Here is a 72,089-nt window from a genome sequence, read left to right on the forward strand (position 1 = left end):
AACAAATTTTTATGTAATCTAATCATCCGATTAATCTGATTTTTGAAATATTGATTCCTGGGACAACAAAGTATAATGTAATAAGCGAAGCAACTCTATTATCAAGTCCTAAAATGTAAGTATGTCCATAAACATTATCCTGAATCAAGCTGTTTTTCAACAAATTTACTTACAATTTTGCTTTGACTCTTATACATTTATATTCTGATTATTCAGTTCTGACACTATACAAGTATTAATGTCCGTTTGTCCTACCGTTTCTGTGCTTCGCTTTTATGGATGTTGTCATCCTTGTTTTGCCATAATCTTTAGGTAGGTTTTGCTAATGAATATAAACACAGTTTGTTTTTTACACTGGAAAGATACACTGGCCCATATTTTTATAATAACAAGGATGACAACATCCATAAAAGCGAAGCACAGAAACGGTAAGACAAACGAACATTAATACTTGTATAGTGTCAGAACTGAATAATCAGAATATAAATGTATAAGAGTCAACGCAAAATTGTAAGTAAATTTGTTGAAAAACAGCTTGATTCAGGATAATGTTTATGGACATACTTACATTTTTAGGACTTGATTATAGAGTTGCTTCGCTTATTACATTATACTTTGTTGTCCCAGGAATCAATATACCAAAAATCAGATCAATCCGATGATTTGATTACATAAAAATTTGTTGTTAAAAAAGTAAAAAAATCAACATGTTTAAAATGGACGTACGGACATATTGGTAATGATTATAGAGTTGCTACGCTTTCTAAATCGTACCTACCTACTAAAGGAATCACCATGCAAAATTTGAAATCGATAGGACAATTCTAACATGCCTAAATTAACGGAAAAAGCTATCCGTTACGGACGTACGGACGGACGGTCGGACGTACGGACGGACGGACGTACGGACGGACCGACAGTAATTATAGAAAAGATTCGCTTTTAAAAATATTTAATCCGGTTATTGAACTTTTAATGGAATATTTTATACTTTATTTACTAGTACGTAAAAATATTAAAATGGATGATTTTAAATGAATGTTTAAGTGGATTTATTTATATTAATCTTTTTTAAGGTAGCGAGGCTGCTCTATAAGTAACACTGCTGTAATGCTAACTTGGAAATGGAATTTATTTGGCTGCCATAAAGTTAGACGACTGTTTTCCCCCTTAAGTGAGACGAAGCCGACTCTGTACCACTTTTGATTCCTGTGACGTCATACAAATGAGGGATTCTCCATCTCTTTTTTAGGTGTTTTCTTTCCCACTTCTCCTCTCATCTCCCTCATTTTTGTGACGTCACAGGAATAAAAAAGTGGTACAGATTGGCTAGCACTTGGTCTGCCAGTCCGTTGGTAATACTCTAACAGACATGGAAATGTGAATTACTGCTAAAATAGTTAAAAGCTGAAATAAATAAGCCCCCCCCCCTTAGGAATATCGACATACTTACATGTTAAGGCTGGATAATTAAGATGCTTCGCTTTTCACATCGTACCTTATTGTCCAAGGAATCACTATTCTAAAAAAACAATTAAATGGGATAATTATATCATTAAAATAATCAAGACAACGCAAAATGTCACCAAAAATATGCTGACATAAGATAAAATAACCAATGAGAGGCGAGTATATATTTTACCATTGGTCAATTCCAATGTATACTGGCCTCTCATTGGCATGTCTCTATTAACAATGACGTATATATGTACGTACAGACGAACGGACGTACGTAGTATAAATGTAGAAAAACTTCGCATGTTTAAAAAAAGAGAACAAAATTAAAAAGAATATGTAGGTTTTTAATAATTTAAAGATTATTTTATTAGTTCTATAATATAATAACAAAGTATAAACAATATTTTTTTTTATTTGTTCAATTCTATTTATTGCTAAGCTTCTCTTTAGTTCATTTTAAAAAAATTTACTTACATTAAAGATTGGTTAACAGATCTAAATATAGTAAAGATGTATATACAGACAACTACCTTAATTTCTTTTTCAAAGACCTATTCGTCTGCTTCTAAATTATTTTCTGATACTTGGCTGTGTTAATATAAGCGACACCAGGTAGAAAGGTTGCACAAGTGGGTTGCTATGGGGAGATACAGTTATTAAACCCTTTCTCCCTCTAGTGTTTTACTCTAATGATTGGATTGTATAGCGTTAACTAATTTGTTTTAACATACAATGCGTGTTTAATAAAGCTTAGGATACCTTAAACTGTCTGTCTATCTGTAATGCTATTCGAGTATCCTTCCTTATAATAAAGTAACATGAAGTTTGTTTGTCTGTACCGAAGGATCTCGCTAACTGCTGAATCGATTGGGTTCTCCTTAACAGGGTAGCTTCTCATAGGCCCCGGAAAGGTTTATAACTATTTGGGAGGAGGGTACCACCACCCTCCCAACAGAAATCACAAAAAATCTAATTTTTCAAAATATTCTTGATTTTGCGTAGAGGCTTGAACGCAACATAAACAAATTATTTCTCAAAATAGATATTTGAAATAAAAACAAAACATTTACAGTGCCATTAGAGGCCTCTAGGGGTTTAGTCGCTAGTATTTTATTAAAGTGAAATAGAGTCAAATATATTAGGAGTATATTAGTGGGCATTTTAGATAATTATTCAATTATTTCCCTTATTTTTCATTTTGAAACTATGCCTTTGGTAACTTATAAATATTACAATAAGATAAAAGTGCAAAATATTTTGATTCACAATTGTCTTTCCCACATATCAGGGATCTAAAGGGATAAGACAATTGAAGTAAACTCCCCAGTGGTGATACACATAATTACCCCACTGTAGATAACAATCAGTAATTAAAATGTTTTGACACTCAACTTAGAAATTAAACCAATTAAAATTCAATGAAAGTAAATAATCATTATTAGACAATGAATTAGAAAACGGTATTAAAAAACTTTTTTCACATTTTTAATTACTTAACTTACTCTTTATTATGATTATTTTTTTATTTGTTCTATGACTTCCTTGTGTTTAAAATAATAAAATATTTATAAAGAAAAACAATCTTATTTATAGGATTTCAGTATTTTAAGTTTTTTACTCTAAAGAGGTTGTTTACATCTGTATAAATCGGTTAAACTTGTTGATGATTTAGAAAGGCCGCCAGTTGTCCTGAGGTTTAGGTATCGGTTGAAAATATTTATGAAAGTGAATAACTAAACAAAACAATGAAAATTAAACACAAAAAATTGAGGATATCTAATAAAATATTTTAGTTCCATAATTCTTACTAGATATATAATGGTTTTATTATTAATCAGCGAGTTTTAAATGGACGAACAGACATTCTGGTAAAGATTATAGAGTTGCTACGCTTCCTAAATCGTACGGAATCATCACGCAAAGTTGGAAATTGATCGGACAATTCTAACATGTCTAAATTAACGAGAAAAAGCTTATTGTTACAAGTTTACGTACGGACGAACTGAACATAATTATAAATACTTCGCTTTTAACAAGAAAAAAGGTTTTTTTTGAGTATAAATCTAACTTCGAAATCTGTAATAAAAAGGCTACAATTTTAGCCGTTTAGAATTTAACAAAGCGTTTGATTTAGATACTTTTGATGCAACGAAGATCTAATTTAAGTTATTTAGACTATGTAATATTCTTTAGACATATGAGCGTTTATATCATTTGAATATTTAAAAGAATTAAAGGGCAAAATTTCGTTTTAGATACATACGATATGGCAAGACATACCGACAATTAAACTTTGTAAAAAGAATAACTCCGCACCTAGGAGCTAAAAATTCTTTATCCGCGGAAAGCTGTTTATAGTACGATGCGAGAAATAACTATTCCGGTATGGCTTCGATACCTTTAATATCCGTAGAATTAGAACCGGTTCTTAGCCAAACTGAAAAATCATTTATAGCAACGTATTAAAGACATTTTAAATGCATATTAAAATGAAAATAACAAAACTGGTTTTAATCTTATAACTTTTCATTTCAATATCCGCGGAAATTACGATGCTAGAAATAACTATTTATGTTAAAATGATAAATTTAATGAAACCTACAAATCTGAAAGTAGCTAGTTATTTAAATAATAATACAGTTCTATTAAATATGACTAAACGCAAGGATCTTAAGGGATAAGAATATAAACTAAAAATTTATTGTACAGTACACCCAAAATTATGCTAAACAAAATTACCCCTTTTGTCGATCAAAATTGTTAGTTGGAAAGTTTTATCACCATTAGTTTTTACAACCCAACTATTGAGATGATGTGTTTAAAAAAAAACTTTGGGACGAGCATAATTAACAATCCAATGTCTCTTTCCCTGCTAAAAGCCTTAAAAATGTGACTGTACCAAGTTTAAACAATACTTGGATACTGATAATATATCCAAAATCCTTAATAATAAAGTAACAGGATGTTTGTCTGTTTGTTTGTCTGTCTGTTTGTCTGTCTGTTTGTCTGTCTGTTTGTCTGTCAGTTTGTCTGTCTGTTTGTCTGTCTGTTTGTCTGTCTGTTTGTCTGTCTGTTTGTCTGTCAGTTTGTCTGTCTGTTTGTTTGTACCAAAGGATCTCGCTAATCGATGAACCGATCCGGTTCTCCTTTACAGGGTAGTTTCTTATATGTCACGGGAAGGTTACTATTTTGGTGGAGGGTACCACCACCCTCCCAGTATTAGCCGCTAGTATAAAATAACGGGACAGGCTTCAACTTTATTTTACACAAGTAAAAGTCAATCTATAACAATAGTACTAGAGTTTTTTGCTTCTGCATATTAAGATCTCGCTTATCTGAACAGATTAAGGTCTGATTCAAGGTATCCTTATGATAAAGTAACAAGATGTCTGTCTGTTTGTGTTTTTGTATGTTGTACTGAAGGATCTCGCTAACCGCTGAACCGATAGGGTTCTCCTTTACAGGGTAGCTTCTCATAGGTCCTGGGAAGGTTTATAACTATTAGTGGGGAGAGTACCACCACCCTCCCAAGAGATATCACAAAAAAATAAAACTATTCTCGCTTTTACATAGAGACTTGAACGCAACATACACAAATCACAAATTATTTCTCAAATTAGATATTTGAAATTAAAAAAAAATAAAGGGCCCTAGCCGCTATCCTTATACTAAAGTAACAGAATGTTTGTGTGTCTGTGTGTTTTTACCGAAGGATCTCGCTAACTGCTGAACCGATCGTGTTCTCCTTAACAGGGTAGCTTCTCATGATCCCGGTACGGTTCATAACTATTTTGGAGGAGGGTACAACCACCCTCCCAAGAGAAATTACAAAAAAATCGAATATTTTTTTTTATGTTTCTTGATTTTAGAAAGAGAGTTCAACGCAAACATAAACGTCAAACGCAACATAGATATATTTTAAATATAAAAAAACATTTAAAGTGCCACTAGAGGCCTCATGGGGGCATAGCTGCTAGTACATTATATAGGGTTAGCTCTAAATTAAAGATATCTAAAGAAATAATAATATAAAATAAAATTAGAGCAAATAGACCTATTTTTAAACAATAAGAAGTTTACACAAATTCGTCTAGTCGTATTAGGACAAACCCTATTCATAGAAGATTCACATAGTTCTCGTCATGGTTTTAGGCTATTTTAGTTTTAGTGGTTTTAGGCTACTTTTCCGCATTGGAGACAGAGTCCCTAAATAATAGGGGCGTAGCCGCTAGTCTTTTAAAAAACAAAGTAGAATGATGTTTTCGTCAGCTAATATCTAAGTCCAATAAAAGTTTAAGATTTCGCTAACCGCTGGACCAACTGTGCACTGTTCTTAAAAGTAAGCTTTTCTATAATTTGGGTCGGTCCGTCCGTACGTCCGTAACGGATAGCTTTTTTCGTTATTTTAGGCATGTTAGAATTGTCCTATCGATTTCAAACTTTGCATGGTGATTCCTGTAGAAGTTAGGTACGAGTTAGAAAGCGTAGCAACTCTATAATCATTACCAGAATGTCCGTACGTCCATTTTAAACATGTTGATTTTTTTACATTTTTAACAACGAATTTGTATGTGACCTAATTATCCGATTGGTCTGATTTTTGGTATACTGATTCCTGGGACAACAAAGTACAATATTATAAGCGAAGCAACTCTATAATCAAGTCCTTTAAATGTAAGTATGTCCATAAACATTATCCTGAATCAAGCAGTTTTTCAGCAAATTTACTTACAATTTTGCTTTGACTCTTATACATTTATATTATGATTATTCAGTTCCGACATTATACAAGTGTTAATGTCCGTTTGCCTTACCGTTTCAGAGCTGCGTTTTTTTATCCTTGTATAGGGAATATTTCTTCTTGTCATACCACTGATGAAATTACAAATTTATTACAGACACATTCAAAAATATATTTTATTTTCAAGTTTGTTTTTAGGACACATAGCCCTGTGCAAGCAGCGAAATATAAATATTTGATTCAAAGAACCTTTTTTTTATGTTTGTTTTAAGGCTTCACAAATTTAATATTGAATTTTACGTATTATGCAGTTACGTACAATGAAAAATTTTACGTATATAATAATTTTAAAAACAAAGATATTCTTTAATTCACTTTATATACATATACATATTTACCACTTGAGGATGGGGAGTTGAATTTTTTGAGGAGGATTTTTTTTGGGGGGTTGGGAGTCGACCACCCTCTCCACATTTTTATTTTAGTTTAAATTTTGTGGAGTACTTATTTTTCCTAGGGTTAATTTCTCTTGGGAGAGTGGTGGTACCCTCCACCACAAAAGTTATAAACCTACCAAGGGCCTATCAAAATCCTTCGATACAGATGGACGATGAAGATTCTTGCCCAAATGAAACCTTTCCGAAGAAAAAAAAAAATCATTGTAGCAGAGCAACCTGCAAATTAAAACTACGATTTCTTGTTTTGATGTAGATGAAAACCCCCTTATGTTGAAGTAGCATATTTGCTATATACAAGATAATATGTTTTTAAGAATAGTTATTTCTCTCATCGTATTATAAACAGCTTTCTGCGGATATAGAATGTACAATTATAAGATTAAAACTAGTTTTTTTAGCCCCGAGGTGCTGGAGGCACAGGCAAAAAAAAACTGGTTTTAATCTTATGATTGTACATTTCTATATTCGTAGAAAACTGGATATAATACGATGCTAGACATAGTTTTTTCGTATGGATTAGAACCGGTTCCTATCCACCGGATTCGAATAAATACGAGAAAGAAAGTTACATATTACAAACTTACCAAAACTAAAAAGGAGAACGCCAAATACTTTCAACAAATGACTAAATATAGGCCGGCCAGTAAACATTTTACCACTGATCACCAATTACAATGTATACTGACCAATCATTGGCCATTTAAATTGTATGACATCATTTTTATCAGGCACTATAATCTGCTTCGGACCTAAGCCTGCTTTCCCCTTTTTTCAATCCTTTAAGAATACAACCCCCTGACGAAACCCTGTGCACGCAACTATTTGTAATTAACTGACAAAAATAAAAAACACTGTGGTTTGGCTTAGTTTACTTTGACTTTTAAAATATAAAAATCTTTGAACATTGTCGTTTTTATCAAAAGTAAAAGTAGGACGCCTAGGTTAGGCAACCAAAAAATTTTAAAAACTCGGGTATAGTCCCTTTCGTGGCAACGCCCCTCAAGGGGCGATTCTTCGTATTTCAGAAATAGCTTTTGACAGGTTATTTTAAGTTAGGTTATATTGGGTTAGGTGATTGCCCCGCAGGGGCTAGAAATAGGAGAAAAGCTATTGTGAAAATACGAAGAAACGCCCATTAAGGGGCGTTGCTACGTAATGAACTATACCCAAAAAGTTTACATAAACCGATGGATTTTAAAATTGTTCTCTGCATGGTTATTTAATTGATTGTGCCTGTTTATGAGCCAAAGCATATCCAAAGTTTTGTTAAGATATATATGCGCTTAACATCAAACCATAGACTTAAATTAAGAGGATAAATTATATTTATAACATTAAGTAGAACGATGTCTGTCTGTCTGTCTAAAGCTTAAAATATTGTTAAACGCTGAACAAATTGGGCTCTGTCTAAGCCATTTTTCTGGAGGGTGGAACACCCACCGATCTTTAAAAAAATACACCCCCCATAATTAAAAAAAGAGTATGGGCAGGCCTAGCTATTCTAACAATCAATTTTATAAAAAATCACGAAACCTTTGGAAGTAAAGTGGGGGTATTTCTTGTTTTTTTTTCATGTAAATGAAGAGCGGTTGGTAAGAAGGGGAGGAAAAGGGGAAGGCGATTCTAGGGAAATTTTTCTTTAGCATTTTTTGAAGTATTGCAAACCTCCCGTCACTAACACCTTTAGATGATAGGGGCCAAGCCACCTGCTTTGAAAAGGTTAAAGCTCGTATTGTGTGTCATCCGTTTTTGTAAAATAGAATTTAAAGTCAAAAGCAGAACAAAACTAATTAAATGATAGCTGCAAACTAAAAATAATATACATTTTTAGGGTATCTGTGTCTATATAATATTATTTTTTAGAATATCAATAGATTAAATATCTAATCAGATACAATAAACCGTCCAACCGTCTAACAGATGAAGATTTGAATTTGAATTTAATCACAGATTACTGAATCCCATAATATGGGCTGAAGAAATCCTTATAATAAGTTTGAAGGATCTCGCTAACCGCTGAACTGATCGGGTTAAACTAAATAAAATAATTTTTAAAAGTAAAATAAAAAATGGGGTTTAAAGGGAAATGGGGGTCACTTAATCCAATTATTTTTCTACTTTCTAAAAAAAGATCTAAATTAAAAAAAATAGGTTTTGGGATTCAAGTCTCCCCTCCTCAAGTGCCCCTAGAGGCCTCTAGGGGGCAATTTACGCAGGCAAAGCTTTATTCTAAGAGGTTCAACTTTTCATAGCTGACTTATTACAGGGATAACGTCTTTCAGGACCAAAATGACCACATTAGCTAAACTTTGTTACCATTAGTACAATTAAGTAATTGGTCATCTGTACTTTTTATATTTATTGTATTTTCTATAAAATAAACTTCTAAGTCTTTACAAATAGGATTCAACAACTAATTACATTTTTAACCAGTTTTTTAATAGTTTTGAACGCATAAAGACCAAATAAAAAAAAATATAACACATTTTTCAATACTTTTTTTTGTAGAGGGACAAAGTGACTCAAAAATCAGCCATATGACGTCATAAAAATGAGTGATTATTCATTTCTTTTTTAGGGGTTTTCTTTCCTACTTCTCCTCTTGTCTCCCTCATTTTTATGACCTCACGTGGCTGATTTTTGAGTCACTTTGGCCCTCTACCTTTTTTGCCTTAGATTCTTTTTTGTAGACACTTTACAATATTTAAGATTTAACTAGGTTTGATATCATATTTAAACTTGTTGTTTTTCTTAATTTGAAATGAAGTACGCAGCATTTTCCGCGCCACTAACCTCTAAGAGATATGTATTTGAAGGTTATTAAAAGCAGAATAAATATATATAGTATTTAAATAGCATTAAACCATCTTAGGACCTATGTGAAGAATTCTTATAATAAATACTATTTTATGTAATTGGATATATATGACAGAGAGTAGGCAATGTAGGATACATTATTCTAGAAAATCTACGAGCCGTTTTCCTCAAACTTTTTAATATTTTGATTTTTCAGATGAACGAAAAACACTTTAATGATTGTATTATAGGAAAATTACATTTTTTTGTTAAACTTCTCACAAGAAAAATTAAGATATTTTTCAAACAATATTTTCTATAAAAATACTTTTATTATTTATAAAATTTTAAGAATTTTCAGTTATAAAAATATCAGTTTTGCCCATTATTTTTTTTGTAATGAGGTAACTTGTAATAAGGCACCAATTAACTCACTTTAATTGAATATAATCGTTCTTCATATGTTTATACATAAGGATGATAACATTCATTAAAAGCAAAGCTCTGAAACGGTAGGACAAACGAACATTAACACTTGTAGAGTGTCAGAACTGAATATTATAATCAGAATATAAATGTATAAAAGACGAAACAAAATTGTAAGTAAAGTTATTGAAAAACTGCTTAAAGTTTAAGGACATACTTTCATTTTTAGGATTGATTATAGAGATGCTTCGCATTTAATATTGTACTTTGTTGTCCTAGGAATCAGTATTCCAAAAATCAGATAAATCGGAAAATTGTATCACATAAAAATATGTTGTTAAAAAAGTTAAGAATGGACATACGGACATTTTGGTAACGATTAAACTACTACTGGAATCAGCATGCAAAATTTGAAATCAATAGGACATTTCTGAACTGTCTAAATTAACGAAAAGAGCTAACCGCTACGTGCTGATGGACGGACGGACCGACCCTAATTATAGAAAAGCTTTGCTTTCAAAAAATGTACTGAATCAGATTTCCCGGCTTTAATTCGACAACTCAACAACAGCAAAAACAACTTTTTACCTCCTATAGGTAGGGTTTTTTTTACCTCCTATAGGTAGGTTTTTTTTTACCTCCTATAGGTAGGTTTTTTTTTACCTCCTATAGGTAGGTTTTTTTTTACCTCCTATAGGTAGGTTTTTTTTTACCTCCTATAGGTAGGTTTTTTTACCTCCTATAGGTAGTTTTTTTTTACCTCCTATAGGTAGTTTTTTTTACCTCCTATAGGTAGGTTTTTTTACCTCCTATAGGTAGTTTTTTTTACCTCCTATAGGTAGGTTTTTTTTACCTCCTATAGGTAGGTTTTTTTTACCTCCCATAGGTAGGTTTTTTTACCTCCTATAGGTAGGTTTTTTTTACCTCCTATAGGTAGGTTTTTTTTTTACCTCCTATAGGTAGGTTTTTTTTACCTCCTATAGGTAGGTTTTTTTTACCTCCTATAGGTAGTTTTTTTTACCTCCTATAGGTAGGTTTTTTTTACCTCCCATAGGTAGGTTTTTTTACCTCCTATAGGTAGGTTTTTTTTACCTCCTATAGGTAGGTTTTTTTACCTCCTATAGGTAGGTTTTTTTTACCTCCTATAGGTAGGTTTTTTTTACCTCCTATAGGTAGGTTTTTTTTACCTCCTATGGGTAAGTTTTTTTTTCACAACTTATACCAGTTAAAAAAATTACTTAATTAGGTAGGTTTTTTTTACCTCCTATAGGTAGGTTTTTTTTACCTCCTATAGGTAGGTTTTTTTTACCTCCTATAGGTAGGTTTTTTTTACCTCCTATAGGTAGGTTTTTTTTACCTCCTATGGGTAAGTTTTTTTTTCACAACTTATACCAGTTAAAAAAATTACTTCGAAGCAAACCAGAAAACCTACACGTGATTTTCAGCTGTCGTTGGGGGGCAACATATAGTAAAATTGATGACCTATCCATTTGCCCCCAAATATAATTCAAATATTTTCATAAAAATCTTATACTTAAAAGTATTAGAGTAAAACACTAGAGGGAGAAAGAGTTAAATAGCTGTATCTCCCTATCGCAACAACCTTGTGCAACCTTTCTATTGGGTCTTTGAAAATCCACCAAAGGTGACGCTTATATTATCACATCTAAGTAGCAGAAAATAATTTACAAGCAGACGAAAAAGGTATTTGTAAAAGGAAGCGAAGTAGTTGTCTGTATATACATCTATACTATAGATCTGTTTTTAAAGTACATAGATATATGTATATATTAAATTTAAAGGCGTTTTGGCATGATATATATCTGTGTGTCTGTCTAAGTGTGCGTCTGTAGAGAAAGATCTCGGTAACCAACGAACCGACATGGTTCTCCTTTTCAGTAAAGCTTTTTATAGTTATTAAAAAGATATTTCATCCTTATAAAAAAAAAACCTTGCTGCCAATAAATAACGGTCTAAAATAATCACTTACAAAATACACCCATTTTAACCTAAACAAAAAAACCTATCTAATAGCTATAGAGAATAGAAATAGAAGAGTAGAAGAATATTCTGAACCCTTTTTTCGTCAAATCTAAGAGAGAACATTCCTAGCAGACAAAAGTATTGTTTACTTTCGACTCAAGCTGATGTGGATTCTTAAAAAATGATAGACTCGCTATTCGATAGTGAGGCAAAATTATTTTTGTGAAAAATCATCCAAAAGCACATTAAAAATCTACAAAAATTAAACAAAATCATATGTTAATAACCCTCTTAAGATTTTATTTCATTTTTGTAAATTTTTTTATTCGATTTTGGAGGATTTTTCACAAAAATAATTTTGCCTCACCAGCGAGTTGCCAGCCTAACTTTTTTTTTAAGAATCCAACTTTGTTTCAAGCTTTCAAATTGTAAACGAAATTTTTGGGCAATTAATTCTGATTCCGCAAAGCTTTCTACTAAGAAAATATACTGTTAACAGCTGACTTTTATATATGTATGAAATGAAAAAAAACATGCCTTCGTAGGAAAATGTGTACATAATTTCAACCAATGAGATCCAATGTAAATTCCGATGCGATTCTCCTATTCGCTCAATCAGACATTCCCTCTCTTTCTTAGTACCTTTATTCTATAGAGTGTGGATTAAAGGGTAATATATCAAGTTTAAAAAGAACCTGGGAATAGTCCCTTTCGTAACATCGCACCTTATGAGGCGATTCGTCGTATTTTTAAAATGCATAAGGAAAAAGGATAAGAGGATGAATACTCACCCCTTTTTCATTGTAAAATATTACTTCCCCCCTAGTAAAATAATTTGTCTGCTATTTATCTAAACCGTCCACGGCTTTTTGCATCTTAATAATAACCTATTCTATATATGTAAAAAAAAGTAAAAAAGATTTTATCTTATTGATTATTATTATTTTTCTGTAATTTATTAGGTTTTAAAAAAAATGTAAAGAAAATATTTAAAATACAATTTGATTTAGAATCTTAAAAAACAAACAGCCATGGGCGGTCTTAGTGCAGCAGAAAAGTATGTTTCACCTAGTTTAAAAATAGGAGGATTTACCTTTTATGATAAAAAATTTATATTTTTTCAAATTAGCCTAAATGTAATATTTAAATCTAATTAACACGATAAAACTTTAAAATGTTTACTAATAAAAATTCATAGTTTAGCTCTCAGCCACCAGGTTCGCTAGTTGTCTACTTCAAAGACATACTTTAAAACTAAGGCTAAATATTAAAAAATAAAAAATTTCATAACTGAATAATCTAAATAAGTGAATAATTTGTAATGCTATCTATTTTCTTTCTAAGACAATACTCGTTTTTACAATATTTTTAACATTTTCAAGTGATGTTATTTAGCCCTCAGGGTTTGGCCCTTTAGTGACAAAAATCCAAAACAAGAAAAATACAGACAAAATAAAAAAAGATTAACACTTTTATATCCTAGTTCTTTATCCAAAGCTAGATGGCACTGACAAACTGATTATTATGATTTACAATCAAATGTTTATATTAATTTGTAAAAACGTTTATTTGTTAAGAAATAAAAGTTAGATAGACTGCAATATAAATCTTAAAAACTAATAATGTGTGTAATGATTAAAGTCAGTAGCAAAGTCATGAGAAATTAATAATCATAATTTTAAATCCTTTCATTAGTTTTCATCAGAATGGATAATAATTCAAAATATTTCTATATCATCCTATAAAAATCAGATGTATGCTTCAAACAGCAACTATAATTGTCTTGAAATTACATTTGATTTTAAAATATTCCCATTTTGAAAAGTGGTGGAATAACAATAAAAATTCAGAGCGGCAATTGCTCAATATAGGCCTTTAGGCCAACTGCCTATTTTAGTCTTTCAAATACCTCGATTTCTCTCTTTTATTATTTTCTCTATGTTAAAATGGCTTTTTATAGTTTATTATATGTTAGGTTAGGTTATATTGGGTTAGGTGATTGCCCCAGAGGGTTAGGTAATTGGCCCCGCAGGGTTAGAGCCCCCCGCAGGGGCTAGAAATAGGAGAAAAGCTATTGTGAAAAATACAAAGAATCGCCTCATATGGTGCGTTGTTACGAAAGGGACTATACCCAAGAACCTGACAATTCCATTAACATTTTAGATCCCAACTGTTGGCATATCTCCAACGTACTGAATGTTATTGGAGTATCTCTCAACCTCTTCATAGTAAGTAGTTTAAAAGTAAAGCTTTCCTGTAATCAATGTCAGTCCGCACTAAGGTGTGTCGATTTTGGACATTTTATCTGAGACCAAAGCGGGAACTTGCATATGATTTTTCTAAGTATGATACACCTCTGGATGATTTAAAATTTAATCAAGTCTAAAAACCGTATAGCTATTTATTAATGGGAGTAAAAAAGTTATTGAATCAGAATTAAGGCTTCATGAAAAAGTCTTGAGGAGTAGTATCAGAAACTTTTGTCCGTTTCAAAATATCTCGTTTCAAGCCTTAGAAATGAACAAAAAAACCTCTAATAGTTGGCCAATTCTCAAACCTAACCTAAAAATGGCGTTTTTTAGTCATTTCTAATGCTAGGAACGAGATATTTTGAAACGGATAAAAGTTCCAGATTAAAATGTCCAAAATTGACTCACCCTAGTCTGTACGTTTATAACGGATACCTCTTATCGTTAATTTAGTTTTTAATTAATTATTCCAAACTTTGAATAATGATTTCTTGAACAGTTAGAGGTTTGATTTATAAAGCAAAGCATCCTATAATCTTTACTAGAGTGTCCAGAATTTAAAAAAAATGTTGATCTTTTATTTGATCTATGCCAATTTTTTAACATATGATTATCCTTTTATGCAACAAAATTGCGTAAAATTTAGGTCTTACTCATTATTAAGCTCTGACAATCTACAAGTGTAAGTGCAATTGCATAGGTGGTATATGGCTTACTGTTTTAAAACAAAATCAGAAGAATATCGTCGTCAATTTAGTAACTAATATCGCCCACAGATATTGGTCAATACGTTCCCACATGGCCATATTGGGAGGGGATTTGAATTCTAAATGTATACGTATAATATATATATGAATATTTGATGAATGTAGTAGCACAAAATTACAATCAAAAATCTTCGTTTACGTATAGTTAAAATTTTTGGAAAGGTTGCGTGATTTAAAAAATCGTATATTTTTCAAATTACTTTTTGAAGATTTTCTGTATATTTTAATAGTTATTTTCTTTTAAATTTAGATGCATACATTTTATCAAGAGCGTAGTAGCCTTCATTCAGCTATCAATGTTTTTACCTGGTTGGATTGCATTCACAGGTTTATATCTAGTACTATCTATAATACAAAGTAGAATGATGTCTGTCTGTCTGTCTGACCTTCTGTCTGTCCGTTCGTCTGTCCGTTTGTCTGTCCGTCTGTCTGTCCGTCTGTTAGTCTGTGTCTGTCTGAAGCTTAAGATCACAGTAACCACTATACTGATTGGGCTGTACTCTTCAGGGAACATACCTACAGGTCCTGTGATGGTTTTCAACTATTTTGTAGGGGGGTGGGACACCCCCCTCTAAAAAAAAAGAAAAATATTACCCCCAAAGTTTTGCCAAAAAGTAATTTTCCCATTACCACTTAGGGTAAAGCTCCTAGAGGCTAGGAGCGAAGCCACTAGTACTAAATAACTTAGGACATCCCTAATGATGATAAACAAAATTACCCCCTTCTGTAGATTGAAGTCATTTGTTGAAAAGGTTGAACACTATTAGTTTGTAACCAACCAATCAAAATTTAATAAAAGTACCCAAGGTTTTATAGCTGACGAATTAAAAACATTGAGTACCTGTGTTCAAACAGTCCAATGTCCTTTATCTACCTGCTTTATTTAGGTAGTGTTTGTAGTTGCCTAAAAGGCCGCCAAAGCTTTTTTATTTTGGTGGGGTGTGGTAAACATTTTTTTTGGGGGTGTGGGGAAAAAGATGTTCAAGCTTTTTCATTTGTGAGGGGGGGGGGGGGGTAAAAGTTAAAAATCAAAATATTTTTTTTGGAGGTGGGGGGGTTATCACCCTTTTACCCCCCTTGGACGTCTGTCGCCTGCAATTTGACTATTTACTCTTTTAATGTTATTGTTAGTTAATAGATTTATTCCCCTAAATGACCTATAGACAAAAAAATATGACTTACCTAGGGTTGGGCCAAATATTTGATTATCCGGCCGGATATCCGGTAATTTGCGGGATATCAGGCCATTTTCAATATCCGGCCGGATACCGGCCCAACCCTAGACTTACCTAAAATAAAATTCAGACTAAGTTTTTTTTGTTTATAATTAGTCACATATAATTCTGTGGTATCCGCCGAGGATCAATGGCAGACACCGGAGTTCAATTAGATTACGGCAGTGTGACAGACGTGGACACCTTACTATAGAGAAGCTACGCTTCTCTAGCTTTCACTAGATAATGATCAACATCTACTTTCAGTTGTCACTTTATTGAAGGGTTAAGAGATACTGCAGTTATATACAACAAACAATAATTACATGGATAGGAATAAATAATCATAACATAAAAGCATAAATAATACATATACAATGGTCAGTTTGGGCAATAATGATTCCCCCATCCCTGGAAAGGGTGGGGGAGAATTAAGAATACAGTTACCATAATAAACATGACAGATTCAAATCATTAATTCTAAGCGTAGGGAGGGGGTCACTAGACCCCTTCCCCAGGACTCGGGGGAGGGCCATTGACCCTCCACCGAACCCCAGATCAGGGGTGCCATAGACATGGCTCACGGTTGCCGAATACCACAACTCTCCCCTCGGAAGGCTGGGAGATGGTTTCCCTACCAGACTTCCGACAGTGGTTGAGGCCTTCGGCCCGCTCCTTAGGGCTAAAAATATATACAAACGATAATGATTCAATGGAATCCTAGTGGTGAGTATCTTCTTAGGGTTGATGGGCTCCCAATGTGGGATAGAAGGCAGAGGCTGCCTTGGGTTGGATACGTTGGTCAGCGCCGGCAGGTATCAGGTTTGGTGGTGGCACATTTGTTGCTGGGACGGTCAGCAGTGGGACCTGCGGGTTGTTGTTGGCAGCGGCTGGGGCACTGGCTGCCAGGTTGAGTGTCTGAGCAGCGGCCTGTCCTCCTGAGGGGCCGCGGGGCCTGCCAGAAGGCGGTCCTGGTCTACCTGGGCGGTCATGCCCGCTGTCCGTTGATTTCATAGACACCATTTCCTCGGCTGCTTCCCTGCCGATGGGAATGGCATCCCAGTCCACTGAAAAGTCCCGGGACTTGGCATGGTTGAGCCTGGCTCTAGCCATCGCCTTCTTATACAAGGCTGGGTGGTACAGGAACACTTGTGATATCGCATTCAGGGCTGCCCGGACTCCTCCTTGTGCTGCTGCCAGAGAAATGATGGTGAGGTCCCCCAGCAGTTTGAGGATCAGCAGCAGCAAGCACAAGATGGCGGCGCCATCTCCCCACTCGTGGATGGCTTGTCTAAATCCTGCCCAGACATCCAGGGCTGCCTCTCCTTCCTCCGCCAGTCGGTCAATGTTGTAGGACACTATCCCATGGTCTCCTGTGGCCGAACAGCTGCCTTGCTGAACGCAGGAGCCATAGGATAGGCCGGTCAGCATGGCACTCTTGTATGCTGGGAACGCCAGCAGTTGTTGCCAGTCGTTCAACTCAGCCTGTGAATACAAACCACCTGAACTGAAGTCATCTAAGGGGTCTGTCAACAACTGCTTAGGCGTATCCAGCGGGGGTGGCCTTTTCTTGGGAGCAGGGGTTAACTCTATCCAGCCTTCCTCTGCGTGCACAGTCAGGGGGTAGGTGGAGGAACAGGGAATCTTGGTGGCGTGCTCACTGTATACCCGCGTCACGGCGTCTACAAAACCTGTGGGCTCCACTGGCACTTTGTCCCAACACTCCTTGTGTTCGCGGACAACATACTTGTGCCTTTGGCAGGTCAGCTGCAGCAGGATGTCTCCCCTCAGTACCGAGAACGTGCTCCCCTGGACACGCACCGGGTGGGCCGGATCTAGTTGCTGGAGCTTCCAGCAGTTGGCCGCTACTTCTTCTGCTGCAGTGCTCCTCATGCGGGTTTCCAGGGTGAATCCAATATAACCTGCATGGATCTGTGCTTGGAGGGGAACGTCAACATCCCTGGCCGACACTCGGGGCAGCGCAGCCGCGGCTGGGTCAGCTGCCACAAACAGCGCTGGATGGTTGGTGGCATGGGCCTCGAAGTCGCAGTTCACAATTGAGGTGGGGCTGGTCATGTTGATGAAAAACTGGGCCTGATGGTCAACCAGATATGCATCCCTCACCAGGCTGGGCTGGAGGCTGCGGATCAGCCTCAAGGGGCAATCTCTTCCCAGGTGGTCCCACACGTAGGTTGCTTCCCCAGTGATACAGGACAGCTCTGAATGGGGACAATCGAGGGTCAGGTGGTCAGACTGGGACTCCACCCGTCCATCCTCCACCACATAGGTCTCCTCCTTGACCAGCAGCCGCCGCTCCTGGAGCACTAATTCATTGCGGTAGAGCTGGCCCTCAAAGTGGACGTCCTCCCCCTCGCAACCCACCCCCTCGGGGCTGTTGACGAGGGAGCCCACTACATCAACGGTGAAGAACAGGGGGTGGTTCAGCTGGAACGTCAGTGGCTGGGTCTTGCCTGGCAACGTGTATACTCGGTTCCTGGCCAGGTCTCGGCACGCTTCTGGGTCTATCTTGGTTGGCCTCATGAGGGTGGGGACCGAGGTCACCTTGAGGTGACCCCATACCCCACACCTGAATGTCCACTGGGACACGGTGAGCTGACAGCTGAACCCAGTGGTTTCCCTCACCTTGACTTGCTGCAGGACGTGGATATCGTGGCCCAGGGGCACCTCCTGGTGTAGGGGCTCCGTGTCACACATCTTTTCTTTGTTGTAAGACGTGACATGGGTGGGGTTGGCACAGTCCCACCCCACCAGGACGTAGCTGGTTGTAGGCCACACGGCTGCCAGCAGGAGGCCCCACAGGACCATCCACCAATGGGAGAGGCTTCCAGGTAACCATCTTCCTCGTGCACGCGGCTGGGGATCTCCGGCTCTGGTCACGGCTGCTTCTTGGGGCTGGACACGGCTGGGCTGCTCCTGGCTAGACACAAATTTCCATTGAGCGTTATCTGTATGCGGCCGAGGCACCCCGATACCCTCCCCAATGACAGACTGGCAAGCGACTGGCACTTGCCTGGGTGTCGGCTCCCCTAGCCCTAAATGCTCCCTTCCCTGGTCCAAGGCATGCCCAGTGGCATGGGGCTGAAGTGCATGTGGCACAGGCTCGCCCTTACTCAATGCCCTCCCCTGCCCTAGGAACTCAGGTGCATGTGGCACAGGCAAGCCCTTATTTTCCCAATGTTCAATCTCCCCAGCCTCAAGTGCAGGGGGCACAGGCAAGGCTGGGTGTTTACAAGGTTTTGGATTCAATACATTTAACAAATTCAACTTATCCTGATGGTGAGCCGCTGGGTTCCCTTGGCTGGTAGAGAGCTCTGGATGGCATGTAGCTGGACTCTCCCTGCAGGCTGGTGGCGCTGGCTGGCTTGTAGCTGGGCTCTCCCTGCAGGCTGGTGGCGCTGGCTGGCTGGGGGTGACGGGTGTCACCCCTTCCTCTGGGACCGCTGGCTCGTTCCAGGACTCAGGTCTCTCGGTGGCGGCGACGGTTGTCGCCCCAGACATCAGGTTGGAGGCTGGCTCGTTCCAGGATCCAGGTATCTCGGTGGCGGCGACGGTTGTCGCCCCAGGCACACGGTGGGAGGCGCTGGATAGCACCCCCCCATCATCCCAGGTGGCGACGCCGGGTGGCGTCCCATACATCGATGCAGAGGTGCTGGCTAGCACCTCCTGCCTCTCTCGTTCAGCGGCTGCCAGGGCCTCCCCATACACCGTCTCAGGGACGCTGGGCAGCGCCCCTCCACTCTTGCTGGGTAGGCTCAGTCGGGCAGGTTCCATCATGTTGAGGCTGAAAGGCTGGGGCCTCAGCACCTCTGGCTCGGCTATGTTGTTGGGCTGTATCAGCTCTGGCCCCAGATGGTTAAGACTGAAGCCTAGGCCAACCCGGTTGGGTTCAGCCGCGCCGCCCAGTACGTTGATCCTAGCTGGGACAGTCCCGAACTGCGGCATCCCATCGGCTCGGTCCGCAGCTCTGGAGGCGGCTGCTTGCGGTGGTGGTGCTGGGGGCGCGCTCCCTTCCATATGGGCCACTCTGCTGGGCTTCCCTGGAGGGGCACCTTTGTCGGCGGTGCGCCTGCGGCTGGCTACCTGGGCCCAGTCAGCTCTACACTCGGCCGCCGTGTGGCCGTCATAGTGGCAACGCTCACACTTGGCAGAACGGTCACGGCGTGGCTGGGTGCGCCTCTCCTCTAGGCTAACTTCCACAGGCGTTGGACAGTCTCGAGCTCGGTGGCCTCTCCCCTGGCAGCGGTAGCAGCGGCCTGGAACCTTGTCATCTGGAGCGACCTTCCCCATCTGGTGGAGACCCGGAGCCAAGGAGCCAATCTCCATTGGCTCCGACTCATCATATTGGGGCAACTGGATGCAGGCAGATCCAGTCAGCCCGTCGGTTGAGTCCACTAAGCACACACCTTCCTTCAGCTGCTTAGTAACCATGGTCACGGTGAACATGGCCTTGCGAGTGTACTCAGGTACACTCGCAATTTCATGGTTCATCATGAGGCGTTTTACATTGGCGTTACGAATTCCACGGTTTAATTCGTCCACCAACAATTCAAGATCCTCATGATTGTAGGCGTCCCTATACAAGGCGCACTTTGTTGATATGTACGCCTGTATAGGTTCTGTCGAGTGTTGCTTGTAGTCCCTAAACGCTTGTTTAAGCGTTTGGGACTCAAAAGCAGGGCGAAATAACAATTCACACTCGGTCTTGACCTGCTCGTAGGTCAAGGCTTGGCCTGCCTCGCCAAACAGATGGGACGCCATTTCCGCCGCTTGCCCTACCAATGACAGTAGTAGGGCGTTGCGGCGGTTGAGGGAATCATGAGGTGGCACGCGGTAAGCCGCCCATGACATCTCCAGTCGGCGGATATGTGCCGACCAGGACTGCTTGGGCGGCCCTCTATACTCCGGCAGATTGCTCAGCATCAGCTTGCGGTACTCGGCTGGGGCCGGCTGAGGGTCATCCTGGAGCCATCCTGGGGCTTGGTCACCTCCTGGGACTTGATGCTGGTCCATTAGGTCAACGGTGAAACGGCGGGCACAAAGTTATACAGGACTACAATGAATGGGTTGTCACTTGAGGCTTCCTAGCCTAACAGCCAACACTGTTTGTATCACTAGGTTGGGAGTTTTAGTTGCAAAGGTATAACTTAGCTGTACTTATCAATAGTTAGGTGTTGAGGTAGATAGATGTTGAGGGTCTGAACTGCTGTCAGGAACTGATTGGGTTTTCCCTTATCACACTAGAGCTAGGAGGAAAGAAACTTGCAATTCTTTATTTGCTAAAAATACCCCTGTTAGATGCTATGGAGTAGCTCTGCTCTGGTGTGAAAGTGTGTGTGTGTGTGTGTGTGTGTGTGTGTGCGTGGAATCTTCTGTCCTTGTAACGCGCGTTCGCGCCGTCAAATCCGCGCACACGGGGAAAACGCGCTCTCACCCCTCAGCTCGCTCCCTCATTGGTCCGCTTCGTCCGTTGGATTTATGATGTTTTCCGCACTTTGTTGCGCTACCCGTGAATGGCGCTCTGTATATCCGATCGCTAGCTCCACACTACAGACGGACTTAGCCTAGTGTGGGTAGGAAGGGGGAAGCGCGTGAGGGGACGGGGGTAACTCCGTCCGTTCCCACTGTGAGGGAGGGGGTAACTGTGTGCTGGTGTAATGGGGCCTCTGCTTCTTAATCTTAGGCTTATCTGTTATATAACCCTGATTGTATTTGTCTTCAAATGGAGAGGGGCCCCCTCCCCTTCCCTTGGAATAAGGGGTGTATTTGTTATTGTGCTGTGGGCTTGAGATTGTTTTGATTATATTACATCTAACTTTTATTGCTGTCCTTATCACAATTGCATAACAGATTTGTTGACCAACTCTGTTCTATTTTTAGCTGTTATCACAATAAACAGTAATCCAAGCCTGTTCTATTCTTAGATTTATCACAACACAACAATTTGTTTGCCAAGCTTTGCTCATAAATCTATTGTTTGGTCATCACATTAGGGTGGTAATCCCTGCAAATGTGATATAATATCTGTCTTCTAGATGGGTGGCTGCGTTGTAGCTTCTCAGGATACTCGGGGTTGACGTAGTTTTTCTCTGTTCTGGTGCACTACACCCGTATGTTAGCTCGCAGCTTGCAGCTATGTGGCATGTTTCAGCCTATCGGCGGCAGGGAATGTCCCGTCCTGCTAGCGCCACTGGTTCGGATCCTGCTATTTCTTGCAGTAAAGTTGGCCTATTTTCAGCCGTCTACACGTATTTGGCTTGTTTCAGCCGGTCCGCAGGCCTGTTTCAGCCCTTTTGGCGCTCAATTCTCCGTTAGATATCAGCGCTGCTCGCGGTTATTCGTCAGATTTCGCTGTTTTGCTTCCACAACTGCCGGATGCAGAGTTAAACTTTGCTGTCCAGGGTGGGTAATTCAGGTTGCTTGCGTCAGTTTTGCCAGATTCACTGCTGGGAGTACCTTAGCCTCAGATGCGCGTCTGCTCTACACTTGTGGTTCGCCGTAATCTCACACAGCTGTCACCAAAGTTGTGGTATCCGCCGAGGATCAATGGCAGACACCGGAGTTCAATTAGATTACGGCAGTGTGACAGACGTGGACACCTTACTATAGAGAAGCTACGCTTCTCTAGCTTTCACTAGATAATGATCAACATCTACTTTCAGTTGTCACTTTATTGAAGGGTTAAGAGATACTGCAGTTATATACAACAAACAATAATTACATGGATAGGAATAAATAATCATAACATAAAAGCATAAATAATACATATACAATGGTCAGTTTGGGCAATAATGATTCCCCCATCCCTGGAAAGGGTGGGGGAGAATTAAGAATACAGTTACCATAATAAACATGACAGATTCAAATCATTAATTCTAAGCGTAGGGAGGGGGTCACTAGACCCCTTCCCCAGGACTCGGGGGAGGGCCATTGACCCTCCACCGAACCCCAGATCAGGGGTGCCATAGACATGGCTCACGGTTGCCGAATACCACAATTCAATCCCACTATTTCTAGTCATTACATTTTTTCATGCAAATCATTATATTAAGGTATTAAACTGTTTATATGTATTTTACTTATTATAAAATGAAACGAATACTGATCTTTCGTACAAAATGAACACTAACTAACCAATAATTTGGTAGGGTTGTTTTAACACTGTGTCCAAAAATTAAGAGATTTTTTTGACATAGCCTAAATTGTGTTAAAATTGTGTCAAAAAATCAGCCATATGACGTAATAAAATGAAGAAGATGAGTTGAGAAGTGGGAAAGAAAACCCCTAAAAAAGAGATGGATAATCCTTCATTTTCATTACGTCACATGGATAATTTTTTACACAATTTTAACACAATTTGGGCTTTATCATTTTTTGGTTCCATTCTATGTTTAGGTTTTCTTACTGTTCAATTTTGGCCCCATGGAGAAATTTGATCATGTATCAGGGTAATCTAATACTTTATTATTAGACTAGCGGCTACGCCCCTAGAGGCCTCTAGGGGGCACTTGAGGAGGAGAGAGTCAAATTTAATAACCCAATTTCTTATTGTAAATTTTAAAAGAAAAAGTAAAAAAAATTTTTTGGTGACGAAAATTTTTATTTTAAATAAAAAAATTTAGATTTTTTTTTTGGGGGGGGGAATTTTTCATTTTTTGGGGGGGTTGGGTGTGTCCCACCCTCCAAAAAAATAGTTATAAACCTTCCCGGGACCTATGAGGAGCTACCCTGTTAAGGAGAACCCGATCGGTTCAGCGGTTAGCGAGATCCTTCGGTACAGACACACAGACACAGATACACACACAGACAAACAAACATCCTGTTACTTTAGTATAAGCGTTGACAAATATATCTTTCTTCTGCTATTTTATAAGTTAACAAGGATGCCACATTGACAACATCCATAAGTAGCAAAGCACAAAACAAATAAAGCAGATATTCATTCTCATAAAAAAATAAATACAAAAATCACAAACTATTTCTGTATTGAATATAGTTTGGTCTTTTTAACCGTTTCTTCCAAACAGACGTACAGACATTAAAGTAGCTATGCTATGAGGCAAGAACCGCGTGAACTATATACAGTTGATTAGCTGGCAAATTAATTTACATTAAATTGAATACCCTTCAAGGAATTAATTAATTGGCTTCGCAGAAATGGTCGTTATACACAGTGCGTAAGAAGGTACTTTGACTTCTGTGTCAGAACCTAAATTGGGACATAGTGCATTTCATTACCCTAGGTTAGGTAACTTCAATTCATTTTTCAATAAAATCCAAAATGCAGCCGTTTTTGAGAAAATTAGATTTAAAAATTTTCATCCCCTAGGAGTTACCGTATAATTATGACAAGAAAAGCAAAGATTATTTATTAAAAATTTTGAACAAGTTTGCTTTTATAAAGTTCTTCATAAAACCACTCCTGAAGTAAGTTGATAGATGGCCATTTTTATCAGTTGCTTTGCTAAGGTCACGAAAATTCAGCCTTAAATAAATCATATGTAGAGAGGTTTTATGAAAGACTTCATAAAAGCAAACTTTTTCAACATCTAAAATAAATAATCTTTGTTTTTCTTGTCATGAAAATGAGGTAATTCCTAGGGATTGAAAATTGAACTTGAAATTTTCAAATCTAATTTTCTCAAAAACGGCTGCATTTTAGATTTTATTGAAAATTGAAATTAAGTTACCCAACCCAGGGTAATGAAATACACTATGTCCCAATTTAGGTTCTGACACAAAAGTCAAAGCACCTTCGAACGCACTGTGTATAATTCTTTGTACGTGAAGAAAGTCGATAAAAAAATCAGCATGTGACGTCCTAAAAATGAGGGAGATGATAGGAGAAGTTGGAAAGAAAACCCCATTTTTATGACGTCACACGCTGATTTTTTGAGTGACTTTTTTCACGTACTAATTCTTTCTTTGTAGGAGCTTTTCAACGAGAAAAACTGCCACTAAACAAGAATGATTTTGATACAGGTGCTGGGATTTGGATAAACTGTGCCCCAAGAGGTAATGAACTGTTTACAAAAAAACAAGGATGACAACATCCATAATTAATTAAAATTATGGATAGACATCTGGAAAAAATGATCTTTAGAGTATGTAATAAAAAACTTAAATAAAATAAATAACGAAACCTTTAAAATATGTATACTGGTCTTTTGATGCAAAAAGCTCGTAAGAAAAACGTGAAAGTATAGGAATCAATCTAGCACCCCAACCAATAGCAAGTGTTTAAAACTTGGTGAAAATATGTAGATTGTTGACTTAATTGATCCCCAAAAACTCTAGCCGTTTATCTTGAACAGGAGTTAAGAAAATTACGAAAACTAGGAATTGATCTAGCACCCCAACCAATAAGCATATCCCAATAAAACTTGATGTAAATATGTAGAGTGTAAACTTATTTAATCCCTGAAAATTTCAGTTGTCCATCCAAAAAAAGAGTCGAGAAAATTATGAAAACGTAAAAATCTAGGAATCGATCTAGCACCCTAATTAACAGACAGATGGACAAAACAATGTATAGATTAGATGAGCATATGCCACAGGAATCTTCACTAAAATTTTCTGCTGTCTTCCGTATGTAGGAGCCGAGAAAATCACGTTTCTCTCAATTTCTCTCTTACGGACAGACTGACATTTGGTAATATAGAGTAGCTTCCCTACTAAATATAAAATGGGGGGAGAAGGGCAAAGCTCTTTTAGAACTAGGTTATTTAGTTATATACATCATCTTTAACCATTTTTTTATCTTTAAAGAAATTGAAGAAGAAATGGATTTCTCTTGTAAGCTTGTCAGTGCTTCTATGCTCTATGGAAATGTAAGTATACACATATTTAGCTGTAGACAGGTAGCTGGAGAAAGTGTCAGCTTTGTGACGTCATAAAAATAAGCGATTATCCATCCCTTTTATAGGTGTTTTTTTCCCACTTCTCCTCTCATCTCCCAAATTTTTATGACGTCACATGACTGATTTTTGAGACACTTTATTTAATTTTTCGTGTGTTTAGACAAAAGTTTTTTTTTTACATAGTTAAGATTAGGTTATATTCGGTACAGGGTAGCACCGTATGGTTAGGAAATAGGCATGGAAAAAATTTAACACCTTCCTTTTTTCAATTTATTTTTTTTTTAAATGGGATGAACTGTCATAACTTTTAATTGAGAGTTGAGACTTAATGTAATGACCAATTAAATATATTTACGCTAGCGGATTTGCCCCTAGCCTCTAGAGGTTTGCCCCAAAAGGAATAAAATTGGGTACCTACTTAAAAAAATAGGCACCTATTTTTTAAAAAAATGGGGAAATTTTTTTTTTTGGGAGGGGGGGGGTTGTCCCACCCCCCTCCCAAAAAAATAGCTTAAAACCACCACAGGTCAAGAAAACATATTCCCTGAAGAGTAGAATCCAATCAGTTTAGTGGTTACCAAGATCTTAAGCTTCAGACGGACGGACAAACGGACAGACATCAAGCTACTTTTTATTAAAGATTGCTACGCTGCTGATATTATAATTACCCCTGTAAATAATGTTCTTTCCCCCATATTTATTATTCCAAAATGCCAAGAATTAATTTTGAAAAAAATAATTTTCTTTCCAATATTTTTATTCCTTTTTCTTCTTGGACGTCGTTTCATGTCTAATGAGAGAGATTAGTGTTTAAATATTTTAAGGCTTATTCTTAATTTTATTTTGAATATGATAATAGGAACATTCTCTCACTAAATGAGATAAATATATTTATAATATTACGCCATTATACCATGATGAAATATTTACACTTGTTTTATATTCTAGGTTGGACAAATAACATTCAATGCTATGATTGCTTTAACAAGATATCTTTTTGTAAGGTTATATTTCTCTTTATAAATTACTAGGGCCTTCGCTCTTAGAGGCCTCTTGGGGCGCTGAAGGAGGAAAAGTTGAATTTAATAACCCATTTCTTATTTAACAAGAAAGATTAAAAAAATTTGAAAGGATTTTTTTTTTTTTGGGGGGGGGGGGAGTCGACCACCAACCCTTTCCATTTCTAATTTCAATTATAGATAAAACATTGTTAGCGAAATCCTTCGGTACACACACAGACAAACAGACAGACAGACATTCAGACATCCAGTTACTTTTATATTTAAATGGCCTTTTTTTTATAATTTTAGAGGAACATTGGAGAGACGCGTTCAGATTTTGTTGAACAAGAAAGGATCTATTGCACAGTAAGTATATTCCTCACCCGCGACCATGGCTCAACACGTAGCGCATCCGCTCGTCGTTAAAGACGTTAACAATGGTTCCTACTGCTACTATGTCGTGTGCACGACATATATAGTTAGGCTAGGGGGAATGCCATGGCCCATAAACAGGTGCAACTCATTACCATGCACAATTGGGACTTTGCAGACAAAGGTCATGCAATCAAGGGGTTGGTTGTCTGTTGGATGTTACTTAACCTTACATTAGTTAGAGTGTCGCATTCCATTACAAGCGGATGATGCTCTGGATTCTATAGATGATCACTTCTTAAAAATCGAAAGAGAAGTTTTTAAAATTATTTAGTACAGAAGCTATTCTGTAATTCACTTTGGCTGTCCGTCCGTCAGTCAGATTTAAGGTTTCGTGATTTTAATTGTTTTTTTATACTCTCTCTCTCTTTCTTAACCTGTTAATGACAACTGAAAATCTGCTATATAACTCACTTTGTCCGTTTGTCCATTCCATGGTTTTTGTGCTTCGCTATGGTGTTAACATCCATCTTTTTCTTTAAATCCATCATTCCCTTTAAATTTTAAAAATTCCAACAACAATTTAATAGACAAAGCCCAAATTGTGTCAAAAATGATCCATGTGACGTTATAAAATGAGAAGATGAGAGGAGAAGTGGGAAAGAAAACCCGTAAAAAAATTGATAAACCCTCATTTTTATTATTTCACATTATTTGGCACAATTTTAACACAATTTTGGCTTTGTCAATTTAACAAGAAGATGATTAAAGTCCCTCCACAGATTATGACGTCATACGACAGAATAGCCAATGAGAGGCCAGTATACACTGTTATTGACCAATGGTAAAATTTATGCTGTCCTCTCATTGGTTATTCTATCGTAAGACGTCATAATCTGTGAAGGAAATGTAATAACAATGTCGTCTACAATGATTTTTTGACATCGCTGTTTATGAATCTTGTAAATATTTTAGGATTGTCTTGATGGTGGAGCTGATGTTAATCATACTGTTCTTCTTGGCTCTACTTACTGAAGGAGACGAAAACAATTTTAGCATTCTTTACTATGGTTGGTTTGATATAGGGTTTGGCCGGACACTTTTTTTAGCCGGATACCGGATATCCAACTAATTTATAATGTCCGCAAATCACTGGATATATAGCCGGATAACCAGATATCCGGATAGATTTAATATCCGGTAACCGGCAGGATACTGAAAATGGCCGGATATCCAGCCAAACCCTAAATTGATACAAGTGGGACTTCTCTATATTTTTGGTCTGTTCTTCCGTCCAATAATAGTTTATATAGGCATTAGCCTGTCCCGGATTTTAAAAATTTTGTTAAAATTTTTGCCCCCAGCCATAATATAGTTGATTTATGCAAAATATTGACCCATGCAAAATATTTTTTCTGTAATGCAAAAATTGCGATGGTACAAGCACTGCAAAGTTTTTAAAATTTGCAAAAAAGACCTGTTTTTATAGCTCTTGTACCATCTCAATTTTAAAGTTTTTTACAAAATTTCAATTCTAGTGTGTCTATATAAACCTGAAATTTACCAAAAAAAAAGGGGGCAGTCTCAATTCTAACATATAATGGAAGAAGGTGTAGCAAGTAATTTTCCAAAGTAAAAATTGCCAGATTTCATACATAAATAATGGGGTTGGGCTGGAAACGATAGATACAGATATCCGGCTGATTCATAATTCTGGATATCAAGTATTTAGGGTTATATTGACACACTAGAATTGAAATTTCGTAAAAATCTTTAAAATTGAGATGGTACAAACTTTTTAAAATCAGCAAAAAGACCGTTTTTAAAGCTTTTGTTTCATCTCAATTTTAAAGATTTTTATGAAATTTCAATTCTAGTGTGTCAATATAAACCTAAATACTTAATATCCAGAATTATAGATCAGACGGATATCTGTATCCATCCAATCCGGCCTAACCCTATTATTTGTGTATGAAATCTGGCAATTTTTACTTTGAAAGATTACTTGCTACACCTTTGTCCTTCATATGTTAGAATTGAGACTGCCCCCATTTTTTTGGGTAAATTTCGGGTTTATTTTGACACACTAGAATTGAAATTTTTTAAAAATCTTTAAAATTGAGATGGTACAAGAGCTTTAAAAACAGGTCTTTTTGTAAATTTTAAAAATTTTGCAGTGCTTGTACCATTGCAATTTTTGCATTACAGAAAAAATATTTTGCATGGGTCATTATTTTGCATAAATCAACCATATTATGGCTGGGGGCAAAAATTTTAACAAAATTTTTCTAAAACGGGACAGGGTAATAGGCATGTTTTAATTGTCCTATCGATTCTAAAATTTGCCAAATGATTCCCGAAACAGTCAGGTATAAAAAAAGATCATGAATGTTTAAATTTTTTCCAAAAAATTGTATGCTCATTTTATGCATGGTATGATTCATAATACAATTAGACATCAACAAATAAGCGAAGCATCTGTAGATGTTGCTCTTATGCTCAGTTTTTTTTCAATAAAGTTCATTCAATAAGAATATTAAAATTCAATAATACTTGATTAGGTTTCGACCTCTATTGAAACAGCGTAAAGTGCCTAAAAAAATGACGTCATACAATAAAATGACCAATAATAGGCCAATATACATTGTAATTGACCAATGGTAAAATTTATACTGGCCCCTCATTGGTCATTTTATTGTCATTTATTTGTCGGCACTTTTTTTTTGTTTATACATTTTTCTGTCGAATTGTTTATCAAATGTGATTTCAAAGTCCAAAAAGCACAAATAAAAACTCACAATAAGTTTAGAAAATAGTAAAAAAATCGATGTAGGTAATCGATTTTATTTGGGGAGGGGGGTAATCTTTATATGATAGAGAAAGGGAGGTTCAAGATTTTTTTTTTTTTTTTGGGGGGGGGGGGGGGAGGAATTAAAAATCCAAAAAAGTTCATTAATTTGGCTTGGTAAATTGGCGCACGAATTGTTTTTGATCGCCTCACTTAGTTTTAAGAGGTTTTGGATTCTTTTTATTTGACACCTTACTTACTTGGCTGCATTGAGGGTGGGGGGGGGGGGGTTGAAGCCTCCTGTCCCAGGGATGGATAGTTCAGTATCTCGTAGAAAATTTGAATAAATTTCACCATTGGTCAATTACAGTGTATGCTGGCCTCTCATTGGCTATTCTATCGTATGACGTCATAATCTGTGGAGGGACTTTAATCATCTTCTTTGATTTATTTAGCTTGTATGCGGAAAGAGTATAAACAGGACATCTTTGATTTAAACCCTTTCTACGCGTAAGTTTTGTTCTTGTTAAAAGATAAGTTTTTCTATAATTAGGGTTGGTCCGTCCGTCAGTACGTCCGTAATGTTTAGCTTTTTTCGTTGATTTAAAAAGGTTAGAAAAGTCCTATCGATTTCATACTTTGAGTGCTAATTCTTATAACAGATAGGTACGACTTAAAAAGCGCACCAACTCTAATCGTTACCAGAAAGTCCGTACGTCCATTTAAAACAAGCTGATTTTTCTACTTTTTGTATGTTAAAATTATCCTATTCATCTGATTTTTTAAATACTGATTTCTATTACAACAAGGTACAATGTTATGAGCGAAGCATCTCTATAATCAAGTCCTAAAAACGCAAGTATGTCCTTAAATAGTATTGTGTATTTAATTGTGTATTAAATCAAATTTATACTTACAATTTTTGTATAGACTTAATATTAAGATTATTCAGTTCTGACATTCTACAAGTGTTAATGTTTGTTTGTCCTTCCATTTCGGAGCTTCGCTTTTATGGATGTTGCCATAATTAAATAATATAAACAATCTAAATTTTAAAATATATTTTTATTAATATTTTTTTGTTATTTTTAATGTTTTTTTATTCATGGGGAGCATTGAAAATGCAATCAATCTTAACAATTTTTTCTCGTATTCATTCAAATCCGGTGGATAGGAACCGGTTCTCATCCATACAAAAAAACTATGTCTAGCATTGTCTTATATCCAGCTTTCTACAAATATAGAAATGTACAATCATAAGATTAAAACCAGTTTTTTAGCCGGTGCCTTCGGCATCTCGGGGCTAAAAAAACTAGTTTTAATCTCATAATTGTACTTTCTGGTACTACGTCAAACACTAGATACGTCAAACAGTAGATGCGACAAACGCTAGGCAGACAAACAGTAGATGCGACAAATGCTAGACAGACAAACAGTAGATACGTCAAACGCTAGACAGACAAACAATAGATGCGTCAAACACTAGACTACGACAAACAGTAGAATTTTCTATATTACTATCATTGGAGGGATCTAAAGGGATAAGATAATGGCCAAAAAATCTATGTGCATCCCCTATAGCGTAAAAATAGTGGTTGAAACGTTGAACACTTTGAACTTATTAAACCAACCAATCAAAATTCATTGAAGTACAAAAAGTTGGTTAGCCAACGAATAAGAAAACTTTCTTCTAAAACTTTCGACCCACTCCGATCAGTTCAGCGGTTAGCAAGATCGTTTGGTATAGACAAACAACCATTTTTTTACTCTTTTATAAGGATTAATTCTAGCGTTTGTTGCATCTATTGTTTGTCCCCTTTAGAAAAAATCTAGCGTTTGTCATATTCTAGTGTTTGTCGTATTCTAGCGTTTGTCGTATCTAGTGTATGTCGTGTCTAGGGTTTGTCTGTCTACTGTTTGTCTGTCTAGCGTTTGCCGCATCTACTGTTTGACGTATCTAGGGTTTGACGTAGTACCGTACTTTCTATATCCGCGGAAAGCCGTTTATGATACGATGCGAGAAATAACTATTATTTGATTTAATTAAAAAACTCTTCCCACAAAATTGAGTTCTCTCTTTTATGAAGCTTAGTGTCTCAGGATTGTTTTAGACTATTTTCTAAATTTTAAAAGGTTTTAATCAATTTTCTCGTATTCATTCGAATCCGGTGGATAGGAACCGGTTCTCATCCATACGAAAAAAACTATTTTTAGCATTGTATTATCCAGCTTTCTACGAATATAAAAATGTACAATCATAAGATTAAAACCAGTATCGTAAATATCTATACGATACGAGTAATAACTATTCTGTTACCCTCCCCCCTCACCGTATACAGAGCCCCTAGATGGTAGAAGCGCAGCCGCGCTAGTTATGAGTATATTTAGGTTGATTGTGTGTTTTGGACATGGGACAACTGTCATCTGCTATATGAAGTAAGTCAAATAATTAAACCAGTTGAGTGCATAGGATTTTTACTAGGGTTGGGCCGAATACTTTTTTGGTCGGATACTGGAATTGGATACCGGATATCCGGCTAATGTCCAATGCCGGATATCAAGTATTGGCCGGATATCTAGCCAACTTTCGATATCTGGATATCTTAAAAATTAAAATATCCAGTAAATAGCCGAATATCCAGCCAAACCGGATATCCGGCACAACCCTAGTTTTGACACCCACCTAAAATCGAGGGGAGTGTAAAGGGGCGTATTATTTTAAGTTAAGGGGGCATAAGCTTAGGATATTTTGATATTAATTGCTGAAATATATCTTTTGTTCTAGAGGTTAGAGTAAAACACTAGAGGGAGAAAGGGTTAAATAACTGTATCTCCCCATCACAATCGTCTTGTTCAACCTTTCTATTGGGTCATTGAAGATCAATCAATAGTGTCGCTTATATAAACACAACCAAGTAGCAGAAAATAATTTAGAAGCAGACGAAAGAGGTCTTTGAAAAAGAAAGGGAGGTAGTTGTCTGTATATACATCTATACTATAGATCTGTTTTTTAGAGAAATACTAAAAGAAAATAAATACATACTATGAACATCCAGATTTATTAAGACATTATGTAAGAAAAAATGTCAAAGCTATCTGCTGCTGTATAACTTATTTTGTCCATTTTACCGCCCAAGTTTTTTTTGTGCTTCGCTACTTCTGGATGATCTTTGTTTTTCCTTTTTTAAACCAAGGTTCTTAATTTGAATATCAAATTTACTTTTTTAGAATCTTCTTTTTCCTGAAGAAATCAACTGAGGAAAATTCCGCAATCAGAGGTACCTATGTTTCCCTTTAAATAATTGTGACGTTTTTAGTAGCGAAGCTACTCTATCATTTGAATTTGTCCGTCTGTCTGCTCTTCCGTTTGAAACGTTTTTTGGGAAACGTGATTTTCTCGGTTCCCATAAAAGATAGAAGGATGAAACTTTTTGTCAACAATCCCATCAATATGGTGCATAATTAAGTATAAAACATCCGTAGCGGGCGAGCTGCTTTTAAGCAGCTTTTTAGCCGCTTTTATTTTTCACAACTGATTTTCTCGATTGCTTTTGAATATAGAGGGCTGAAACTTCTTGTCATCATTCCCATCAATATGGAGCATAATTAAGTATAAAATATCCTTAGTGTTTTAGCCGCTTTTACTTTTTACAACATATTTTCTCGGATCCTACAAAAGATACACGGCTTTAACTTCTTACCAATATTCTTTTTATTATGCACAATAATTAGATATAAAAAATCTATGGTTGACTGACTGCTTTTAAGCAGCGTTTAGGCTGCTTTTCTTTTTACAACTTTCAAACACATAATCTTATTTTTTAAGGTTTCGTGATTTTACGTTTTTGCATATTATCTCTCTTTCTTTTCTTTGTTATGATAAAAGATGCTCTTTAACTTACTTTGTCCGTTTGTCTGTTTAACAATAGATTTTGTGCTTCGCTATCTATGGATGTTGTCATCCTTGTTTTGATCCTAATTAATTTTAAAGATGTGTTCAAAATATATATATTTTTACTTGGATGTTGCACCAGGTTTTCATGTACTCTGATAAAGTGATGCAGGCAGCTGGCTAAAACAACGATACCCCTCATCCAACCCCTTTACCACGTTCCCTCCATTCTACTAGATGAACTATCTGATCAATAAATGAGGTCCATATTAGCAATCTAAATTGACGACAAATTTACCTCTGTCAATATATCTCTACGTATATCCTACATCCACACTGAGTGTAGCTGGACAAAGTATCTAAAAAATGAGCCCTATGATGTCATAAGAATGAGGGAGTCGTCAGTAGAAGTGGGAAAGAAAACCCCTAAAAAGAGATGGATAATCCCCAATTTTTATGACGTCGCAAGGCTGATTTTTTGAGACGCTTTGTCCAGCTACTCCATTGTTTTTAATTAGAAAGAGAAAAGCCAGTTATCAAGAGGAGAAACCTGGTTCCAGCAAGAATTGGTAATCCTTATACTAAAGTAGCAGGATGTTTGTTTGTCTGTGTGTTTGTGTGTCTGTATGTCTGTGTGTTTGTACCGAAGGATCTCGCTAACCGCTGAACCGATTGAGTTCTCCTTAACAGGGTAGCATCGCATAGGTCCTGGGAAGGTTTATAACTATTTTGGGAAAGGGTACCAGCACCACCCAAAGAGAAATCACCCCTAGATTCAACTTTCCCCTCCTCAAGTGCCCCTAGATGCCTCTAGGGGGGAAGCCGCTAATTATAAATTATAAATATCTAACTACTTGATATCTATATTTAATCATCCTATATAAAAGTAACAGGGTCTGCGTTTGTACTGAAGGATCTCGCTAACCACTGAACCAAAATATTTTATGCTACAATGTGTAATTATTTTAGGGGAGGATATTTTTACCTAGAGGAATCTCCCCTAGAAATAATTACCATCCTCAAAAGTATATCAATTTTTTTTATTTGACTCCCATCCCACCCAAAAAAAATCCTAAACTTTTTAGGGGCATCTAGAAAACTCTAATTCCTTGGATAGCCATAGAAACTTTAAAGGATTGGGCCTAACACTTTTTTTAAAGCGAAGCTTTCCTATAATTAGGGTCGGTCCGTCAGTCTGAGACGGATAGCTTTTTCCGTTAATTAAGGCATGGTAGAACTATCCTATCGATTTCACACTTTGCATGGAGATTCCTTTAGTAGTTAGGTACGATTTAGAAAATGTAGCAACTCTATAATCATTACCAGAATGACCGTACGTCCATTTTAAACATGTAGATTTTTTTTTTTTTTTAACAACAAATTTTTATGTGATCTAATTTTCCGATTGTTCAAATTTTTGGTATACTGATTCCTGAGACAAAAAAGTACTTTATTATAAGCAAAGCAACTCTAGAATCAAGTACTAAAAATGTAAGTATGTCCATAAACATTGACCCGTATCAAGAGGTTTTTCAGCAAATTTACTCACAATTTTGCTTTGACTCTTATTTAATTATATTCTGATTATTCAGTTCTGACAACTATACAAGTGTTAATGTCCGTTTGTCCTACCGTTTCCGAGTTAATTGATGTTGTCATCTTTGTTCTCTCTAATTCTAGGCATCATGCATCTGTGCACATTCTTTATCTTGGCAGGAATAATGTACACTCTCTATTTCATCATTGAACTGCATGTAGGTAAGGTAAAAACTATTAAATTCTGTCTGCATCTAAATCATTGTAAAACGAAGACGAAGAAAGTCCCTCAATGACGTCAAAAAACTGAGGGATGAGAAGAGGAGGATTGGGAAAGAAAACCCCTAAAAAAGAGATGGATAATCCCTCGTTTTTATGACATAACATGTTGATTTTTTGAGGGACTTTCTTGGTCTTCTTGTAAAACGATTATCTAAATAAAATGGCTGCACCTGGACTGAACAGTCAACTTGTCATAGTGGTACAGTACATAGCAGACAACCAAACCTTTGACTGCACGATTTTTTTCTGGATAAATGCCAGGGACGTCCAAGGTGGGGTGGTAAAGGGTTATTTATCGCCCCCACCCAAATAATTTTAGATTTTTAATTTTACCTCCCCCCCCCCCCCCCAATAAGATAATCTTGGAGGTCCTTGCCTCTAAGAGAACACAGTAATAGTGTCTGACTGATTATGACGTAACAAAAAAAATAGCCAATGAGAGGCCGTTTTTGACCAATGGTAAAATTTATAGTGGCCTCTCATTGGCTATTTTTTTTGTTACGTCATAATCAGTCAGACACTATTACTGTGTTCCTCTAAGATTTAAAAATTATCCCCCCCCCAAAAAAAATTAAATTTACAATTTTATAAAATTTAATCCTAAGTCCAAAATTGCGGTAACAGGAGTCTTTTAAAGATTTCTGGAGACCTGGAGGATCAGGACCTGCAGGATCATACATGGAACCTGAAATTGACTTGAACACCTATATTTCATTTAAAGATTTACTACTAGAGGGTATTTTAGTATTTTGGAAAGATAAAATGCTTTGTTTAGGTCAAAAAATATTTAAGCTCTTTATCTGGATGGCCCTGCCAGGTTTGCTGGGATCCTGTGCCCGCCAGGATAGATATATTCAAAAAAAATCCAACTCTCAGTTATGTGTCATTCCCATATTTAAAAAGTCACCGGACCCCGACTGTTAAGGGTTAATTATAATCAAATACAAAATCAAATATTTTTGATTGTATAGTGCATTAAAATTTTAAAAAAATTAATCGGCTAAATTGAATACTATGTTATTTGAGACCAGGTTTTAAATTTAGCGAAATTATTTTTATTAAGATTTCATAAATTATAATCAGCATGATATCGTATTTAAAATCAAATAACTACTTATAATTCTTTTAGAATTAAAAACTTTTATGGTGTCAATGTCGCAAGATGTAGCCAACTCAATCGCCATTCCTCTAGGAAAAAACAAAATATATTATTTTAGTATTTAAGTAAAGAGAAGTAAGGAATAGATTAGTTATTTGTTACACAGACAGCTTTCCGCGGGTATTAAAATGAAAAATTGTAGAATTAAAAACCAGGGCATTAATATTATGATTTTTATTACTAATATTCGTGGACAATTGTCTGTTATACGATGCTATACATAATTTTTTAGTATGGCTTAGATCTGGTTCCAATCCCTAGCAGATATTAATCGGTTTCGAAGCTACACTTAAAAATAATTATCAGGGCACCCTATTATTACAGAACGAACGAACAAACGACAGACACAACCTATTTAAAATAGCTTTGCTTTAATAAATCACACTAGCGGCTTCGCCCCTAGCCTCTATAATTTAAAAGAAATTTTTTTTTTTTTGGGGGGGGGGGTTAGTCGACCCCACTATCTTAATTTTAGTTTTAAAAAGAAATTTTTTTTGGGGGGGGGATTTTTCATTTTTTGGGGGTTGGGGGTGTCCCACCCCCCGGGACCTATGAGATGCTACCCTGTAAAGGAGAACCCGATCGGTTCAGCGGTAAGCGAGATCCTTCGCTACAAACAGACAAACAAACAGACAGACAGAAAGACAGACAGACTACAAACATCGTTCTACTTTGTATTATAGGTTGTAAATTTTATTGTAAATATTTTGTTGTTTGATTAGTCTTGATAAGTGGATCAGATATTTTGAATCACAGAGTTAGAAAAATCATTAGGGGTGTTTTAAATATTGAATAAACAATAAAAGTAATATCATGTCTTTCCGGCTGTGGATTTATACAGCAGGATCTCACTAACCGCTGGACCAATACGGTTCTCCAAACTCCCTAGAGAAATCGCCTTTACCTTCTTAAAAATAAAATGGAAATCGTCACCACCCCCCTCCCCCCCATTCTCTAGTATTCCTAGAGACCTTTAAGAGCGTAGTAGCTAGTATTAGATAAATAATAGATAGTTTTAATAGCGAAGCTACTAAATAACTCGGCCGCATGTCTGTCAGTCCGTTAAGCTATGGAGGTAAATGGAGAGAGTCACTCAATGTTACGTCATAAAAATGAGGAACATGAGAGTAGAATTGGGAAAGAAACCCCCTAAATAAGTGATTGAGAATCACTCATTTTTATGACGTCACGTGTCTTTTTTTGAGCCACTTTTTCCATTCACCCATGGAGGAATTATTATCTACTTGACTTGCTTTTAGAGATAACCAACTGACTTTTTTATTCTATGTCTCTTCTAAGAACCCAGTAAAAGTGTCTGACTTTGATTATGACGTAAAAAAATAATTAGCCAATGAGAGGCCAGTATACACTGTAATTGACCAATGGTAAAATTTATAGTGGAGTCTCATTGGCAAATTTTTTTTTACGTCATAATCAGAGTCAGACACTTTTACTAGGTTATCTTCTAATTTTTTTATGAAGATTCTCCTGTTTAGAAAATTATCATTATAATCAAATAGGTAGTTCTTATTTTTTTGTTTTTTGCTACGTATGAATGCTAACATTCAGATGTGGAATCTTTTCTTTGAAAAATCCTCCAAAATCGCATAAAATCTACAAAAATTAAATAAAATCATAAAATGGTAATAAACATAAGATTTTGTTTAATTTTTGTATATTTTGAATGCGATTTTGAAGGATTTTACACAACAATTTTTAGCGAGCCTCACTAATTTTAGTGAGGCAATGAGCCATTTTTTTTTAAAGAATCAGCCTCAGGTTTTATTCTTAATTCATTCTTAATTTAAAAACATTCAATAAGAATGCCAACAGCAAGCATGGTGTCCAACTTCAGCTCCAATTGAACAAGAACACGGCGTCCAACTTCAACTGAATGCAAGAAACAGGGTGTCCAACTTCAGCTCCAATTGAACAAGAACACGGCGTCCAACTTCAACTAAATGCAAGAAACAGGGTGTCCAAATTAAGTTATGTTTTAAGAGTCAACCATTAAGTGATGATCACCCGTGAGAGAGGAGACTTTAGGCTTTTTATTACACTGATCCCCAAAGTTTTTATTATAACGTTGTTTTATTTGTTGGCTTAACAACTTTGGGGACTATTAATAAATTGAGTGTCCAAACATTTTAACTACTAATTGTAATAAACATAAGTTGTAATTTTGTTTATCATGAATGGGGATGAACATAAATTAATTATCTATTGTTAAATAGTTATTTAAATAATCGTTATTTTAAATTTCTTTGTTATTCTAATTTCAAAGATAAAATTTCTTAGAAGTTATGATGTGAGCAGGAAGGGAGGGTATAATGGACTTTAAATCACACTGATGCCCAATGTTTTATTCACATAATATCTTATTCGTTAGCTTTGGGTTTTCTTATTCATTCTTTATTGGTTGGTTGAAACAAATAAATCATACCTAGGGTCCTAGGACAAACGCACATCCTTTTTATTGTCAAACTTGTGCAAGTAGTTCAATCTTAGTTGAGCGGGTGAAATCTAGATAATGCATCGTATTATAAGCAGCTTTCCGCGGGAATAAAAATGCACAATTATAAGATGAAAACCAGTGTTTTTAGACCCGAGATGCCGAAGGCACAGGATAAAAAAATGGTTTTATTCTTATAATTGTACATTTTTTTATATTCGTAGAAAACTGGATATATAACGATGCCAGACATAATTCTTCAGTATGACTGGGAACCGGTTCTAATCTACCTGATTTTAATCGGATTCGAAGCAATACGGGAATAGTTATTTCTCGCAACGTATTATAAACGGCTTTCCGCGGATATAGAATGTACAATTATAAGATATAAACCAGTTTTTCAGCCCCGAGGTGCCGAAGGGGCTAAAAAATCTTATGATTGTACATTTTTATATTCATAGAAAGCCGTTTATAATACGATGCTAGACATAGTTTTTTCGTATGGATGAGAACCGGTTCCTATCCACCGGATTCGAATGAATACGAGAAATATCTTTTCCATGTTTACCTAACTCTCCCCCTCCCCCCATCCAAAGTTTATGTTTCGATTTTGATAATGAAAAATAATATTTTAACTAGGGTTGGGCAGGATATCCGTTTATCCGACCAGATATCCGGTTATCCGGTAATTTGCCGGATATCGGGCCATTTTCAATTTCAGGCGGATACTATATATCCGGCATTAGAAATCAGCCGAATATCCAGTGTCCGGTCAAAAAGTATCCGGCGCAACCCTAATTTTAACCTTAATTATGTCATATCAATTATTTTGTAATCAATGTTATCTGCAGTTATGAAAATATTTAATACATAATATAATTTTGTTGTAATAAATGATTGTTTTATTTTATAGTTTTATTTTATTTTATGAGATCACGAAACCTTGACAATTACAATTAATAAAGAACAAGGACGACATTGACCATAAGTTTTGTGGAATGGTAAATTGGAGGGAAAAAACAATAAAGTGACACAGTGCAGTTGGAGAACCATACATGCCACTGTCGAAAATCGTTTTTTACTAACAGCTGTGCGGCTGCGCCTAGCATCTAGGCGTTATGAATTAAAAAGGGTAGAAAAAGGCCAAAAATAGCGTAATATCATTCAAAGACTCCTTATATAAAAAACAAGGATGACAACATCCATAAAAGCGAAGCACTGAAACAGTAAGAGAAACGGACATTAACGCTTGTATAGTAACATAACTGAATAATCAGAATATAAATGTATAAGAGTCGAACTAAAATTGTAAGTAAATTTGTTGGAAAACTGCTTGATACAGAATAATGTTTATGGACTTGATAATAGAGTTGCTTCGCTTATGATATTGTACTTTGTTGTCCCAGGAATCAGTATACCAAAAATCATATTAATCGGATGATTATATCAAATAAAACTTTGTTGTTAAAAAAGTAAAAAATCAACATGTTTAAAATGGACGTAAGGACATTCTGGTAATAATTATAGAGTTGCTACTCTTACTAAATCGTGCCTAACTACTACAGGAATCACCAAGCAAAATTTGAAATCGATAGGACAATTCTAAATTGCTTAAATTAATGAAAAAAGCTATCCGTTACGGACGGACGTACGGACGGACGGACCGACCATAATTATAGAAAAGCTTCGCTTTTAATAAGCTTCACATGAAAACTTTATATACTGCATACATCAAAGATTAAACTTATCAAAAATAATTAATAATTACATTCTTTTTACATTCAAATCAATTAACCAATTGATTTTATTTTCTAATTAAAATTAGTTAGAACATCAAAATTGTTTGAAACAAGGGTGGCAACATCCATAAAAGCGAAGCTCTGAAACTGTAGTATAAATTAATATTAACACTTTAAGAGTGTCAAATCTGAATCATCAGTATATAATGTATAAAAGTCGAAATAAAATTTTAAGTAAATTTGTCAAAAAACCATTTAAATAAAAAATGTTATTTAAGGACATACTCACATTTTTAGGATTGATTGTAGAGATGCAACGCTTATAACATTGTACATTGTTGCCCTAGGAATCAGTATTAAAAACAATCAATCGAATAATTGTATCACATAAAAATTCCTAAATTCTAACATGCCTAAATCAACAAAAAAAGTTAACCGTTACAGAAAGACTGGCGGACGGACGGACGGACGGACGGAATTAAATGGAATGGAATTTCTCTTTAAAAACTCTTCTTTTATACTCAAATTAATTACAAAATAATTTCTACATAAAATTAGTTAGAACATCAAAATTGTTTGATAAAATGCGAAATAAATATCTTCAATAATGTGTTGGTGTTAGGCAGAAATATATTTAATATTATTTTTATTCTGAAATTATTGATTTTTTGTGATTTAATATTTATATAAAAGTTTTGAGTCTGTCTGTCTGTACTGAAGGATCTCGCTAACCGCTGAATGAACCAATACGATTCCTCTCAATTTCTCATGGTTCTGGGAAGGTTTACAACTTCCTTTCAATGAAGAAAAAAAGCAATCCCATATATATTTACTGAAAACTCCCCAAAGTTTTGCATCCTACAAATGAAGGGATGTGATAATTAAACCTTGGGGACCAGTATGAATTGCTCTCCAATGTTTCCTACAAAATATCAAGATACAGTGTAGTGCCATGAATCTTACCTAGTTATATTTTAATATATAATATTGTAAATGTATATGTCTAATTATATCCATTATTAAATCCTAATGTACTTTATTGTATAACTAGTTGCTTCGCCCCTAGCCTCTCGGGGACAGTGTAAGAGAGTCAGGAAAAAAATCTAAAGCTTCCCCAAGACATTTTTAAAGCTTCCCTGGAAAGTGTAATAATTTCAAACCAGCACTTTCCGATATCTTAAGCTTCAGACGAAAAAACCATACTACTTTATATAATAGGATATGTATTTAGAGGAATTGAATTAAATCTATCTATCTATCTTTCCTCATATTCCCTGTAGATTCATAGAAACTAGACTCACAAAGAACTATTAATCATCAAATTCTATGTTAAACGTCTTTTTTTTATTATTGGATAACCAATTAGTTTTATTTCTAATGAAATATTTTTATGAATTTATATTAAAAACTCGCATCCATGTCTCTAGCCTTGCATGACTCATACAACAGGAGAGTTAAAACAAAGAACTACCAATATAATAGTTATTTCTCGCATCGTATTATAAACAGCTTTCCCCGGATATGAAAATATGCAATTATAAGACTAAAACCAGGTTTTTTTGCCCCGAGATGCCGCAGGCACAGGCTAAAAATCTGGTTTTAATCTTATGATTGCACATTTTTATATTCGTAGAAAACTGGGTATAATACGATACAAGACAAAAAAATCCGTATGGCTAAGAACCGGTTCTATTCACGGGAAAAATCATTAAAAATCGAAATTACATTTGAAGTATATTTTTTAAAAAAATATTTTTATCTCTACCCACTTCTAGAATAATTCAGAATCTTCAAAGAGCTTACTTTTAAATAACTCTAATCGCCTTAGCCCCACCTTAAGATAACCTTGAAAGAAAATGCATCCTGTACCTTTTATATTGATCGTAATAAATATGGAGTAAACACATGCATTTAAATTTTTTTAAACAGATACACAGCTAGGCCAAAATTCAGATCAACTGAAAATTGATTTCCAATTTAATCCCAAATTTCCGAAGTTGTACGACAGATAACCCAACTACTGCAAAAGCTATTTTCAGCTACATCATCATTAATTTAAAAATAAATAATAAGACGACTTATTTTACATTATACAATCAAAAGTTTTACTTTTCAAATTTAGATTTTTTTAAATGTTTGAAGTTTTTTTTTTACCTAATGGTAAATATTGAGATAGGATGAGAGGGAAACGTACAAAATCGGAAACTAAGATTTAGCTGACCAAAATTCAATAGGATGAAACTGAGTTATTAAAACGGCAGAAAATAAAAGCCGTGTTCTACTCTATAATTCACTTTGTCTGTCCGTCCGTCAGTCAGTCTGTAACGTAATTTTCTCCGCTCCTATTCAAGATAGGCAGCTGTGAAGATTCCTATGACAAATGCCCATCTAATCTATACATTGTTTTGTTCTTCTGTCTGGTATTTGGGGTGCTAGATCGATTCCTAGATTTTTAGGTTTTCGTGATTTTCTCGATTCCTATTCAGGATTGACGGCTGAAATGATCAGGGATTAAATATATGCTCATATCAAGTTTCAATAAGATTTGTTTTTTAATTGCGGTGCTAGATCGATTCCTAGATTTCTAAGTTTTCGTGATTTTAAGGTTTCGTGATTTCCCTATTTCATCAAGTTCAATGTTTATGTATGACACTTCTCTACAGTAAATCTTTTCCGATATCCATTCATAATTTTTTAGCTTCGCTACTTATGGATGATGTCATCCTTGATAATCTCTCATCATCAAAAATAAACAAAAAATGTAAAGTTGAGAACAACTACGTCCAAATATCTTTTAAGGGAGGTATCAAACTTAAAATAAAGAAAAATAATTTAAAGAAATGTAAAACAAAACAGATTTTTTTCTCTAATATATTTTTTTTACTTTGATAATAATCTTTAGAAATAGTTTTCATTTTTTTGACGTCAACCAACCTACTGACTATTATATGACAATTATAGAGTAGCTTCACTACTTAGCCCAAATAAAGCCCTAAAATTTCCAAATTTTAATTTTTAAAAATATTCCTAAATATTACTGTGTGCAGAGTTTTGCAGCTTCCATAAAATTAGGCTCTGTCCGTTAATCCATCATTCAGTTCTCCGTTACAGATTGTTACTCTGAAAACGGTAGGACAAACGGACATTAACACTTTTATGGTTTCAGAACTGAATAACCATAACATAAATGTATAAGAGTCGAGGCAAAACTGGAAGTCAATTTTTAAAAACTGCTTAATACAGGATAATGTTCATTGACATTCATTTTTGACTTGATTATAGAGTTGCTTCGCTTCTAATATTATACTTTGTTGTCCCAGGAATCAATATAAAAAAATCAGATGTTGTTAAAAAAGTAAAAAATCAACAGGTTTAAAATGGACGTTATGGTAATGATTATAGAGTTGCTATGCTTTCTAAATCGTACCTAACTACTATAAGAATCACGATGCAAAGTTTGAAATCGAAAGGACAATTCTAACATGCCTAAATTAACGAAAAAAGCTATCCGTACGAACGTACGGACGGACGGACCGACCCTAATTACAGAAAAGATTCGCTTTTAAAAAGTGTCAGAAAACGTTTACATGCAGGGGGGGGGGGAGGGAATATTGTTGACTATAAATTACTTGTAACCAAAGTTTTATAACAACGCTATCTTATTCGTTGGCTCCAAAACTTTGGGCACTTATATTGATTGGTTTCAAATTAGCGGTGTCAAAACTTTTTGACCAATAATTTTTACAGAAGTAATTTTTTGTCCTATTTGAGGATTTAGACCAATCAATTCGTCCATTGTCTAATCCCTTTAATAATCAATAATTACATGGAATAGACATAGGATATCTAGATAGTCAAACTGACCCCATTTTTCGACAAAATTAAAAAGGGAATTTTTGCAGACAAATTTGTTGTTTACATTTTGTTATATACGAGATAGGACTGAAGAAATTTGAGACGAATAGATAAGATAAGATAAGATAAGATTTATTTCCTTAAGGTGCATATAAATAGGGCGATTTACTGATTAAGTTACAATATTAACTATAAACTTCTATAGGTTTCTTCCTAAAAAAGATTGCATATTAATATTACATTAAATATAGGTTTCTTCCTGAAAAAGATTGCAATTAATTCGACAATAAAATTTTAGAAAGCTAACTTTTTAAAAAGAATTAATAGCATAACTAACTTAATATATGTTTTGTCATAAGCTTTACATTATACAAGGAAAGAATTTTTATACTAATTAATTTACCCAGGAAAAGCTTAATCCTTAAATATGCGACAATTTATAGCTGACTAATAAGATATCCTTACGTTACAAAATGTATACACAATTTCAACCAATGAGATCTCTTGTATGTTCCTTTAGTATTCTCCTATTGGTGGTAACTCTATTTTACATGGTAACTACTAAAATTAAACATTTAATCTTTTTTTGAAAAAAACATTTTAACAAATACTTGATGGAATAATTCTTCCTTGTTCCGAAAGAAGGTGTATCAACTTTTTTGCTTTTTTATTTAAGATAGCTAGCCGGTTCTTTTAGTAAGTAGTAGATGTAAAATTTTTCATAGAATTCAGATATGCAATCGTTTTTTTTGTAGACCTCTTATTTTTTAAGTAATTTAATTTTTTTGAAAAAATAATTAAGTCGGTTTTAAGGTACTAAAACGCAACAAAATAAAAGAAGAAAATGGCCAGTATGAACAAAAATAGTAAGATCTTTAATTTGACACCTTACTTTTAAAATTATGTTGAGTAATTATTGAAGAAATCAATTTTTTTAACCTCGGTTTAATCAAAACTTTAAAGTAAAATATAATCTCCCACAGGCATAAAAAATATGGGTTCATATATACCTTTAGAATCAGAAAAATATTACGAATCCATTGTAAGCAAAATTGAAAAAAGTAAAAAAATAAAAATAATAAAAATGGCCTAACGTATCATTTTTTACAGGTAACACTGAATTGTAACTATTAAACTAGCCAATCACAAGTCTCAAAAATTGACTAATCGGGAAGCTTAACCTCAAAACCTCAACCAATAGAATTGACAAAAAAAAAGGATAATGTTCATAGAATATATACAATAGATACTACAATGAAAATAGTGATACTTACATAACATTGTTTCTTGTGTTTTAAAAATATCTGTTTCATTGTATGTATATTTATTTAGGTTTATTTCAAGTTTCAAGTTTTCAAGTTGTTCAACCCTTTAAAGCCGAAAATTATGATTCTTAAAATAAACTTATATTTTTTATTATAGTTTTATAAAACTTTTTCAATTTAGCTTACAATGGATTCATAATATTTTTCTGATTCTAAAGTTATATATGAACCCATATTTTTTATGCCTGTGGAAGATTATATTTTACTTCAAAGTTTTGATTAAACCGAGGTAAAAAAAATTGATTTTTTCAATAATTACTCAACATAATTTTAAAAGTAAGGTGTCAAATTAAAGATCTTACTATTTTTGTTCATACTGGCCATTTTCTTCTTTTATTTTGTTGCGCTTTAGTACCTTAAAACCGACTTAATTATTTTTTTTAAAAACTTAAATTACTTAAAAAATAAGAGGTCTTCAAAAAAACCGATTGCATATCTGAATTCTATGAAAAATTTTACATCTACTACTTACTGAAAGAACCGGCTAGCTATCTTAAATAAAAAGCAAAAAAGTTGATACATCTTCTTTCTAAATAATTATAAAAGTGTGTTATTTTACAACAAAATGAATCAGTATTAATGCCTATTATTTGTGTTTTTGATAATTTATTTTTAGCAATAAAACTTTTCTACTTAATAACCCTATGCCATTTTACTAACAAATGAATCAGTATTAATGCTTATTATTTGTGTTTTTGATAATTTATTTTTAGCAACAAAGCTTTTCTACTTAATGATATGGGTTTGTCTGTCTGTCTTTCAGACTTTGAGCTCTAGACGATTTTTTGGAATGTTGTAATCGTTAGCAAGCCATGTATGAAGATTCCTGTAAAGATTGGGTAATTATTAAGAGTAATATTTATAAAATCAACTTCAAATGTTAATTTAATTATTTATTATTAAAATTAACTTTGAAATTAAAACTTTGAATAATAAATAAAGACAATATAAATCTCTAAGATGCGGCAATTTGAAGCATTTTTGTATTAGATCAGCAACGGTTTTTGTTTCTTCAATTTTATCAACTCTGATCACCTCTGGTTTCTTGAGCTTCGCTTTTTACGTGTTGTCATACTTGTCCTGAGGTACTAAAACAAGATCAACGTATTTTTCATTTGTTTAGCAGCGAAGATTTAAAACAAAGAGAATAGTTATTTCTCGCATCGTATTATAAACGGCTTTCCGCGGATATAGCAAGTACAAATATGAGATTAAAACTAGTTTTTTTAGCCTCGAGGTGCCGAAGGCTGCTGATATCTTTATTGTAGATACACGTTCTGAAGACAATCAAACATACAACTTTCATGCTAAAAACCTTTTTTTAATGACCACATCAAGAAACCATAATTCAATGAATAAAAAAGTACAAAAATTAGTTTTTTTTCATCTATATTAGCAGAAAACCTGAAAAAGTAAAGTATAATTTCAAAAGATATCTTAAATAACAATCGAAGAAGCATTTTCACCTGAACCATAGAATGTAAATGACAGACAGACAAACAGACAACGAACACTGATAGATTGACTTCACAACTAAAATTATTAAACAAGGGGATAACGAACTTTAAGAGATGCTTCATACAAGAACTTATAAGTCTTTATAAACAGAGAGAAATAAACGTAATAGATATGTTATTATATTTTTTCCATTTAGTTGAATTCTAATTATTCAAGTGGATAGATCGAATGTTAAGAAATTATTACCACTAAATAAGATATTTTTAAAAAGCGAAGCTTTTCTACAATTAGGGTCGGTTAATCCGTACGTCTGTTAATTTTCGTTAATTTAGGCATGCTAGAATTGTCCCATCAATTTCAAACTTTGCATGGTGATTCCTGTAGTAGTTAGGTACGATTTAGAAAGTGTTGCAACTCTAAAATCATGACCAGAATGTCCGTCCGTCCATTTTAAATATGTTGATTTTTAACTTTTTTAACAGCAAATTTTTATGTGATCTAATCATCTGATTTTTGGTATTTTGATTCCTGGGACAACAAAGTACAATATTATAAGCAAAGCAACTCTAAAATCAATTTCTAAAAATGTAAGTATGTCCATAGACATAATCCTGTATCAAAAAGTTTTTCAACAAATTTCGTCCGTCAGTCATTCCATAAAATGTTTTGGGGAAATGTTATTTTCTCGGCTGTTATTTCAGATAAAAACTGCCGATTTTTTTGTAAAGTTACCTTAAACCCAAAAAGCATCCAGTATATAATTTACATGGTCCGTTTGTCTATCTGTCATGCCATTAAAATATAAAAAGAAATTTGTAAAAAGTTTTGTCAATTTTATATAAAGGTATTTTTTTGTTTTTAAAATCAAATTACTTTTTTCAGATGTTTGATAAATATGGTTTTGACGTAATGGAAGAATATTTTCGAGGAATTTTATAATTTATAATCAATATACTGAATTCTGTATTCAATACAAGCGGCTACGCCCCTAGAGGCCTCTAGTGGCACTTTAAATGTTCGTTTAAAAAAAGTAATACATTTACCTAAGCTGTTCTAAAAAAACTTCAGAAATTGTGTGTTTAGATCAATTTCAAGAGATTCGCTACTTATTGCATAATGTTGCCATTCTTGTTAAAATTTAAAAATTATAAAAAAAATAAAAGAATACCGTGTAATTACCGGACAACGTGTAAGATATCTTCCTTTAGGTGAGCCAATAATTTTTTTTCTCGTATTCATTCGAATCCGGTGGATAGGAACCGGTTCTCATCCATACGAAAAAACTATGTCTAGCATCGTATTATATCCAGCTTTCTACGAATATAGAAATGTACAATCATAAGATTAAAACCAGTTTTTTTAGCCGGTGCCTTTGGCACCTCGGGGCTAAAAAAACTAGTTTTAATCTCATAATTGTACTTTCTATATCCGCGGAAAGCCGTTTATAATACGATGCGAGAAATAACTATTCCAGTATGGTTTCGAAGCCGATTAAAAATCTTTATGATCGAGTTAATGAACTTCCTTATTGTATTTAAATACAAGATAATCTTTAATTCTATTTTTAGAAAAGGTTAAAGGACACTGTGAGCTACAATTGAATCAAGACAAAAGTAAGTGCCGAGCCCTGGGACCTATGTAGGGTGAAAATAGACATAAATCCTTGATGATTCCAGGTGGAGACAAAATATTTCAGCGGGGTCTTTTGGTTTTTTTTCAATTTTAAGTTCTGAAAAAAAATTGAAAAAAATATGAAAATCTTTAATAAAAAACAAATAAAAAATAATTTTTAATATTTTTTTTTATTAAAAGATACAAACAACTTATATACATACTATAAGCCTTAAAAAATTCATAATTTTCAAATTTAGACCTTTTATATAAAGATTTTAAGAAAAAACCTAACAACAAATTCTAACATATTTCTGATCAACATAGCAATAAAACGTCTTTTGCAAAATTTTTACCATCAAAAATAAATAGCACTTACTAAAGACTTTTTTTTATTTAAACTTATACTTTTTGCATTAATCAACTATAAAGATTGATTTTTTTAAAAAGAAAGGTTGCGTGATTTTTTATTCATAATTCATTGCCCAATTTTGAGATTCAGACAAAAAACCTTACTGCTTTATATCAGGTGATACTCTACTAGCAGCGGCTATGCCTCTAGAGGCATATAGGGGCCCTTGGGTTGGGGGGGGGGGGGGAGTCGAACCCCCCTTACAATTACAGTTTTTTTGAAGCAAAAAGTTAAAAATATTTATTTTGGAGAGTTAATTCTCTTGGGATGGTGATGGTAACCTTCCCTAAAATAGTTATAAACCTTACCAGGACATATGAGAAGCTACCATGTAAAGGAGAACCATATCGTTTCAGTGGTTAGTGAGATCCCTTAGTGCACAAAGACTCACATAGAACATGTTACTTTATTATAAAGATACATATATACACAGAAGCTCTACAATCAGAGTATGTCTGTTTGTACATCAGTCTGTATAAAACAATACAGAATATATTTATTTGGTACTAGTGGCTCACTGGCTACGCCCCTAGAGGCCTTTAGGGGCACTTGAGAGGGGAAGAAGTGGTTGAATTCTACAATTAGATTTTTATTTTGGGCTTAAAAAGAAAAAGTTATTTTTGTGTGTGTAATGGGGTCCTTTTTTAGGGGGTGATTTCTCCTAGGATGGTGGAGGTATCCTCCTAAAAAAGTTATAAACCTTCCAAGGACCAATGAGAAGCTACATAGAAAAAAAGAACCATTGATCATTGTTACATACTAATCAGGGATCTAAAGGGATAAGACAATGACTGCTAAATTGATTTACATTCCCAAATATGATACATGGATAACCCTTCTTTATGTTTCAGTTAATGGTTGAAATGTTGGGCACTTAATTTAATGAACCAACCAAACAAAAATCGCAACAAGTCCCCTAAGTAGTTAAGCCAACGAATAACAAATTGCTATATTAAACTATGGGAACTAGTCTAATAAACAGCCCATTGTCCCATCTTGCTCTGATTAATATATCTTTGCATCTGTACGTTACACTTGCTATTTTCTTTATTTGTATTCTTTTGAGGTTGATAATTACAATTATGTTTTATAAAATGGAAAAAGAACACTTTAATCATAATTCAAGATAAGAATTATTTTATCACTAGCGGTTTTGCCCCTAAGAGGCATCTAGGGGCCCTTGATAAGTGGGGGGAAGTTGACCCCTCCCCTACTTTCAGTTGTAGTATGTAAAAGAAAAAGTTTTTTTTAAATGTTAGGTAGGAACTTATTTTTTTTTTAAACTCAAAACTTCTCAGGACCATGAAAAGCTGGAACCAAAAGTTAAGCGGTTATAAAGAATCTTCGGTACCGACAGACACCCACACACATATACACTCAAACAGACAGACACAGAAACTGTTATTTTTATATAAGGATTAATAGACACTAAACTACTCCTTTATATGTTGATCCTATTATCAGTCTAAAAGATAGGTCAATAAAGGAGAGCCAAATTGCTCCAGCGGTTAGCAAGAACTTTAGGCACAGACAGAAAAAAACACATGGACATCCTATCTTTTTTATACAGGGATATAACTTTTAAACAATAGCAAAAAAAAAATTTTCTTTCCCTGCTTTAAAGCACTATTTATGATACAAAATATATTGATGTCTGTTTGTCCATCTTTCTGACGCTTAAGAACTGATATGGTTCTTTTTTTACTTTACTATGTAGCTTCTCATTGGTCCTTGGAAGGTTTATAACTTCTTTTGGAATGGTACCTCTACCTCCCTAAGAGAAATCGCCCCTTAAAAAAGGACCCCACAACACATAAAAAAAAACTTTTTCTTTTTAAGCCTAAAATAAAAATATAATTGTTGAATTCAACCACTTCTTCCCCTCTTAAGTGCCCACACCCCTCCTTAACCGAACTTTAGATTAAAAAAATTTTCCAAACATTCGGACAATTGGGCGTTCAAATAGGACCTAGTGGTAGTTAGAATCAGTTGAGAACAAAATCCCAGCCGTTCCTTCTTGCCAGATTTTGCCATTTTAAGATTTTAAGTAAAATTACAATAAATATCCAAATACAAACTTAAATATTCTTTAAATTTTTTAGTATAATTTTAGTGAGACAGCCCAAAAACAGAGTATCTTTGCTCCTGTGGCCAAACTGACTGCCTGGAGTCCCTAACAGAGAGTGCCTTTATGTGTTAACACAAGTAGGGATTCGAACCCATTCCCAAAACTAACCAAAGTGGAATAGCTGTGTATTACAGCATGAGGTCAGTATTTTCACCACTGACAGATGGAAGGCAAGGCCTATCCTAACCAGAAACCCGATCATTCACCCAAAGGCCCCAGTGGAGCACCTTGGAGGTCTGCACCACATGTTTTATGTGGTGTTGTTCACCTCCATCCATGGATTAAGCAGGTTGAGATCTAATGGTGCCTAGTAACCCTGCCATTTGGCCCTTGCTTAGAATAATGTCACACACCTGGTCCTGTTAAATGGGCTGTTAGATGTTCCCCTGCCAATCACAGATCAGCACAGCCGCCATGGAAGGATAGCTGCAGTTGGTGGGCCGCATACCTTCACTCAAGATGCAAATTATCCCTATTCTGATCTTGATCCTCCAGGAGTTCTTTCTGAGGGAGTCAGGGACACCATGTTTGACAAACCCGAGCTGATGGTATGGATCAATAGGGAGAGTAGCCATGGTTGCCCCTTCTCACATTAAGCAAGTGGTCCCAGCCCTGGCAAGCCTGGGGAAGGCCCAGGGCCCCTCCCACAACCAGCGACTGAAGTCAAGAAGCGCTCTAGTTGTACAATCACTGTCTGGCCAGGGTAGCTTTCATGAAGCCCCAGCCCTTGTCCCCATCAAATTTCATGAGGTCATTTTAGAGCTGACCAAGATGATCCCCTGTCAATCACAGATCAGCAAAGCCACCATGGTAGGATAGCTGCAGGTGGTGGGCAGCATAACTTCAATCAAGATGCAAGTTAGCACTACCCTGATCTTGATCCTCATGGAGATCATGGTGGTGTGCATCTTGAACTATGCCCTGAACCTGGGAGGGTTCTTTCTAAAGGAGGTGGGGACACAGTTACTGTTTGAAACTATCCATGGTGGAATAGCTGTATATTACATTATTGGGCTCAGGCAATGCATGCCCCTCTGGATATCCTCTAGCTGTTGTTGGTGATCAGCAGGTTTAGCTCCTTGTTAAAGTTTTACTGGCAGTCCCCATAGTCAGGCCCCTGCATGGGAAGTTAGGCCTGGTCATGACCACCATCTCTCTCCTGGGGGGCCGTTTGATGCAGTCGCACCTCCTGGAGGCACATTGAACACCATGGGGGTGTAAACTAAGAATAGCCCCTGTCCAGTTTCACCTTCGGGGAGCCCTGGCCCCTATCTTGATGGGAATAGCCAAGAATTTCACGCTAGTCGCTACCCATATCCTAGTCATCAGTCAGCTCTGAACAGGTGCCCCTTGCAAGCTGCTCTGAAGGATCAAGATCAGAATAGCGATAATTTGCATCTTGAGTGAAGGTATGCGGGCCACCACCTGCAGCTATCCTTCCATGGCGGCTGTGCTGATCTGTGATTGACAGGGACATCTAACAGCCCATTTAACAGGACCAGGTGTGTGACATTATTCTAAGCATGGGCCAAATGGCAGGGTTACTGGGAGTCTAAGGGCACTATTAGGTCTCAACCTGCTTAATCCATGGATGGAGGTGAACAACACCCCATAAAACATGTGGTGCAGACCTCCAAGGTGCTCCACTGGGGCCTTTGGGTGAATGATCGGGTTTCTGGTTAGGATAGGCCTTGCCTTCCATCTGTCAGTGGTGAAAATACTGACCTCATGCTGTAATACACAGCTATTCCACTTTGGTTAGTTTTGGGAATGGGTTCGAATCCCTACTTGTGTTAACACATAAAGGCACTCTCTGTTAGGGACTCCAGGCAGTCAGTTTGGCCACAGGAGCAAAGATACTCTGTTTTTGGGCTGTCTCACTAAAATTATACTAAAAAATTTAAAGAATATTTAAGTTTGTATTTGGATATTTAGTGTAATTTTACTTAAAATCTTAAAATGGCGATATCTGGCAAGAAGGAACGGCTAGGATTTTGTTCTCAACTGATTCTAACTACCACTAGGTCCTATTTGAACGCCCAATTGTCCGAATGTTTGGAAAATTTTTTTATTCTAAAGTTCGGTTAAGGAGGGGTGTGTGCCCCTAAAGGCCTCTATGGGCGTAGCTGCTAGTACCAAATAAATATATTCTGTATTGTTTTTATACAGACGGATGAACAAACAGACATACTCTGATTGTAGAGTTTCTGTGTATATATGTATCTTTATAATAAAGTAACAGGTTCTATGTGAGTCTTTGTGCAACAAGGGATCTCACTAACCACTGAAACGATATGGTTCTCCTTTACATGGTAGCTTCTCATATGTCCTGGTAAGGTTTATAACTTTTTTGGGAAGGGTACCACCACTATCCCAAGAGAATTAACTCTCCAAAATAAATGTTTTTAACTTTTTCATTAAAAAAACTGTAACTGTAAGGGGGGGGGTTCGACTTCCCCCCCAACCCAAGGGCCTCATACGCCTCTAGAGGCGTAGCCGCTGCTAGTAGATTATCCCTTAATATAAAGTAGTAAGGTTTTTTGTCTGAATCTTAAAATTAGGCAATTAATTATGAAGAAAAAAATCACGCAATCTTTCTTTTTAAAAAAATCAATCTTTAAAGTTAATTAATGTGATAAGTATAAGTTTAAATGAAAAAAAACCTTTAGTAAGTGCTATTTATTTTTGATGATAAAGATTTTGCAAAAGACGTTTTATTGCTATGTTGATCAGAAATATGTTAGAATTTGTTGTTAGGTTTTTTCTAAAAATCTTTATATTGAAAGTCTAAATTTAAAAATTGTGATTTTTTTAACGCTTATAGTATGTATATAAGTTGTTTGTATCTTTTAATAAAAAAAAATATTGAAAATTATTTTTTGTTTGTTTTTTATTGAAGATTTTCATATTTTTTTCAATTTTTTTTCAGAACTTAAAATTGAAAAAAATCCAAAAGACCCCGCTGAAATATTTTGTCTCCACCTGGAATCATCAAGGATTTATGTCTATTTTCACCCTACATAGGTCCCAGGGCTCGGCACTTACTTTTGTCTTGATTCAATTGTAGCTCACAGTGAGGATATAATTTTTAGTAGTGAAGCTACTCTATAATTCACTTTGTCCGTCCGTCAGTCCGTCAGTCTGTCAGTCCGTCCGTCAGTCCGTCAGTCTGTCCGTAACGCTATGGGGGAAATGGGATTTACTCAGCTCCTATAAGAGATAGAATACTAAAATTTTTTGACAACATTCCCACCATTTAGGAGCATAATTAACTATAAAACATCATTGGCGGTCGGACCGATTTTTAGCAGGTTTTAGGCTATTTTTATGTTTTTCACATTTTTCTCCATATCTCCAGTGTTTATGGTCCGATTTTCAAAATTTTTTCAGTTACAGATATCAAAATTAAATTTCCCGTCGTTGAAAGACACAACCATGAAGGCCAGACTGTCTTTTTAGCAGGTTTTAGGCTATTTTTATATTTTTCACATTTTTCTCCATATCTTCAGTGTTTATAGTCCGATTTTCAAAAATTTTTCCGTTATAGATATCAAAATTAAATTTCCTGTCTTTTAAAGAAAATAACCATGACGGCCAGACTGCCTTTTTTGGCAGGTTTTAGGCTATTTTTTTATATATTTTACACTTTTTTCCATATCTTCAGTATATATGGTCCGATTTCCCCGATTTTTTAAGTAAAGGATTTAAAAATTAATTTTTTTGTCGTTTTAAGTAAACAACCATGGCGGCCAGACTGCCTTTTATCAGGTTTTTGGCTATTTTTATATGTTTTACATATTTCCCCATATCTTTGTCTATTTTGATCCAATTTTCAAACTTTTATGGGATATCAGTATCAAAATAATTTTTCCCATTGTTATGAGCATCTTTAATTTAATTTACTTAGACCATCGTCATCATACAAAATAAAACAAGGTTTCATGTTTATTATATCCAATAAATCTATTCTTGATTTTAATAAAAAACCTTTTAAATCTACCTTTACGTATTCCCATCTACGATTTTTTGTGCTTCGCTACTTATGGATGTTGTCATCCTTGTTATATTTATATTTTTATATTGTATACTTCTCTTTTATCTACCAATGTGGCTTCGTCCTTAGCCTATACATATTATTAGTAGCGAAGCTACTCTATAATTCCAAATGTCCGTCTCTCTGTCTAAGACAGAAAGGGGGAAACGTGATTTTCTCTGCTCCTATAAAAGATAGAAGCCTGAAACTTTTGACAACATTTCCATTATTAAGGAGCATAATTGACTGTAAAACATCCTTTGTGGTTGGACTCAATTTCAGCAGGTTTTTGGCTATTTTTATGTTTTTCACATTTTTCCCCATATCTTTGGTGTTTATTGTCCGATTCTTAAAATTTAAAATCTCCTGTCGTTTTAAGCAAATATCCATAACTGTCAGACTGCCTTTAAACAGGTTTTTGGCTATTTTCTCCAATAAATCTCTTCTAGATTGTAACAAATAATCTTTAAATCTACTTGTACGTATTTTCATCCACGATTTTTTATGCTTCGCTACTTATGGATGTTGTCATCCTTGTTTTTAGATCCCAATTGCTGGCATATCTCCAATGTTCTCAACTTTATTGGAGTAGTTCTGAATCTCTTCATTGTAAGTTTTTAATTAATTTGTTAGTAGCGACGCTACTTCACAAGTCATACGTGTCGGTTTGTTTGTTGGTCTACATTTCCTTCTGTTCTTTTTTCCTTTAGTGTTTCTTCTTAGGGCTCAACAGCCGCCTGCAAGCCTAAATTCAGCTGGAAGCTTAAATCTGAACTAAATATGGCAATCCCCCTTTAAAAAATCCTCCAAATGGGTTAAAATTTGAGTCGAGGCTGTCGAGCACTGTTTCTTCTTCTATGCATGTCTTTTAGCACTCAACTAATACCATATTCAAGCGGCTACGCCCCTAGAGGTCTCTATGCGCACTTCACTTCCCATTCTAGTTTTTTAAAAAAGATGCCTTTTAAAAAAAGGGGGGGGGGGTAGGGTTGAATTTTTTTCGGGGAAAGCTTCACTGTAAAAGAAAAACCATCTTGATCCATTGGTTAGCCAATTCTTAAGGTAAAGACACAACACACAGACAAACATCCTGTTACTTATTTGTATTTAATTGATTCTGTAATCCTTAAATGCTTTATCTATTTAACTAGCGGATACGCCCCTAGAGGCCTCTAGGGACACGTAAAGTTGTTTCTTTTTAATCTATTTTAAAATAAGCTATTTACCAAAAATATTTTTTTACCAGCTCGATGGTGTTAATTATGTTTATAGCAGGGCGGCGTTTTTTTAATTTTGTCGATTTCTCTTGGGAGGGTGATGGTACCCTCCCCCAAAATAGTTATAAACCTTCCCGGGACGTATGAGAAGCTATCCTGTTAAGAAGGACCCGATCGGTTTAGTGGTTAGTGAGATCCTTCGGCACTAACAGACAAACATCCTGTTACTTTATTATAAGAATTGTGAATGGAATAAGTGGACCATGGCACTTTAATTAATCTATTACACTTATCTTTCCAATAAGTTTAGGATTAATATTTCAAGAGAAAATCAATTAACGTTACAATAAAAAAATAATCAATCTCAAAATTTGTAGAATTCAGAATTATTAAATACTAGAGGCCTCTAGGGGAAGCTCTATAAATTGTCCTAAAAAATGAACAGAGTGACGTCAATATATCCATTTTTTTTTAGATTAAGGGATTTCCTTTCCCACTTCACCTCTCAACCCTCATTTTTATGACGTCACACGGCACATATTTTAGGACACTTCCCTCTAAGGACACTTAAGAAGGGGGAGTTGAATTGATTACCTATCATTTTTAGATTTAAGATATCTTTCAGTACAAACATACAGACAAACAGACAGACAAACAGACAGACAAACAGACAGACAAACAGACAGACAAACAGACAGACAAACAGACATACAAACAGACAGACAAACAGACAGACAAACAGACAGACAAACAGACAGACAAACAAACAGACAAACAGACAGACAAACAGACAGACAAACAGACAGACAAACAGACAGACAAACAGACAGACACACAGACAGACAAACAGACAGACAAACAGACAGACAAACAGACAGACAAACAGACAGACAAACAGACAGACAAACAGACAGACAAACAGACAGACAAACAGACAGACAAACAGACACACAAACAGACAGACAAACAGACAAACAAACAGACAGACAAACAGACAGACAAACAGACAGACAAACAGACAGACAAACAGACAGACAAACAGACAAACAGACAGACAGACAAACAAACAGACAAACAAACAGACATCCTATTACAAGGAATAGTAAAAAAAACTATCCATATAAAAGTCTCTTTATTTGTATAGTGTATGGTTCTCCTTTACAGTGAAGCTTAACTATTTTTGAGGATGTTATCTCAACCATCCCAAGAGAAATCGACCCTAGAAAAAATCCCCCCCCCCATTTTTTTTTCTTTTTTGAACTAAAATTAAAAGATCGAATAAAATAATATGGTTCTTCAATCCACCTTATTTCTCCCCTGTGGCTCCATAGAAAAAAAAACCCTCCCTTCATATTTAAAAAAAATTTGAAATAAAATGGGGGGTAATCGCGGATAGTTTTTCGTGGCGTTGCATTGTTTTTCTTTAGGGTAGGTTCTTTTTTCAATACTAGCGGCTTCGCCCCTAGAGGCCTTTAGTGGCACTTTAAATTTTTTAAAAAGTATAATACAGACATAAAGACAAACACACATCCTGTTACTTTATTATAAGGATTTCAAAAAAATATATGTGGTTGTTTGGTGTGCTTGCTAGTATCTCTGAGGAAAAGCACCTTTATGTACAGCGAATGTTCATCTTTTTAAGAACTATTATTTTCATAATGTGATTTTTGTAGGAAATTATATTTTTATCATTTTACGAAAAAAATACATGAAAAGATCCACCTACAGAGCAAGATTTATTAAAGAATCATAGAATTTTTAAATACTGAGATTTTGTTGCATTTTTTATTAGGAAAATATTTGCTGTAAATTCCTATATTATTTTTTTTTAATAATTAATATTTCTATTTTGACTCTCGAAAAACAACAAGCGACAAAATTGTTTAAAACTTTCGCTAAAGAAGCTTCACTGTAAAGGAGAACCATATTGGTCCAGCGGTTAGCGAAAGCTGCAGACACATATACAGACAGATATCATGTTTCTTTTATGTAAAACTAGCGGCTTTGCCCCTAGCCTCTAGTGGCTTTGCCCAAAGAGGTGATAAAAAAAAATTTTGCGAAATACGTAAAAGGAGCAAGGAAATCTTCTACAAAAAAAATGGGGGGGGGGGATTTTTGTTTTTGGGGGGCTTGGGGGTGTCCCACCCCCTAAGAAAATAGCCTAAAACCACCACAGGACCAGTAGGTATATTCCCTGAAGAGTAGAATCCGATCGGTTCAGTGGTTACCGAGATCTTAAGGGACGGACGGACGGAAGGACAGACAGACGGACGGACAGATAGACAGACAGACGGACAGACATCGTACTACTTTGTATTATAAATAGGATAAAAACAAGGGGTGTTGATCTTCTACGTAAGAAATTTAGAAATCCTTTAATTCACTTTTATTGGAAATAAAGAGCATTTTTTTTATGTAACAGTGTTTTATACGAATTATATAGGATTTATTGATGTTTATAAGCTATTTTTTTCTTTTATTCCAACAAATTGAATATTTTTATGAGGTGAAATATCCTTATATAAAAGTAACAGGGCATTTTTGAGTTAATTTCTATATGTCTGTTTGTTTAGAAGGATCTCGCTAACCGCTAAACTGTTATAGCTCTCCTTTACAATAAGGGCACTGGGAAGGTTTATTACTATTTTTGAGGAGGGTACAAACAACCTCCCAAAAGAAATCGGCCCTTGAAAAAAACGCTCCATCAAGTGTTTACTTTAAAAAAAAATAACATTAGAAGGGTGGGGGGTGGTGTCGATTCCTCCCCCCCCCCCTCCATCCTTCTCCTTAAGTTTCCCTTGAGGACTCTATGGGAAATAATTTTAAAGAAAATATCAGTAATTTTACAAGCAAAGCTCCTCTACAAATCTATTTTATTTAATTGATTAGGCAATGAAAAGCCTACTTTTTCAGTGATTTGGTTTATTATTTAATAATAATAAATTATGGCCAATTTAACGTTTAAGTAAGGTTAATTAAGAGCTCCCTTGGGCATTTGTCTCACAGGGTTATAGCCTCCTGCAAAAATTATAGATATATTTTCCTTTATAAAGGAAGAGGGGGGGGGGGGAGTGATGGTAATGGTACAAAAGGTTTTTGTTTTTAGATGCATACATTTTACCAAGAACGAGGCAGCCTGCACACAGCCATCAACGTGTTTACCTGGCTGGATTGTATCCACAGGTACACATTATCTAGGGATCTAAAGGGATAAGACACTGGTCATTAAATTGATGTACATCCCCAATGATGATACTCAAAAATACCCCTTTTTTAGATTACAATTAGGGGTAAAAATGTTTGCACACTCAACTAGATGAGTCAACAAATCAAAATCTAATAAAAGTCCTCAAGGTTGTTAAGAGCCAATGAATAAGAAAATATTTTTAGAAGACTTTAGGGACTAGAGTAATAAACAGCCCAATTCCCCTTCCTCCCTGCAGATTATCAGACATTTACATCGCGTCGTTAGGGTGGGATTCTCCTTCGATACTCCAACACCCAAGGATGTTAGGTTGAGTAACATTCAACAGACAACCAACCTTTTGTTGGCAGAACCTGCCTCTAGTAATCCTAACTATGCATGGTAATGAGTTGCGCCTGTTTATGTATGCATTATCGCCAGTTTGGATTTTATTGTTCAATTTTTTTAACAGTGCAGTGGTGGATTTTGTCCTCAAATTTTGGAAGATTTTTTATTTAATAATTTTTGAAAATCTTTAGGACGTTTTACTTAAGAGATGTAGCTTTAGGATGTTTGTCCCTTTAGGAGGTTTGTCGCATTAGGAGGTATGTCATTTAGGAGGTTCGTTGCATTAGGACGTTTGTCGCATTGTGAGGTTTAGGACGTTTGTCGTAGTAGGAGGTTTGTCAGTGTACCGTTATTCCTACTCTAACCATTAATGTCACACGCCACATATAACAGCAGTATATAGGTACAATTTATGAAAGTCGAAATATGGTCTCTATACATTAAACAAAATAAATCACGAAACCTTTTAAAATCTTTAACGTGAAAATCTAGCAACCAAACCAATAAGCAAATCTAAATAAAACTTTGTGGGAATCTATAAAATGTAAACTCATTTAATCCCTGAAAATATCAGCCGCCTATCTTGAATAGGAGTCGAGAAAATCATGAAAAATTTAAAATTTAGGAATCAAACTAGCATACCATTAATTTAAGAAAATATGAAGAATGTTAACTCAATTAATCCCTGATAATTTCAGGCGTCTATCTTAATAAGGAGCCGTTTGTCCCAAAACGTTTCAGACGTATGGAAATTTCAAAGTATAGAGTAGCTTCGCTACTTAAAAATTTAACTGCAACTATAAATAGAATATTTTTGTTTAGATTTTCTTACTGCTCAGTTTTGGCCCCATGGAGAAATATCATCATGTATATGGGTAAAGAAAAATATCTATAATACAAAGTAGAACGATGTCTGTCTGTCTGCCTGTTTGTTTGTTTTTTGTTTGTTTGTACCGGAGGATCTCGCTAACCGCTGAACCGATCGGGTTCTCCTTAACATGGTAGCTTCTTATAGGTCCTGGGAAGGCTTATAACTATTTTGAGGGAGGATACCACCATCCTCCCAAGAGAAATCACCCCTAGAAAAAAATATCCCCACCACAAAAAAAAATTCATTAAAAAAAATAAAATAAAAAATGATGTTTTGGGGGAGGTTGGCTCCCCCCCCCCCAAAAAAAAACAAGCCAGGATGTCTATTACTATCTGAGCGTATTACCTTAAGATTGCGCTAACCGCTGAACTGATAGGGTTCTCCTTTTAAATAAAGCTTTAATAATCCATAAGTGCCCCTAGAGTCTACTAGGATCGTATCCGTTAGTTACTAAATAAAACTTTATAATCTAGGAGCCTCAAAAAGATATTCTTCTGTGGTAGAAAATGAAGAATCCGAGGTGGATGAAGATCTGGAGTTCTCCTGCAGGCTTGTTAGTGCATCCGTACTTTATGGAAATGTGAGTAAATCCTTATAATAAAGTAACAGGAAGTTTGTTTGTTTGTCTGTTTGTACCAAATAATCTTGCTAACCGCTGAATCGATTGGGTTCTCCTTAACAGGGTAGCCTGTAACAGGCCCCGGGAAGTTTTATAACTATTTTGGGGGATCGGGTACCACCACAATAAAATCGACAAAAATAAATTAAATAAAAAAACGCCGCCCTACGTTTTGCAATTAGCTAAAAGCATAACTAAAACCATCTATCGACGAAAAAAATATTTTTGGTAAATAGCTTAATTTAAAATATAATGAAAAGAAACAATGTTAAGTGTCCCTAGAGGCCTCTAGGAGCGTAGTCGCTAGTTTAGTAATAAATTTACAAAAAGGCAAAACAATTGTAACTAAATTAAATGCCTTTAGTCTTCATAACAATTGATTTGTGTCACTTATAATGTGACTGGCATATCAGCATTTGTTCAACTTTTAGACAAAAAATAAAAGAATTCTTCAAATTGTTGCCTTAATTTTATAAAGGGGGAGGTAGTTTTTGCTAAAATTCCGCAAAGGTGTGAGTTTTAAGGCTTAAAAACAACAGTAGAACGATAAAATTTATGTTAACTTAAAAAAAATTCCATAATTTTTTTTTTCAATAAGAAATACACATATTTAGTAAATATTATCGTTCTACTACTGTTTTTAAGCCTTAAAACTCACACCTTTACGGAATTTGAGCACAACCTACCTCCCCCTTCTTTAATTTTAAATTAAGACTTGCAAAGAGCATTTGATACTATGCTATCCTAAAAAGTAAATTCTAAACTATGTTTTAGGTTGGACAGCTTACTTTCAATGCTATGATTGCTCTTACTAGATATCTATTTGTCAGGTTTAATTTCTTAATATCTTAATTGGAACTGATGGAACTCATCCTTATAATAAAGTAACAGGATGTTTGTTTGTCTGTTTGTAACAAAGGATCTCACAAACCGCTGAACCGATATGGTTCTCCTTTACATTTTAGCTTCTCATAGGTCCTGGGAAGGTTCATAACTATTTTGGGAGAGGTTACCACAACCCTCCCCAGAGAAATCGACAAAAATAAAAAAAAACGGTGCTCTGCGGATATTTTGCAATAAGTTAAAAACATAACCAACACCATCTAGCGTCGAAAATAATATTTTTGGTAAATCGCTGATTTTAAAATAGATTGAAAAGATCAATTTTACCTAATGGCCTTTAGGGGAGTAACCGCTAGTTATTAAATAAAGTATGAAGTATTTTTGGAAAGCCTAAGATCACTATAGAATTTCTGTTACAAAAAATGCCCCATTTGGTTTTAAGCTATTTTTTTTACCTTTAGGGGAACACTGGAGAGAAGAGCTCAAAGGCTTTTGAATAAGAAAGCTACAATTGCACAGTAAGTTGTATTTTTGGTATTTATAGAGTATATTAAACCAGGGATTTAAAGGGAAAAGACAATGGCTAAAAAATTGATGTACATCCTTAATGATGATACAATAAATCACCCTTACTGTAGATTACAATTATTGGTTAAAATGTTTGGACACTCAATTAAATAAACCAACAAATCAAAATTCAATAAAAGTACCCAAGGTTGTTAAGTTAATTGAAAAGAAAAAAGACTTTGGGGACTAGTGTAATAAACAGCCTAATGTCCCCTTCCACCCTAAATTTTAAAAGTTTATACTTCTGTTTTTTTTTCATTAAATATCTTATTGTTTACAAATGGCCAAAAAAGAAATTTAGTTTAATTTATTAACAGATCTATAGTATAGATGTATATACAGTCTACTACCTCCCTTCCTTTTTCAAAGACCTCTTTTGTCTGCACTTAAATTATTTTCTGCTACTTGGCTGTTTTTATATAAGCGATACCATTGGTTGATTTTCAATGACCCAATAGAAAGGTTGCACAAGGGTGTTGCGATGGTGAGATACAGTTATTTAACCCTTTCTCCCTCTTATAGTGTTTTACTCTATTGATTTTATATTTTAAATGATTTTATTTTACATTTTAAATTTTTTAGGATGATAATAACAGCGGAGTTGATTCCGATATGGTTATTCTGTATGGCTTTCCTCACAGAGAAAAAAGATAACAACTTTAGCATCCTTTATTATGGTAATCAATGTATCATTTTTAAAAGCGAAGCTTTTCTATAATTAGGGTCGGTCCGTCCGTCCTTACGTTCTCCGTAACGGATAGCTTTTTTCGTTAATTTCAGGCATGTTAGAATTGTCCTATCGATTTCAAACTTTGCAAGGTGATTCCTGTAGTAGTTAGGTACGATTTAGAAAGCGTAGCAACTCTATAATCATTACCAGAATGTCCGTACGTCCATTTTAAATATGTTGATTTTTCTACTTTTTTAAAAACAAATTTTTTATGTGATCTAATTATCCGTTTTATCTGATTTTTGGTATATTGATTCCTGGGACAACAAAGAACAATATTTAAGCGAAACAACTCTTTAATCAAGTTTTAAAAATGTAAGTACGTCCATAAACATCCTGTATCAGGCAGTTTTTCAACAAATTTACTTACAATTTTGCTTTGACTCTTATACTTTTATATTCTGATTATTCAGTTCAGACACTATACAAGTGTCAATGTCCGTTTGTCCTACCGTTTAAGTGCTTCGCTTTTATGGATGTTGTCATCCTTGTTATATAATTAATATCAATATTAGTAAAACATTGAGGTATAGTCTCTTTCGTGACAACGCCTATTAAGGGGCGTTTCGTCGTATCTTTACAGTAGCTTTTGATAGATTATTTTAGGTTAGGTGATTGCCCCGCAGGGGCTATAAATAGGAGAAAATCTACTGTGAAAATACGACGAAACGCCCCTTAAGAGACGTTGTCACGAAAGGAATATACCCCAACATTGTAGTGTAAGAAAATCAAAACCTTCATTTTAGTAGTTATTTCTTACATCGTATTATAAACGGCTTTCCGCGGATATAGAATGTACAATTATGAGATTAAAATTATTTTTTTTTAGCCCCGAGGTGCCGAAGGCACCGGCTAAAAAAACTGGTTTTAATCCTATGATTGTACATTTTTATATTTGTAGAAAGCTGGATATAACACGATGCTAGACATAGTTTTTTCGTATGGATGAGAACCGGTTCCTATTCACCGGATTCGAATGAATACGAGAAATATATTTTTAGCTTGCATTGGTGAAGAATACACTAAGTCGTTCTGGGAAATTAATCCCTTATATTTGTAAGTTTTTTATTGTTTTGGAAAAAAAGAAGGACAACATCCATAAGTAGCAAAGCACCAAAAAAAATCATGGAATGGACAAACAGACAAAGTGAGTTATAGAGCAGATGTTTAGTTCTCATACCAATGAAAAAAAAGAAAAAATAATGTGAACAAAATAATGTGTAGTTTAGATACGCATAGGAATATTCTATCGTTATAACAGCAGCTGAGAAAAACCCATAGTCTTACAGACTGACGGAAGGTCTGACAAAGGTAATAATAGAGAAACTTTGCTCCAAAAATTTTGAATTTGAGGATCAATGTACTATTAATTACGTCATGATAGAAGCCAAATATTTTATACTAGCGGATTCGCCCCTGGCCTCTATGGCTTTGCCCCAAGAAAAAATTTAAAAAAAAACAATTTCTGGTGCTGACAATTTATTTGAAGTGACTGCCTAAAAACAATTTTTTTTAGGGGGGGGGGTTGTCCCACCCCCCAAGAAACTAGCTTAAAACCACCACAGGACCAACAGGAAGTAGGAAGAGTAGAATCCAATCGGTTCAGTGGTTACCGAGACAGACGGACAGACATCAAACTACTTTTATTTTATATTTCATTTGCCATTCTTGGTAGTAAGATTTTTGAAAATATGATATATTTCATTTTTGCTTGGTTCGCCAATCCGTAGGCAAAAACCAGCCATTTTATTATTTTAGTGTGTATGTCTGTATTGGAAATGTAACAACCGTCATCTGCTACATGAAGTAAGATTCATTTTTTTGTAACCAAGCCACTCTATAATCATGGTCTGTTTGTTCGAAGCTCCATCACTACTAAAAGTTACTTAAATATGTTATCCTTATACTAAAGTAACAGGATGTCGGTTTGTCTGTGTGTTTGTGTGTTTGTACCGAAGGATCTCACTAACCGCTGAACCGATCGGGTTCTCCTTAACAGGGTAGCTTCTTATAGGTCCCGGGAAGGTTTATAACTATTTTGGGGGAGGGTACCACCACCCTCCCAAGAGAAATCGCCCCTAGAAAAAAATACCCCTCCAAAAAAAAAAGGCTTGAACGAAACATAAACCAATTATTTCTCTAATTAGATATTTTAAATAATAAAAAACATTCAAAGTGCCACTAGATGCCTCTAGGGGCGTAGCCGCTAGTACTTAATAATTAACGGTTGCAATCATATCATCAAAAAACGTTTCCTAACTTTTGTGATTTTTTAAGGTACTAAAACCCAACAAAAAATTGCCATTATGAACAAAAATAGTAAGATCTTTAATATGAAATTCTGTTGAGTAATTATTGAAACAATCTATATTTTGTTGAACCCCGGAGAGTCAAAACTTTAAACTTTGAGAGCTCGTCACGAAGAAAAATCACAAAAATTAGGACACGTTCTTTATTAATTTTTTTAATTGGTGACTTCTTATTTTTAAGGCTTTACTTTTTCTTGAAAAAATCAACTGGGGAGAATATGGCACTTAGAGGTAATAAACTTTTAGTAAAAATCAGAATTTGACAATTAACTATTGCAGCTTGCGGTAAAGGTTCGATTTTTTGTAGCTAAACAAAGTGTCTCAAAAATCAGTCTTGAGACGTCATAAAAACGAGGGATTATCAATCTCCTTTGTAGGGGCTTTATTTCCCACTTCTTCTCTTATCTCCCTCATTTTTATTACGTCACATGGCTGATTTTTGAAACACTTTTCCAAATCGCCAATATAGTAGTTGTTCAGATTCTTATGCTGCACTAAATGCTTTGATTAATTATTGAAGTGCCACATATCAGACAACCAACTCTTTAATTGCATAACCTTTGTCTAAAAGTCCTAGCTGTGCATGGTACTGAGCTGCGCCTGTTTAAGGGTAAAGGCATTCCTATTGCTCTTACATATTTACATATATCATAGCAGAAGTAGATACACTTAATAGTCATGTTCAGAATGAAGATGATTGAAGACCCTCCACAGATTATGATGTCATACGACAGAATAGCCTATGAGAGGCCAGTATATTAATATTAACCTATATTAAAATTTTTGCTGGCCTCTCATTGGTTATTTTATCGTATGACGTCATAATCTGTGAAGGGACTATAATCATCTTCGTTCAAAATTTATTCTTTTCATTAGCTACGGATGGAAGGGGAGGAAAGATTTTTAGTTTTTCTCTTGGGAGGGTGGTGGTACTCCTTCCCCAAAATAGTTATAAACCTTTCCATGACCTGTGAAAAGCTACACTGTAAAGGAGAATCATATCGGTTTAAACAGTCTGATAGACAGATTCACAGAAATCCTTTTACTTTTATACAAAGATTATACTTTTTTGTTGATACTTTAATATGTTTCAATAAGATTTTAAAGGTAAAGAACAAATTGCTATCAAACGAAGAAATTTGGTTCCCGCAAAAATAGGTTGGTTCATTTTTCTTTATGATATATTCTAAGAGTGGCGTGCACTTTATTTTGCCACTGTGAAGGGATGAAAAAAGGGGAAGGCAGGCTTCCCAGTATCCTTATATAAAGTAGTAAGATTTTTTTGTCTGAAGCTTAACTACTGAACTGATTGAGATATCTATTTTAGGTAAGCTTCTCATAGGTCCCGTGGTGGTTTTAGGATATTTCATTATCAGATTTAAGTATTGGGATAGCTTCAAGCTATTTATCTAGCTACAAGGGAGGTGTTGACTTTTGACAACCCCTTGATTCCTACGCCTAGCGGTTTTTGTCGATTAATAGTTCACATTGCAAATGAAGGTGCTTTGACTTTTGTGTCAGAACCTAAATTAGGACATAGTGCATTTCATTACCCTAGGTTAGGTAACTTCATTTCACTTTTCAATAAAATCTAAAATGCAGCGGTTTTTCAGAAAATTAAATTTTAAAGTTCAATTTTCACCCACTAGGAGTTACCGCATAATCATGACAGAAAAGCAAAGATTATCTATTTAAAATTTTGAACAACTTTGCTTTTATAAAGTTCTTCATAAAACCAACCCTGAAGTGAGTTAATTAATGGCCATTTTTATTAATTGCTTTGCTAAGGTCACGGAAATTCAGCCTTAAATAAATCATATATAGAGAGGTTTTATGACTGACTTTATAAAAGCAAAGTTGTTCAAAATTTTAAATAAATAATCTTTGCTTTTCTTATTAATTTAGTTTTTAAGAGCGAAACTTTTCTATAATTAGGGTCGGACCGTCCGTCTGAGACGGATAGCTTTTTTCGTTAATTTAGGCATGTTAGAATTGTCCTATCGATTCAAAACTTTGCATGGTGATCCCTGTAGAAGTTAGGTACGATTTAGACAGCGTAGCAACTCTAAATATAACCATTACCAAAATGTCCGTACGTCCATTTTAAACATGTTGATTTTCTACTTTTTTAACAACAAATTTGAATGTGATCTAATAATCCGATTTATCTGATTTTTGGAATATTGATTCCTGGGACAACAAGGTAAAATATTATAAGCAAAGCAACTCTATAATCAAGTCCTAAAAATTTTAGTATGTCCATAAACATTATCCTGTATCAAGCAGTTTGTCAACAAATTTACTTACAATTTTGCTTCGACTCGATCTTATACATTTATACTTTGATTATTCAGTTCTGACACTATACAAGTGTTAATGTCCGTTTGTTATTCGCTTTTATGGATGTTGTCATTATATTTTTTTAGGTATCATGCACCTTTGCACATTTTTTCTGCTTGGTTCACTCATGTACATTTTCTACTTTATTGTTGATAAAGATGTAGGTAAGATAAATTTTACAAAGAACGTGTCCTAACTTTTGTGATTTTATTTTAACCCATTCGTGACGAGCTAACACAGTTTTGATTCAACGGGGTTCAACAAACTGGATTATTACTAGAGTACACCGTCGCTAATTTCTGATTTAAAAAGAAGGTGTAAAAAAAAAATGTTGTACCCTCCCAAAAAAAGTTAAATACGTTTCCCAGACTTTTAAGTAAATTATATGTAAAGCCTACCCATATCTGTTGAAAACAGTAAAAGTGTCTAACTATGACGTCAGAAAAAATTAACAATTAACCAATGAGAGTCCGCTATATATTTTACCATTGTGAATACTGGCTTCTCATTGGCTAATTGTTAATTTTTTCTGACGTCATAGTTAGACATTTTTACTGTTTTCATATCTGTTCAGCGGTTAGCGATATCAATCAAAAATTTGTTACTATTTTAAATACAAGCTGATACGCCCCTAGAGGCCTCTAGGGTCACTTGGGGAGGGGAGAGTCGACATTCTGTTCCTTTAGTATAAGGATTAGGATAATTAATATATTTATATACAATTATTTTATTTCAGAACTGAAAGTCTACTTTTTGACCTTAACTTATGATCTGGCTAATTCTATTCTGATACCATTAGGAACAAACTTTATATATTTTGTTGCTATATTATCATAATATTGCTAAGGATGACAACATGCATTAAAGCGACGCTCTGAAACGATAGGACAAACGAATATCAACACTTGTGTCAGAACTGAAAAATCAGAATGTAATGTATAAAAGTCAAATACAAAATTGTGAGTAAAGTTTAAAAAAAACTGCTTAAATACAGGATATTGTTTAAGGAAGAACTTACAGTTTTAGGGCTTTATATTAGAGATGCTTAGCTTATAACATTTTACTTTGTTGATCAGGAATCAGTATTCCAAAAATCAGATCAATCAGATAGTTTTATCACATTTCTCCTAAAAAAGTTAAAAATCAACATGTTTAAAATGGACGTGCAGACATTCCTGTAACGATTATAGAGTTGCCAGTCTTTCTAAATCGTACCTAACTACTACAGGAATCACCATGCAAAGTTTTGAATCGATAGGACAATTCTAACCTGTTTCAATTAACGAAAAGAGCTAACTGTCCGTGACGTACGGATGAACAACACGACCCTAATTATAGAAAAAGCTTTGCTTAAAAAAATATATTTTATTTTAATAAACAAGTTTTATTTAAAGAACAAGTTTTAATGAATGTATAAAAATAACTATTTTTACTTAACAGCCCGTTGTCTTAGAATCGTAACATTTAATGGTGGATTATGATGATATCACTTAAAAGATAATCCTAATTCCTTGTACTTAGAAATCTTCGTTTTAGTCATTATTGAAGTGGCTTATTAAGTATTCCAAAAATCAGATTATTTTACATAAAATTTGGCTGTTAAAAAGATATAAAAATAAACATGTTTAAAAATGGACGTAAGGACACCCTGGTAAAGATTATAAAGTTGCCAGGGGCGTCCAAGCTTTTTTTATTTGAGGGGGTGGTAAAAATTTTTGAAGGGGGGGGGGTTAATTTGGTTTGGTGAAGGGGATAAAATGGCGCGCAAATATTTATTATTAACCCCTTACAGTCGGGCCCCTTGCCGCACCTTAATCAGTCGGGGGGGGGGGGGGGGAGGGCGTTCAACGCCCCCCTCTATTATCTCAGTTCATATAAGAGCTAGAGAGCTAAAATTTTTTGTGCAAGTCCCCTGTTTGATTATTTAACAACCTTTGTTTTTAGGTCCTTTTTTACTGAAAAATTTCAAACGGCTGTAATTTTCTTATTTTTGAAGCTAGAAAAACAATGTTTTTACAGAAAATGTTTATCTTTATGTAAATTTTATATTAGAAATATCGACGGTCGGCGGGAAAAAGGCGGCGGATCTTTATGAAATTTTAATACGTTATGTAGACATGTCAGGAAAGCTTAAGTCTAAAATTTGAAGTCTTTAAGTTAAAAATTGCGGTCACAGGAGCCTTTTAAAGATTTCTGGAGACCTGGAGGATCAGGACCTGCAGGATCATACCTGAAACCTGAAATTGACTTGAACACCTGTATTTCATATGAGAATGTACTACCAGAGGATATTTTAGTATTTTTGTAAAATAAAATGCTTTGTTTAAGTCAAAAAAAATATTTTTGCTCTTTACCTGGATCACCCTGCCAGGTTTGCTGGCATCCTGTGCCCGCCAGGATGGAGATATTCAAAAAATTCCAATTCTCAGTTATGTATCATACCCATACTTAAAAAGTCACGCAGTTTGGGCTCTTTATCTTTCACACACAGAAAATGAGAAAGAAAAAACCGGATGGGGGGGGGGGTGTTCAACGCCCCCCCCCCCCCCGACCGTTAAGGGTTAAAAATGCGCGCAAAGCGCGACAAAATTTGTTTGTTAGGGATTATTTATTTTGGAGGGGTATTTCCCCCCAAAATACCGTTACGGACTGACGGACGAACACACCGACCCTCATCATAGAAAAGCTTCGCTTTAAGAAAAAAAAGTAAGAAAAGTAGATTGAAATGATAAAATTAAAAGTTATGTTTATAAAAAGTGTTGATTAGTGGCTCTGATATATTGAATCACAAAGTTAGAAAGATCATCAGGAAAAAACTCATTGTTTTAACATTACACGAGTTATTAATTGCAGCGTATTATGAACAGAGCTGGATCTTTAAATCGTTTAGTGGTGCATTAAACTAGAGGTGATCCAGTTTACCCTGGTTTGGCGCGGCAATGACACTCGTTGAGTGCCATTGCCGCGCCAGTACCGCGCCACTGGGCGCGCTGGTTCGCCCATTCCATTTTGATTTAAAGATTGAAATCTAATAATATCTAGGTGCGC

The 72,089-nt window shown here is 35.2% G+C and overlaps 1 protein-coding gene across 1 annotated transcript; it reads left to right on the forward strand.

Annotated features, from left to right (window-relative positions):
• The first annotated feature begins 25,892 nt into the window (after positions 1-25,892).
• LOC145325618 (uncharacterized) lies at positions 25,893-33,429 on the forward strand. Its single transcript, XM_080168580.1, has 7 exons — positions 25,893-25,940; positions 26,919-26,974; positions 27,281-27,337; positions 28,319-28,413; positions 30,587-30,641; positions 32,520-32,567; positions 33,360-33,429. The coding sequence occupies exons 1-7, from the start codon at positions 25,893-25,895 to the stop codon at positions 33,427-33,429; spliced, it is 429 nt and encodes a 142-aa protein (XP_080024706.1).
• The last annotated feature ends 38,660 nt before the right edge of the window (positions 33,430-72,089 follow it).

Source organism: Acartia tonsa, chromosome 8 (genome assembly GCF_053477335.1).
Source record: "Acartia tonsa isolate MP-2025a chromosome 8, ASM5347733v1, whole genome shotgun sequence".
In the NCBI taxonomy this organism is placed as follows: Eukaryota; Metazoa; Arthropoda; class Copepoda; order Calanoida; family Acartiidae; genus Acartia; species Acartia tonsa.

What these genes read in the sequence shown, in the direction of transcription:
- LOC145325618 (XM_080168580.1), top strand. Translation starts at nt 25,893, where the DNA reads ATGGATTTCTCTTGTAAGCTTGTCAGTGCTTCTATGCTCTATGGAAAT. An exon ending in TTTTAGCATTCTTTACTATG is followed by an intron (nt 28,414 to 30,586) that starts GTTGGTTTGATA and finishes TGATTTATTTAG; the next exon opens with CTTGTATGCGGAAAGAGTAT. An exon ending in ACTGTCATCTGCTATATGAA is followed by an intron (nt 32,568 to 33,359) that starts GTAAGTCAAATA and finishes TTACTTTTTTAG; the next exon opens with AATCTTCTTTTTCCTGAAGA.